This window comes from Chanos chanos, chromosome 8 (genome assembly GCF_902362185.1).
Source record: "Chanos chanos chromosome 8, fChaCha1.1, whole genome shotgun sequence".
NCBI lineage: Eukaryota > Metazoa > Chordata > Actinopteri > Gonorynchiformes > Chanidae > Chanos > Chanos chanos.
The window spans coordinates 31,992,522-32,063,086 of record NC_044502.1 but is presented as its reverse complement, the minus strand read 5'-3'; the positions used below and the strand labels follow the sequence as shown (position 1 = coordinate 32,063,086).

General features: G+C 38.1%; 4 protein-coding genes across 4 annotated transcripts in view; 2 read left to right on the top strand and 2 right to left on the bottom strand.

Annotated features, from left to right (window-relative positions):
- The first annotated feature begins 29,461 nt into the window (after positions 1-29,461).
- Positions 29,462-39,556, top strand: slc47a2.1 (solute carrier family 47 member 2, tandem duplicate 1). The gene is made up of 17 exons (XM_030782136.1): positions 29,462-29,644; positions 31,499-31,600; positions 31,797-31,865; positions 32,253-32,401; positions 33,544-33,586; positions 33,795-33,839; positions 33,946-34,043; positions 34,309-34,406; positions 35,509-35,622; positions 35,726-35,793; positions 36,534-36,642; positions 37,043-37,118; positions 37,554-37,623; positions 37,728-37,860; positions 38,096-38,190; positions 39,008-39,083; positions 39,233-39,556. The coding sequence occupies exons 1-17, from the start codon at positions 29,462-29,464 to the stop codon at positions 39,466-39,468; spliced, it is 1,764 nt and encodes a 587-aa protein (XP_030637996.1). The 3' UTR covers positions 39,469-39,556.
- Positions 39,557-42,811: 3,255 nt separating this feature from the next.
- slc47a1 (solute carrier family 47 member 1) lies at positions 42,812-55,064 on the bottom strand. The gene is made up of 17 exons (XM_030780997.1): positions 54,583-55,064; positions 53,894-53,995; positions 52,699-52,767; positions 52,280-52,428; positions 51,829-51,871; positions 50,809-50,853; positions 50,532-50,629; positions 49,996-50,093; positions 48,344-48,457; positions 47,842-47,909; positions 47,553-47,661; positions 47,208-47,283; positions 46,992-47,061; positions 46,348-46,480; positions 45,164-45,258; positions 44,397-44,531; positions 42,812-43,863 (listed from the first exon to the last, which is right to left on the bottom strand). The coding sequence occupies exons 1-17, from the start codon at positions 54,751-54,753 to the stop codon at positions 43,552-43,554; spliced, it is 1,887 nt and encodes a 628-aa protein (XP_030636857.1). The 5' UTR covers positions 54,754-55,064; the 3' UTR covers positions 42,812-43,551.
- A 7,508-nt stretch (positions 55,065-62,572) lies between these two features.
- tmigd1 (transmembrane and immunoglobulin domain containing 1) lies at positions 62,573-64,831 on the top strand. The gene is made up of 5 exons (XM_030783101.1): positions 62,573-62,630; positions 63,377-63,655; positions 64,077-64,358; positions 64,612-64,715; positions 64,817-64,831. The coding sequence occupies exons 1-5, from the start codon at positions 62,573-62,575 to the stop codon at positions 64,829-64,831; spliced, it is 738 nt and encodes a 245-aa protein (XP_030638961.1).
- Positions 64,832-69,438: 4,607 nt separating this feature from the next.
- Positions 69,439-70,565, bottom strand: part of cnksr2b (connector enhancer of kinase suppressor of Ras 2b) — a 26,260-nt gene continuing 25,133 nt past the window's right edge. The window contains exon 22 of the mRNA XM_030781895.1: positions 69,439-69,489. Coding sequence (XP_030637755.1) covers positions 69,439-69,489 — 51 coding nt within the window. The remainder of the gene's footprint in view (positions 69,490-70,565) is intronic.

The following is a 70,565-nucleotide window of genomic DNA, read 5'->3' as shown; positions in this document are numbered from 1 at the left end:
TTTCTTACCAAGCAATCATCAGTAAACATAAACAGAAGCATGAGATTGTTGGTAGAAATCTGTGTGTGTATGTATGTATGTATGTGTGTGTGTGTGTGTGTGTGTGTGTGTGTTTCAGGGTGGAAGGAGAATTGAATCCCTGACCTCTGAGTGTGTTTTTAACCCCATTCTGGACCTATTCCACCCACAAAACCTATTAAGGTATCAGTTCAAACACAATGCATAAACATCTCTGTTTTTGTCCAGACTTCTTTGTGTATAGCCTCCGCCCTGTAACTGTGTGTGGACATTTTCAGGTTTGGTAAATCTTTTATAGCCTTATATCATCTGTAATATCTCTCACTTACTTCACGGCAGCTGTAAAAAAGACGCTTTGCATTTTAGAATACTGGGAATTCTGTTAAGTTTGAAGATCCTTAGTCTGGTGAGATGTATAGATGCCAGTGTCTCCATGGCCAAATTCTACAGAGTGTAATCATGTTACCAAGTGATGTAGAGGTATGGCAAAGTCCTATATATATATACTCATGAAAGGACAGAGGAAAGAAAAAAAAAGAAATTGTTTTACTGTCTCAAAGCACCTGGTGTTAGCTGGAAAAAAAGGGTTTGATAGTACAATCAGGGTAATGTTTATAGTTACCATGCAGAATTGCTCTACTGTATACTTGTTCTAATGCTATGATGAATACATTGACTGATGTATTAAAAGTCTAAAAGAGTAATCAGGGTTTGGATTTCTGTATTGTTTCTCTGTATATGGGGAAAGAAATCCGGGGTTTGAGTGGGTATCGGGGTTCTGTGGAATGATGATGGCAGAAATTTCTGTGTAAGTCAGAAATTACTAATAATTATTGCCTGTGAAATAGACATATGTCATTTTGTTTCATGGAAAAAGGTGAAAAAGAATGAGAGAACCAAACTGCTGTGTGTCTTTTTTGTCTCTGAATGAATCAATTTGATTTATTCAGATAATGTACTGTCAGAGTGAGTAGCTTTGTGTGTGTGTGTGTGTGTGTGTGTGTGTGTGCATGCGTGCATTTGTGTGTGTTTAAATCCAGTCTAGATGCAGACTCTCCTCTGAACAGGCCTGCAGGATTGAGCCAAGCCACCTGTAAAACTAACACCAGGAAGGGGATTTCAGGGCAGTGCGCATGCATTCAACATTTTAGTTTTCCCAACATCAGATAATCAGTCCTTTTCATTTTCTAAATTTCATTAAAAATCAATACACACAGAGACGAGCAAGCACACTTCAGCACAACCCTATACAAACACACACAGACGCACACACATCCACACAGCATTTTAGCACACTCTTGAAAATTCATATTCAGAAACATGTGCATTTCTCATTGGGCTCTTCCTATTTCAGGTTCTAATTACAACTCAAAAGCACTTACTTCTTTCATGTAGTTATATGAGAAAGCATCATAAAACCTTATGAAGCACATTGTATTGTAGAGGTATCTGAGAAATATTCATGAATAAATTGTGGACAAAGGCAAAGAAAAATGGCAAAGGCTACAGTTTGCAATATACCAAACTTGGAATATACCAAAGTTGCATCGTAGGGACACAAAGTTTATACATTTTCCATCACATACAATCTCTGTTCTGACACCTACACAAAGGCAACAAAAGCAACCAAAGTAAATATCGGGGGGTATTCCAGACAGCAGGTTTAGGGAAAACTCAGTTAGTTAACTGAGTTAATAAATAGTAAACCTCCTAACAGAAGAGCCCTCTGGCTTCACTCTCCTAGCAAAACAAAGTCAAAGGGCTCTTCTTTTAGGAGGTTTACTACTTGCTCTGAGTTAACTTATTCAGAGTTTTCACTAAACCCGCTTTCTGGAATACCCCCCTGGAGTTTGCTAAATGCAAGGCTTTGGTGTCAGAAGAATGACAACTATGTTCCAAAGACCCTTTATTTCCCTTGATTTATGACAGTGGATTAACACGCCTACATTTAGTCACATTTGCTGTCAGCGTGTGAGAATCCCAGGGACCAGGACATGACCACGATCACTTGGGTGAGTGTGAAGGCAAGTCTCTTATTTTTGTCCATCAGGTGCTAACATTGCTGCTGGTGGAATTACCTGAGTAACAGTCTATATGGTGGCTGTTTTCAACCTATTCCCGTTCATCCGCGTTGATTAGCAATACAACTAACGATTCGCAGGATAATTAACACCAATCGCCTAAATGATTATCAGTGTCATTTTGTGACAGAGTTACTGTTTTTTTTTTTTTTTTTTTGCAAACTAGTTGAGGTCTGAGTGCTAAACTTTATTGAGCATTGCATTCAACGCTGATGCATTATTCAGGAAAAAGATCCTGTTTTTCTAACCTCAAAGTTTATTCTCAGAAATTGAGATCGATTTAAATAACTTCACTTTCGTTTTTTAACACTTAAATTTCGTAACACAACAAAGCTACAATGTAAAACACACTGAGGGATTAGTTTTCCAGTACGTATTCAGATAATTGCCATCCTTGTTGAACAATTTAACGCCGTAGCTTTCGCTATAGCACACAAGGTTCACGGTGTTTCGCGAGCATTTAAACTGCAGAATCTTGCAAATCAGACGAGCGTATTTCACATTAATATTCCCTGACGTCGGGCAGAGAGCGAAAAGTGCAAGTATCCACAAATTAGAAGAACGTGTGGGTATAACAAATGCAACACAGTTCAGTAAGGAGAAATAATACTGTCACGAAATGGCATTGGTAATCATGTACTCTATTTACGCGACTGGTGTCAATTAGTCTGCGAATCGTTAGTTTAATTGTGAATCAAGGAGGATTGACGGGAGCAGGTTGAAACTAATGACAGATTTAAAGGGGAGGTTTGTTCCTCCTTTGTTCTCACCAGCCGCCACAGCAACACGCACATCAACATCTTGACCAAAATCATGACTCCTTCAGCCAGGAGGCTGAGACTTGGCTGCTACTGGATCTTACAGCAAGAAAATGATTCTAAGCATGTTTCCAAAACAAGCAGTAACTGATCACCTGACCACACAGTAGCTTGCAAAATGTTTTGTTTCTCTCTCTAGATTTGAAAATTAGCAGAAGTGTACGGTCTGAAGCGAGGACTGATCCACAAGCTGTGACTTTGTGTGAACGAATGATCATGTTTACATTTTTTCACCATAATGTCTCAAATTATTATAGGAAAGGGTTTATTTTTGTTGTCCTTTTCATGGCAGGGTTCAGAATTACAGTAATTGCTGCAGTGAATGTTTTTTGAAAATTAATTTATATTTTGAGAAGTTGAATCACGGCTGCAAATTAATGTACAATGCAAGACTTGTTTAATCTTTGATTCTTTTTGTTCATTTTATTTTAGTGTGAATCATTCATGAAAGGTCTGTTTGTATACATGGGGTAAAATCTGTGTATTTTATACTGATATATCGATCATTAGAGGGGACGGGACCAGTTCATCTGTCTGTTCGATTGTTTCACTCCATCATGTATCTTATCTACTGAGACCTCTGACTTTGAGCTACTGAACTGAGAATTTGTGCTTTGTGCTTTGTTCGGTTTTTGCACTTTGTATTTAACGTCTTAAGAGTGTTGATGTTTTATGTCATGATCCAGGTTTGAGTCCACCTCGCAGGTAAGTTTGCCGGACCAGTTATGAATCAGTTATCATTGTATTCATGAAACAACTTTTGAATGATATGACAATTCAAATAAAAAAAAAATGAAAATATTCTTAAATATGAAAATATGATGCAGTCACAGTTGAGATGTATAAGTGATGATACAGTAATTGTAAAATCCAAACGCTACATTTGTCTGTCATGTTTGCATCTTTCAAATATCCATCACAATTCCCAGTCCAACACTAAATGTTTCAGTTTTCGTTTTATTTCAAACTATATTTGTTTATCTGTTTGTGTTGTGTTTTCTTAATGTCCTCCAATATTCACTCTTAACATTATTGGATATGTTGCATATTAATTTGGATAACTTTGCATGAATGCTTGTACCCAACATCAGTGTCAAACTGTCTCACAGACTACTACTGAACAGTTTTACTTACAAAGCATCTTAACCTAGACAATCTTTAGTCTTCAAAGCTACTCTCCTGTCCCCTACTGATAATACAGAATATTGCACTCTTGTACACTGTCCTACTGCACACTATACATTTTAAATTTTAACTATACATTATTGATTGATTAAAACTGAAACTTAGTTGTTGGATGTGCTCATTATATGTCTGTATATGTCAGTATTAAACACTGTTGAATGTATGTGTTAATATAGATTAGATTAGATTAGATAGAACTTTATTAGTCCAAAGGCAAGGGGGGGGGAGGGGTCAAACTGTTGCTATGAGAGCAAAGTGAAAAATTAATAAACCTGTGCAGAAAAGAGAAACTACATAAGTAAACATGCAATTAAGTTCAGTAATAATAATAATGATGATAATAATTTTTTATTGAATAAAGCAAATTACAATAAATAGAATAACTCACATGTAATAAAATGCCCATGTATTCAGGTATCAGGTATCAACATTGATGCTATATTATATTGTATTATATTATATTATGTTATGTTATGTTATATTATATTATATTACATTACAACTGGTTGAGGCTGGGGTATAGCAACAGGCTGTGTTGAACAGTCTGATGGCTGTTGGCACAAGGGAACAGCTGAAGCACTCCTTCATGTACCTTTGAGGGATGAGCTAAAGGCTAAAACTGCTCCTGTGCTGCCTCAGCTCTTCATAAAGAGAATGGGAGGGGTTATCCAGGATGGAGCTGATCTTTGTCCTCATCCTCCTCTTAGCAACCTCTTTCAGACTACCCAGTTGTAGTCCAACAGAGCTGCCTTTCCTCACCAGTTCCTTCAGTCTGCCAGCTTCAACAGTCTTAACTAATGGTGTCATCCACTCCAGCAGGCCATGGCAATGAAGAGTGCACTGGATACTACCAACTGCTAAAGCATCAGCAGTAGCTTGTTGCACACATCTAAAATAGTTGAGCCTGCTCACGAAGAACAGCCCTATAGGTGATGCTGGAAAGGTGTCAATAGTTCAAGCAATACTGGTTATGATTATGGGACACCAATCCTTACGGAAAACTGAATCAGACATTTGCAGAAGGAGGTCAATTCTTAGAGTTTGTAGAGCTGATATGGCATAAGAGAAACAATATCACCCAGGTGTAGTTTTAAATGAATTTTAATGATATAATTTGAATACAGCAGTCAAAGAATGGAAGGAACAGATAAAGAAAAGCAAATGAAAATGGACTATAACAGTTCACGAAAAGTTTGGTTTGGCACAGTCCAAGTTTTAGTGTATTTGACCCAAACAGAGCTGAGTAAATGCAGTCATCAGGAGAGCTAACCGTGCCAATGCGATAAAGAAAGGGCAGGTTATCTTGCACTCTGGCTGATGGCATTCCAGTCTTGAGCTTCACTGTTAGAAGATAATCGTCTCCAACCCTTGAATCAAGATGTTGGAAGTTGATGAGACGCGTTGACGTTCGCTCCCAAGATTCACAAAAACAGAAGCTGCAAGAAGTCCTCTTTCTGGAGTTTTAGCCGACTTGTTTGGATGGTGTCTGAGATCGGTGCAGAATCAGGCGCCTTGGTGCAGTTTTGAAGCAGACAAACGTTCTGCAGTATGCAAAAATGGATTGTTGTTCTTCATCTTTTATCTAGGTTAACTGTGAGAGTGTATAGTTAGCTGTTGGCACATTTGGTGACAAACTGTTCACCACCCCCATCCCCCCCCCCCCTCTAATCCCTAGGTTTATAACTGAATAAACAATTAATCTTTTAAACTCTTTATAACGTGGGAAACCTCTAATTAACTTTACCAGACACATAATAGTAGGCCTGTCGTGTATGTTACTTTCAGATGACACCTGTAGTTTGTGCCAGTACTCCTTTTGTAAGGGTAATTTGATTTGATCAACTGTAAATGCTAATAGTATGTCTGTTGTGTATGTTACTTGCAGATGACACTTAACAAGTGAGGGCGCATAATTTTTTGTTGAATGATTCCTGTGTTTGGAAAGGTGACACAGCACAGAACAACAAGAGTACATTTATCGCACAATGGAATTGAAGTTCACTATCTGATACACAACACACTGTTTTGACACAAGACTTAATATGTTATTTTTGCACTTTGAACAGAGTGAAAGATTGATCGCTGTGTTCGTGCTTCCTGGGCTTGATTAGGTCTTGGTGTAATTTTGTGTATGATACCATCACATGTAGATGCCAGTTCAGTGTTCAGTCAGTTGAATATTGTGTGATGGCTCATCATATGTCATGCTGTGACAATGGAGATTCCTCTTTAAAAGATGGTCAGCCCCACCTTTGCCTTAGGCTGACGTATGATGATACAGTTGAGTGTAGGTGTTGACCTTCTGTTCGCTGATTGCTGTTGAGCAATCGCGAATTTTCTCACAAATGGCAAGTGTTGGCATTCTAGGTGAAGCAATGCCTTTTGTATCCTACAGCCTGTTCTGTCCTTTCCCATGTACTGCTTCAGCATTGTGTGACCAGTCCAGCATGATGCTTGAGTGCACACCCAGAAACTTGTATGTGTCCACCCCCTCACCTGGTTTCTTGCACTGTCAGGAGTCCATCATCAGCTCCTTAAGGTGGTGTTTCTGACATTGAGCTGCAGGTTGTTGTTATTGTTGTTGTAATGTTCGATGAAGTTCTTCACCAGACTTTGTACTTCTCCTTATTGTCCTCACTGATGAAACCCACAATGGAACGCTTATCAGAGGACTTCTGGAGATGGCAAGACTCAGAGTTGTAGCTAAAGTCTGATGTGTAGAGCACGGATAGAAAAGCAGACCGTACTGTTCTAGTGTTACTCTCTATCACTTTTCCTTACAAGCAGACATACTGGTGCCTGCCTGTGAGTTCATGATTCTCAGAGTTTGCTGGACTCTCGGAGTGGGAATACACCCTTTGGAGCGGGTAGATAATGGTGTCATCCACTCCTACGCGTGTGTGGAAGGCAAACTGCTGAGGATGTAGGTTGTCCTTCACCAGGGGCCCCAAAGTGCTGCAGAATCAGCCTCTTCAGTGTCTTCACGATGCCACATCAGTACCACTTACCTGTGGAGTTCAGAGGCTAGGGCAGCTCTCCTTGCAATCTGAAACAATGAAGGACATTTTCCACAGGGTAGGGACCCTCTTGACTCCTATAAACATTTAAGAGGTGCTGGAGAACTTCTGGTATGTGTTCAGCACATTATTTTGGGACCCATAGGCTGACCCTGGCAGAGCAGGTTATTTAAAAGCCCTACAGCACGTTTTCCGGCTATATGATCAATTACTGTTAGGTACTGCAGCAGAGTGTTTGTGTGTCAGTCCTGAGTTTTGGGCCATAGAAGATGGAAATTAGGATCAAAGGGACAAGATGAGGGGGGGGGGGTGCATGGGGAGAGTCTGTGCAATATTTAATCTCTGAATTAGTGACAAACTACTAGTCCATGCATTGCAAAGTAAAAAGTCTGTCCTCCGAATGCCGCTCCACAAAAATAACCTACATTTTTGCTGATATAGCAAGAGCAGGTTAGAGAGAGTTGAGGATGTAGAGTTTTTTAGGGGTACATCTTGATACTATGTTTTGCATTACAGTCAGAGGCAGATAAAGACAGATTAGCATATCATAGTTATCCAGACATTTGCTTTGGAGTAAAGGAGAGGGGTTTATTATAATTTTCAGGTATCTTCCCATAAAGTATGCTTTTCTGTTTTTGAACATAAAGCAGTAGACAGAGAGAGAGAACTAAGAGACACACACACATACACACACCTATTTTGAAAATGGAGCAGTTGCAGAAGAAAATGCAAAGAATATATTTACCTATGAAAACAACATGATTGTAAGAGCTGACAGCTGAACAGAAAATTTCTCACTCACTATCTAAGCTACTTACCCTAATTAGGGTCGTGGGAGGTGCTGGAGCCTATCCCAGCGCTCATAGGGCGAAAGGCGGGGAAACACCATGGACAGGTCGCCAGTCCATTGCAGGGCAGACACACACACTCATATCTAGGGACAATTTAGTGTCTCCAATTTGCCTAACCTGCATGTCTTTGGACTGTGGGGAGGAAACCGGAGCTCCTGGGAAAAGCCCACGCAGACACGGGGAGAACATGCAAACTTGGACCTTGGCCACCGGGCTGGGAATCAAACCCGAGACCTTCTCGCTGTGAGGCATCAGCACTACACACTGTGCCACTGTGCCACCCCACAGAAAACTTTCTACCTTTTTCAATTAATTAATTAATTATTCCTTTGTTTGCCACCAAACAGGATCCTTTTCTGTAACACCAAGCGGAACCAGAGCATATAGAAACCAGCGCAATGAAAACTGACTTACACTGATTTCCTAAACAAGTATTACGAGTAATCTTAGACCAAACCACATTATGAATCTTAACATTCAAGTCAGGGAGAAAAAAAGGTTAGTGTAGCCTACTCAGAAGTAAACAGTTTTGCTATTACTTCACTCACTCAGAGAGCTGAGAGCACCTATACCTATATTTAACCAAGTAGGTTTGGCTTCAAACTTCTGTGCACTCCCTTGCATGAACTCCATTTCAATATCTCACACACACACGTATGTATAAATGGGAATATATATATATATACACACACACACACACACACACACATATACACACACACACACACACACTATACTGTACTATATCATACTATAAACAGCCCAGATTACATCTGAAAAAATGTGCAATTAGATTATGGTTACATCATCAAGAATTAATTGCTTACATTTTTGATTATGTCTTTGAAATACGACCATTTTAAAATTTTGAAACGAACAAAAACTTAAACAAAAGAAACAATACTGTGCATGTTTTTGTAAGGGTAATTTGATTTGACCAATTCTAAATGCAGAATATGTTCTACTGTAGGCCTATATAAAAAGTTACTACTCTCAGGTTGTCAGTTTTGTTAATGGTGACTTGTGGATAATGGAGTTTGTATTCCTTTTTATTTACATTGAAAATGGAAGATGAACATTTTGAGTAAGTGGTCCTTTTGTGTTACAAGAGCAAAGTCCTTCATGTAGCCTTTGATTAAAAAACAGCAGCAACAAAAACTTACACAAAAGAAACAGCATCCTACATGTTGTAGAATACATACAGTGCACCTGTAGTTTGTGCCAGTACTATTTTTGTAAGGGTAGTTTGATTTGGCCAACTGTAAATGCTAAATATGCAACATGCATTTCATTTGCATTAAAAATCTTTTGAAATGTTTAAAAAGAATATGTGTGGAGCTCAGGTTTTTGTGGTTGGTGTCATCCATATTTTTAGTATAAAGGTGCAATATTTTCAATGTTTGATTTTGAAGTAATTAAAAAGTATTCAGATTAGATTGCATTTTTTTTTTCATAATCCAGTGGATCACGTTAGTAATGACAAAAATTGCCATGTAATTTGCATTCAATAACTGACTTCATTTCAAAGTAACTTGACCCATCCCTGTATATATAAATGTGTGTGTATACATATACATACACACACATATATATAGTTGGGCAAGTCAGTCTGTTTACATGACTGAAACCAGAAATGTTAGTCTTGAAACTCTTTAAATGATGTTACCCCTATCTTCTGACCTCGGGTGTCAGGCGTGGAGTGGAGGTGGACCCAAGTGCAAGACACGGTGACGGTGGTAACAAAAAAGGAGGACTTTACTTACAAAAGTTGATAAATAAACAGGTGCAAACAGGAACAAAAACTCGATATAAACGGTGCAGCCAAACAGTGTGTAACCAAACACAAACAACGATAGACAAGGGACAGGTCAAACACAAGGGCTTAAATACAAGAGAACTAAACAGGGCAAACATGATTGGAGCAAATTAACAAGGGTACGACGAGGTTAATAAATGGAACAAACAGGATCAGGTGAGGGGCGGAGACAGACACAGAACAGGAGCACAAGACATATCAAAACAAAAGTCCAAAACGAGGTGCAGGCTGTGACATCGGGTTATTGATCATCTCTCTATCTCTGGAGTTAATGTCTCCAGATTATGTAAAAGCCATGAATTCAGAATATGTGGTTTTATGGGAATCGTTTACATCACACTGTTGTCTGTTGCAGACATTTCAGTGTTAATGTTGTGTAACTGCAGATATATATGGTCCAATTCTAAGGGTAGTTGGTTCTCCACCACTTTCTGTTGCCCCCCTAATTGTCCCATCTGAAGGACTTCTTTTGCATCACATGTGATTAAGTGGTCCTCATGTATATGAGTCAAACATGTGTGAGTATATGTTAAAATGCTCTTTTGCCCTCCAGACATTTGGGAGCAATAACCTGAAGAGGGTTGGTGTCATTCTTCAGAGAGGAATTCTCATCCTTCTGTTAGCCTGTTTTCCCTGCTGGGCCATACTCATTAACACAGAGCCCATCCTCCTCGCTGTCAAACAGAGCCCAAATATAGCTAGGTAAAAAGCTACTCAAATGCTGCCATTTTTTAAAATTATTATAACATTGTAGTAAAGGGACTTAACGAACTAGTGACTTCTATAATGAAATTCCGTACATATTGTAGAGTAATCCAGGAAATGGGTGATTCAACAATATGTATGGGTATATGGTTAATCAGAGGATACCATTAACCATTTACTACAGGGGCCTTAAGATCAGTACATTAACTTGTAATTAAAATTAAATGTATAGCGTTGCTAAATGTTTAAACTCCATTAGCTAGTCATGTTGGGAAACATTGCTTGAGTCACTGTGCATGTCAGTATAATACAAATGAAGGCACAACACTAGACTACTCCAGTGAACAGCAACAGAGTATTCTTTGCAGTATATAATTCATACCTACAACAATGGAGAAACACACAGCTAAATGGGAGCTTTCACTAAAAAGAAAAAAAGAGAGATGTATGTATATGAAATAAACATGATTGGTTTTATTCCCCCCTCTAAATAAAGTACATTACATCTGCAGCGCCATACACAGATTTTTTACAGCATTTTATAATTAGATTCATTAATGATTAATCAGAACAAATCATTTGATTATTGTTTAAATCATTTGGCATATCTAATTTACATTCACTCATTTGGCAGATGCTCTTATTCAGCAATTGTCCACTAGGGTTACTCATCACTCACTACCTTAAGAAGACAGAAACTAGTAACAGCATCATTTAAATTAATTATAAAACCTTTAAAATAGTCAGTTCAGTTATAGGATAAATAAATATTGATTACATAGTTTTTAAAGCATGATATGGACTGTATCCCGTTCTGTTTTCATTGGAGGATGAGCTGGGATTAATATAATAAACGCCCATCAGGATTACCTTACATGTTGGTGTTAGTGAATTCTTACAAAAATGGCAGGATGGGAAAAAAATGCAAATTTAAGGTAATATGCAAGTAATTGATAAGCTCTTTGCATGCATATCTTAATAGCCTTCAACACCCACATCACTCATCTTGTGAATTAAGCAAGTGGAAGTTGAGTGAGTGTCTGAAAATGTTGCAGAAACTCTTTTTCTTCCTAGTGCAATAGGCCTTCTACTCAGTATTTTATACTAAGTAAGGACAGAAACAATGATTGTGTTTAATTTTTTTGCTATGTCACCTCATTTTTGTGCTTTGCTGTAAAATAAACAATTGTACCCACAGTGTTGTATCCGATTCCTCCTAGGAGATGTTTATTTTTCTGATGCACAAAATGGTGAAGTGATCTAGCACTGACTGTATCATCTTACTACTCAATTTCTCTCCTCGCAGATTGTCTCAACTTTATGTGAAGGTATTCATGCCTGCTCTTCCCGTGAGTTTAACGTTCATATGACTCGGTTTAAACTGTAAAATCACCATGCCTATCCCTATGGGTTGCTTGCTTTCGTGTCTTTCCATGTTGCATCTACCTTTCTTTAACTTTGCTGGGTAGAGGATGAACACTCAGTAAATGCTCCACCCAGGATTGGGGTGAATGCAGTTGCAGAGTAAGACACAGGGGATAAAGCTGAATCTCAAAAAGGTTTTAATGAACAAGTCCAAAAAGTGAAAACAAGCTCAATCCAAGAAGACAAACAGAAGTATCTCATCAAAAATATCTCATCTTCCACTGCCACCTCCTGTTTCCTGTAAGGGTGTACGCCAGTGTGTTTGTCTGCCACTGCTCACGGGAACTATCTATGCCATTCTCTCCCAGATATCCTGTCTGTCTTGTGGATTATTTGTTTTTCGTGGACTGTAACAAAAACCAAGGATTGCAACCACAGGATTGTTTATTTCAAATAAAACATTGGATTAGCCAACCTGGTCCGTTTGGATTTGTTTTCTCTTCTGCGAGCGACATTAGCATCTTCACTGGCCTAACTTGAGCCCCCTCTCCCACTGACACCATGGACAGCCCAGCATATGTGTGTGTAAGTCTCCTTCCTCACGTTTGCATGCTTTCTCCTGTTCTCTCTGGCTAATTTGCTGGTCTTTACGTATCTGCTGGCAGATGGCCTTTGACTGTCTTCACAATTTTGGCTGTATTTAAGCTAGCTAGCCCAGTAACCTACGGGAATTTCATAACCTGTCCTGACTGCTTAGTTTTGGATAGTCTCTCACTTTTCATCGCGCTGTGGATGCTATGGATTATTTACATTCTTAGCTTCTCTATAGCACCATATGTGCCTATGTGTTATTCGTACAACTCAGCAGACCTTCTAAAGATGAACTCGTCATCCTTCTGTCTGCCTGCTGGAGTTTATCATCACTGTGTCAATTTATGCATTGCTCGCCATCCTTATTATACACACTGAGGTTCACGATGTAGAATTAGCCAACAGGCTGATCTATCCGTGGGTGTTATCACCACTATTTGGTTTGCGTGGCCCATGCGTTCCCAAACTAGGCAACGCAGTGGTGGTGGTGGTGTTGACTTTAGAAATATCCGTTCATTAAAACTGTGTGGAAATACGTTGTCGGAGCGGCCTGCACAGCATAAACTAGATTCCTCACCAGTTAAATCTGCCCTAATAAACACTCGGCCCATATCAAACAAGACCTTTGTTTTAAATGATTACTTTATGTCTTGTCATTTGGACTTTTTATTTGTAACTGAGACCTGGCTTAACGTAGGTGATCTCACCCCACTTGGTGATTTCTATCCTCCTCACTGCACCTTCCTAAATTCCCCAAGGACTACTGGTCGCGGAGGTGGCTTAGTGACCGTTCTTAAAAACTGTTTTAAATGTAGATTCATGCTTGTCGATATGTATTCTACTTTTGAGGTACAACTCCTAAAGATTAATGTTACTACCTCTGTTCTATATCCATTGGTATACAGACCACCTAATACTAGCCATAATTTTATTAAAGAGTTTTCTGATCTTTTATCATTCATGGCCTCTTGCTCTGAAACTGTTGATTGTAGGGGATTTTAATATTCATAATTGCTGTCCATCAAAACCCATGGTCAATGAGTTTTTATGCCCTTTAGATTCTTTTAATCTCACTCAGTCAGTGTCGGGTCCAACACACCAGAAGGGTCACACACAAGACTTCTTGTTGTCATCTGGTTTCTCTATCTCTAACCTTGAAATAGTTGACACTGGTGGGTGTCTCTGCCCATAGACCCTGCCCATATTAACTTGATATTAAATTCTGCTGCTGTTGTTACGACTGCTTCCACTACCGAAACCTGTGAGAAATTCTTGCACTTCTTCATCAATAAAACTGATAACTTAAGATCTCTCATCTCAACCCTAGACATTGATCTCTCAGGGACAAATCATCCAATCAGCTTCCTGCAGTTTCAACCAGTGTCATCCACCCAGCTGTCTGTGGTGGTGTCACACTTGAATCCCAACTACTGCCCTGTAGACATTATTCCATCACGCCTTTTTAAGGACTTTTTTGCCACAATCTGCCCCTTTATCTTAGCTTTAATCAACAGTTGCCTATTAAATGGAATCATTCCATCCAGTTTTAAACATACAATTGTGCAACCCTTACTCAAGAAACCTAACTTAGACCCAAATATAATAACTACAGGCCCATCTCGAAGCTACCTTTCATTTCTAAGATTCTGGAAAAGGTTGTCTTTTCTCAGGTCTCCTCCTACCTGAACATTTTTGACAAATACCAGTTTGGTTTTAGAACTCTGCATAGTGCAGAATCCACTCTGTTGAAGGTACATAATGACATCCTTCTTGCTGTCACTTCTGGTTCTTGTGCCATTTTTAGTCCTGCTCAATCTCAACACAGCTTTCAATACGATCAACTATGACATTCTTCTAAAATGCCTGGAGGGCGATGTTGGTCTACAGGGCTCAGTGTTAAAATGGTTTACCTCATACCTAAGAGAAAGAACTTTTTCTGTCAGAATAGGAAACTGCTCTTCATCCCCTGCTCCCATTAAATGTGGCATCCCCCAAGGTTCAATTTTAGGGCTTCTTTTATTATCACTATACATGCTTCCCCTTGGCTCTATCTTTGAAAAATATAACATTCAGTATCACTATTAAGCGGACTATTAATACACAGTTTTATCTACCAGTTACACCCGGGAGTGTTTGCTCACTGAAAAACCTTTTTAACTGTTTAGACAATGTCAAAAGCTGGATGGAAAGGAACTTCCTTCAACTAAATGAAAACAAAACTGAAGTAATTATATTCAGCTCTCCTAGCTCCATCCCTAGTTAAGCAATGCACTTCGTCCCCTATCTGCAAATTTACAAAATGCAGTTAAAAACCATGGCATCTTTTTTGACACTTCTTTGAATTTTAACAAGCAAGTCAGTAGTGTTGTGAAGGGCAGCTTTTATCAGCTTAGATCCATAGCCAATTGAAGTCGGTCTTATCTCATAAGAACCTGGAAACAGTCATCAATGCTTTTATCGCCTCACAGCTAGACTACTGGAATTCTTTGTATATGGGTCTGACCCATTCCACCCTGTCTCGATTACAAATGGTTCAAAATGCAGCTGCTTGACTTTTAACTGGAACCAAGAAAAGACAACACATCACTCCTGTACTGGCTCACTTGCATTGGCTACCAGTGAAATACAGAAATGATTTTAAAATTTTACCGTTTGTTTTTAAAGCTCTTAATGGATTAGCTCTACAATACATCACCGATCTGCTGATTCCATATTCTGCCCCTAGATCTCTTAGGTCATCCTCACAACAACTCCTCTCAGTTCCCCACTCACACCTTAAAGCCAAAGGTGACCAGGCTTTTTCTGTTGCTGCCCCTAGGCTCTGGAATAGTCTCCCATCTTGGAATAGTCTCCCAACTCCTGTCTTGCACTACCATTGACAATTTTAAATCAAGAATAAAGGCTCACCTTTTTTCTCTAGCTTTTAGTTCAGTCTGAGGTTGCCCCAAGGGTTTTGTCCACTCCTCATTTATTTCTAACATATATTTCATTTAATTTTATTTTTTATTGTCCTCTACTGTGTTCTGATCTGTCCTTGGTTTTACTTCAGTTTATTTTAATTTCGTATTTTACTACTTTGATTTTGATATCTTTTACTCGTGATCTTTCACTCATCTGTTTTATCCTAGTTTTTACCTTTGTTATTTGTTTTTTGTTTCCTATCTGGTATTTCTTTCTGGTCCTTTGCTTTTATTTTATTTTATTTGTTCTCTCTTAGTCCTACCTCTGTACATGCTATTTATTGCTTTTGTCCACTTGTATTGAGAATTATTCCGCCTCAACTGGAAAGCCCTTTGGGACAGCTCCTGTTGTTTTTAAATGTGTTATATAAATAAAAGTGACTTGACTGGACTTGAATCAAAAAGGTAAAAACTTAGGCAGTGTTGGCTTTTCCAAAAAACAAGCAATAGAAGTCCAAAAAGTGGAAACAACAGGCTCAGTCCAAAAAGGCAAACAGAAATATTTCATCAAAATGCAGAGACTGACACAGGCCAATTAAAAACAAGAAATCAGTTACCTTACATAAACCAGGACTAGGACTCAAGGGCACACGATCACTGGAAACCGCTCAAAGACTAAGCAAAGGATGAGCAGAAGAGCATGGCTTAAACAGACAGCCAAGACAAGACACAAGTGATAACAATACATCAATAACGAGGAACAGGGAAACTGAACATGTGACAGGGACAAAACAAAAAGACTGAGGACCCCATATGGCCAGAAAAGGAATGACACTTCCCACAGTCATGACAGGACCCCCCTCTCTAGGAATGTCTCCTGACATTCCCAGGGTGGTCTGGGTAATGGTGAAAGTCCTGAATGAGCTCCCGATCCAGAATGTCCCCAGCAGGAACCCAGGAGCACTCCTCTGGGCCAAATACCCCCCAGTCCACCAAGTACTGGATACCACCCCAGACCCGGTGAGAGTCTAGCAATTGATGAACCGTAAAAGCAGGCAGCCCATCAATGAGTCGATAACTCACTGGGTTAACCTACCGCACCACTTTGAATGGACCAACAAAACGAGGAGCCAGCTTACATGATTCAACCTGTAGGGGAAGCTCCTTAGCAGATAGCCAAACCTTTTGCCTTGGCCAGAAGAGAGGAACTGGTCTGCATCGACACATCGACAGTTGGCTTGGGTCTGTCTTGAGGTTGACGAGCCCATTTCTACATCCTCTTGCAGCATTGTACGAAGTGCAGAGCAGAGGGCACACCCACCTCACTCTCTTGCTCAGGGAACAGGGGCAGCTGGTACCCAAACTGGATCAAGTGCAGGCAGAGCTCCTCCTGATGGTTGCCTATCCGGAGACGCAGGGGAGCAATGGTTTGGCTTACCTTGCCATTGCCTAGTGGATAACCATCAAGGGCAGTAAATGTGAGAGGATCAGAAAGGTGCATTAGAGGAACTTGAAAACACTGAGCTGGAAATAAGTCCATAAGTTACCTGAGTCAACCATAGCCTGGAGAGAAAACTGATGATCTTCACAAGAGACAGTAATGGGAAGGAAGACCCCTGGAACAAGAGACTCAGGAGAGGATGTTACACCCGTCACAGCCCTCCCCCAGCTGGACAGGCCCCACGTTTTCCCAAAAATGCAGGACAGGAGTCTTGGAAATGGCCTGGTTTGCCACAGCACCTCTCTCTCATATGGAGGTCCCGCTCAAACTGGGATAGACGGATACTTCCAAGCTGCATCAACTCTCGACTCTCTAAACAGGACTGAGTCAGCTCCTGATAGAGAACTGGGGGGCTTTGGAGTCCGCGGCAGTCTGTGCCCCGTTGCCGGAGGTGATTATCAAGACGAATGGTATGGGCAATCATTGCCTCCAAGTCTCCTGCCAGTTTGCTGGAAGCCAGTTCATTTTTGATATTTTCCCCCAGGCCATGGCATGGTGGAAGGTGGTAATGAGGGCTTCCTTATTCCAGCTGCTCTCTGCTGGGAGAGTATGCAAATCTATTATGTAGGCGGCAACACTACGGTTCCCCTGACGTAGCAGGAGAAGCTGTTTGGCTGCCTCCCGACTGCTGGCTGACTGGTCAAAGACACATCCCATCTTGCTGGCAAAAGAATCAAAACCAAACATACTGGGCCTTGCTGCTCCCATATGGCAGTTGCCCAGGCTAGAGCTTTGTCAGTTAGCAGTGTAATCACATAGGCTATGTGAGACCTTTCAGTGGAAAATGAGGAAGGCTGAAGCTCAAGTCAATTTGCATTTGGTAAGAAAGCCTCAGCACCCACCTGGATTGCCATCATACTTCTGGGGTGCTGGGAGGCGTAGCTCTGTTGGTAGAGCGGTGCCTGGAGGTGCTGGAATGGTGGCAGGTCCACTGGCATTGAGGGTTGCTGGTTAACTAGCACTGACAGACTCTGCAAGGACTGAAGTATCTGATCAAGCATCTGCTCCTGCCAGGCTAACGCCTGTTTGAGTCTCCCGACAGTGGCCCCCCAATTTGCTACCGCTGTAAAAAGCCATTCTAACTCAGACAGGTTAGACTCTGCTGGGTATATGGCTGGCTTAGTCTTTATATCACAAGGCTAGACCTGGTGGGCCTTGAACCTGGGTTGCCTGGGTGGAAGATGAACACTCAGTAAATGCTCCACCCAGGATTGGTGTGAACACAGTTGCAGAGTAAGACACAGGAGATAAAGTTGAATCTCAAAAAGGTTTTAATGAAGCAAAAAATCACACAAGTCCAAAAAGTGAAAGCGAGCTCAATCCAAGAAGACTGATGGAAATATCTCATCAAAAAGATAAAAACTTAGGCAAAGTTGGCTTTTCCAAAAAACAAGCAATAGAAGTCCAAAAAGTGGAAACACAGGCCAGTTAAAAACAAGAACTCAGATACTTTACATAAACCAGGACTAGGGGTGCATCTGAATAGTCAAAAAAATTATGCCATATGTCCTTTCCTAACCACTTTTCCTTGACCTTGATGGAAAACGTCATGAGGTCAAGGAGTGATGGGAAGGAGAATTCATAAGGACTCAGGAAAAGACAACTGCGATGCTAAGAGAATCCGACTGCGCTTACACTAGGCTACATAATTATGTGACAGCGGATGTTATTGATGTGGGTCTGCCATGGTTAAACTATGTTCCGAAGATGGACTACTGAAAGCGCATCTTAGATACTTCGCTTCATGCGCTCTTACCGTGTTGTTTCATAGGCTATAGCCTATAAACGTGGACAACCCAGTAAAAAATGTTACTTCATTACCAAGGTTGGAATTGAAATAAAAAAAGGAATATAGGTTACCAGTCACAAAAGTGAAACGAATGGTTGCTCATCGGTACGTGTGGAGCACTGTGCGTTTTATTTGTGTGTGTCTTGTTTCGCCCGTGTCTTGTTTTTTTTTTCCCTCTCCCTTCTCCGCTCTCCTAGGTGTCCAGCTGCGGCGCAAACCAGCTGCCAATCCTCATCTGGACTGGTGTTGCGCCCCGCCTCTTCGTCCCGACCGACCAACCAGGGACGAAGTGCCCCTGCCAACCGGAGAGGGGGCGCCTAAATTTAAAGTGGCTGGATGTGTTCTGTTTCAGATTTCGATCTCGTTGTTTGACTTGGTGTGCTTTTGTGTATTTACTATTCATCAAACTTGCCGTTCTGTGTATGACTGTACTTTCGTTACTGAGATCGTTTGTGGATTGCGCATTGGCTTTGGTTGTTTCCGACTATTGAGGGAGCTAGGGTAGCTAGGGGATACCCACGATAGTCTTTCACTGTGTATAGGGATAGGATAGAGGCGGGTGCCACTAGTGTATGTTTTGTTATTAGACAGTCAGTGTAGTTAGGTTTTCCTAGCCTCTGTCACCATTTTGTTTTGTGGATAAGTGTATTATAGGTGTAGGTATTTAGGGTGGTTTTGTTTTGCTTGTTTCTTTCCGTTGGCACCGTCTGGCGTCCTCTGAATAAAATAATAGTAATAACAGAGAAACCATCACTCTGAAGAACCTAAATGCACCCAGACAGACTCACCTGACTGAAACAACTTTCTGCTACCAGCTGTGCAGTTTTACCTTACTTAATTGCATTTGGCTCTCTGTTTAAGTGCACTGTAGAAGTGACATCTGTAAGTGTGAAGTTTATGGTGAATCATTGTAGAAATAAGCTTTCCACTGTATACCAGATCACCTGGTGGCTGACTAAGGGTGCCACAAAGTTATTCATTGTCAGACCTTCTACCTTACTTTATGGAACAAGCTTTGAGTTTCCCTGTTTATCTTAGAGGAATCGCTTTTCTATGTGTTACTTACACATCGACACCAACACTTTCTTTCTATTCTAATTTCAAGCCTGAAATGTGTGTTGTCATGAAGCTTTAACTTGGTCCTGGCCTCGAGTTGTGTGAAATATGGCTGTGTGAGGGTGCAATGTCACTTGATCTCGGGTGTTTCTTTAATGTCTCACTTTGAACGGTTTACTGTGTGACTTTTTAACGTTACACCGGTGGAGGAAAGTTCACTCCTTTAAACTGCTGAGAGTGATTAGACAAGTTTAGACTCTTACATAACTCTGGTGACAAACTGCAGATTGTAACAGAGTTTTCAAATTTTTATTTTCTGGAAACTTTCATGCGCTCAGTAGTAAAGAGTTGTTAGTTCTTAGTCTGTGACACACATACATTTTGTGAAGATAATGATCATGTCTAATGAAACTATAGAATAGAATCTCAGCAAACATTCCTTTTAAATCTCCTGTCTTTTTCTTTTCTCTCTCTAACTCACTCACTCGCTCTCTCTCTCTCACACACACACAAAACACTCAAAAACTCTGATCACACAACACCAATAGGATGGTCCCGTGAAAGCCTTCAGGAGTGGGGAGAGTTCATCCGCCTAGCTTTTCCCAGCATGCTCATGCTTTGTGTGGAGTGGTGGACCTATGAAATTGGAGGATTCCTGACAGGTTCCTGGCAGCTTTTTTGTCCCTGTTTTTACCTTCTGTAAATGATAACTGTCTTCACTGTGATTTACATTAACTATTTTTCACTTCTCCTGTTCCATCCCAGGGTTGATCAGTGAAACTGAGTTGGGTGCACAGACTGCAATTTATGAACTGGCCACAATTGCATACATGGTAAATATAATCTCTGTAGATACCAATATATTGCTAGAGCTGTGCCTCCCTCAAAACTTTTGAGTTCTCATTTATATAACAGAGTGTCTCAAAAACAGTCACACTGTACTGAGTTTTTACTGCACAGTTTTTCAGAAAAATGAATTAGTAAATAAACAAATCAATATATGAAAGTACATTATATTTAAGGTTTCTGTACAGATTTGAGCGAATGAAAAGACGTGAGACACTTTAGTCATTGTGTATGAGAGTTAAATTTTAATCTTAATAGCTGAATGCAAGAGGTGAGAACTTGTACCTTCTTCCTCTTAATACTTTCTTCTTAGTGCAGTGTGTTATTGTAATCCATCAAGGCAGGGACAGCCTGTGCAGATATAGACTCTGTATACTGTTGTCATATTGTCACACTCCAAGGCCGTGCATGGTGCACACCTACCATGGGGAAAAACAGATAAAGTTAGACCCAGAGTTTTCCTGTTTCAGTCAAAATTTCAGTATTTTTAACAATTACAATACATTAATAGGGAATTCTAATGAAACCACTGGGATTTGCAAATTCCCTCGACTGACTGTTATCGATGTAAATGAATGTTGTATGTGGGCCCTTGAAGAAATTCAGGAACAAAACCTATGATAAGCATAGAGACCTTTATTCTACACATTCTCAAACCCATTTAGTGTCTTTTCTTTAAAAAATAAAACTTTAATATATTTGAACCAACCCTGCATCAAAGTTGATGGTCACAGTTTGAAAGTGTCTTTGTTGGTTAATCTTTTGTTGAATGGTTGAATGTAAGTTATGATGATAAAAGTCTACCCAAGATTTATGTTCACTAATGAAATGAGTCTTAAAAGTTGCTCTGCTGAGATTTACAACCAAGTATATCATAAGTGTGACATATAATCATGGTCTCCACAACCTAAATACATGTAAATTATTACACTGGTGAAATTTACTCAGTGCAAGTGAATATTGAGTGAAAACTTTTGGCATTTTCACATTTCACATGAGCAAAAAATTAACAGTTTGTTTTCCTGTTATTTAAGCATCACTGTTGACATTCTGATGTAACTGTTAAGAAGTTAAATATCATATTCAATGTCAAAACAAGTAACTTCCTTTAGGGGTAACCTGAGAACATGTGTTAAACAATGTCTTCAATTTGTTGATGTTTAAAAGTGACCTTTGAAAAAGAGATGTGATCAGTATCATTAAGGGAATATGATACAATAATTGTTCACTTTCTTTGTGTCACAGGTTGGACTATTTCCAAACCCTGAGTCTGACACTTTGTCCTTCATTTTTTTGTTTTTCCTTGTCATATAACCAGGCAGCACGGTGGCACATTAGGTAGCACTGTCGCCTCACAGCCAGAAGGTCTCGGGTTCAATGGCCGGGTGGCCAGGGTCCTATCTGTGTGGAGTTTGCATGTTCTCTCTTGTTTGCATGTGTCTGGATGGGTTTCCTCCCGGAGCTCCGGTTTGCTCCCACAGTCCAAAGACATGTGGGTGTTAAGTATTAATGTGTGTTTGTCTGGGTGTCTGCCCTGCGATGTACTGGCCACCTGTCCAGGGTGTTTCCCCACCTTACACCCAATGAACGCTGGGTTAGGCTCCAGCGCCCCCACGACCCTAATTAGGATAAGCGGCTTTGAAAGTGAGTGTGAGTTATATGTCCCTTTCCATTATTCCGGTGTAGGTTCTGCTTAAGGCTCCAACACACCAAGCTGTGGTTAGTCATTGTCATGCTTTTGTTTGTATGAAAAGTTTCGTGGTCTGTTGCACAAGTGGGATTTTGGGACTATAAGAGCTGGATGGTGGTATATCATTAATTTCAGCTTCTGAGCAGTGGCACAACGTCCTCAGCTCCCTTCAAGTCGCAAGCCAAAAACTCGATTAGTTCGTCGGTGGGCATGGTTTGTGACTGACATTTTTGGCGGAAGTAACAAATTACTTGCTGTAAACCGAAGTAACAAAAATTACTTGCTGTACATGATAAATGTCAGTCGGATTTATCAAATCAATTGACAATTTATCTCTCTATTTTTCAGCTCACATGCATTTTCATCACCTCCATTTTTATGAATTAATTTTTATTACTTCCACCCTTGAGGCTACTTTCCTTAAATGACAAATGGCAATTTTGTGTTGTGAATGACGAGCGATTAGTGAAAATGATGAAACATGGTTCTGTTTTCATCATATCACGACTGTTTTAATCAAATCTGCTTTAAATCAAATCACTATTCATCACTGTCATTTCACATCCATTTTTACCGCTCTATTTTTCAGTTCACATCACCCCCATTTTAATCTGCTAATTTTTGTTACTTCCACCCCTCACGCGAGCATTTAAACGGCAGAATCTTGCAAATCGGACGAGCGCAATTCAAATTAATATTTGAATTACGTCGGGCAGAGAGCGAAAAGTACAAGTATCCACAAATGACAAGAACGTGTGGTTTTAACAAATGCAACACAGTTCAGTTGGAGAAATAATACTATCACGAAATGACATTGGGAATCATTTACTCTATTTAGGCTACGCGATTGATGTCAGTTATTCGGTGAATCGTTCAATTGTTAATCAAGGTGGGTTGACGGGAACAGGTTGAAACTAGCGACGCACAAACAGGAAGAGAAACAACAATATCTAACAAAGACAGGGAGAAACAGGCAGGCCATAAATAGAGACAAAACAAGTGAAACTAATATGCGGGTTATTTATATTTCCTTCCAGGAGTGGAGTGGATATCGGAACTGGAGTCCATGACATCCCTTCAGCCAGGAGGCTGAGACTTGGCTGCTACTGGATCTTACAGCAAGAAAATGATTCTAAGCATGTTTCCAAAACAAGCAATAACTGATCACCTGACCACACAGTAGCTTGCAAATGTTTCGTTTCTCTATCTGGATTTGAATATTAGCGTAAGTGTATTGTTTGAAGCGAAGATTGATCCACAAGTTGTGACTTTGTGTGAACGAATGATCATGTTTACATTTTTCACCATAATGTCTCAAATTTTCATAGAAAAGGGTTTATTTTTGTTGTCCTTTTGATGGCAGGGTACAGAATTACAGTAATTGCTGCAGTGAATGTTTTTTGTAAATTAATTTATATTTTGAGAAGTTGAATTACGGTTAATTGACTAGAAGCATAATTGGATTTTCCCATGATTTTGCAAATTAATGTACAATGCAAGACTTGTTTAATCTTTGATTCTTTTTGTTCATTTTATTTTAGTGTGAATCATTCATGAAAGGTCTGTTTGTATACATGGGGTAAAATCTGTGTATTTTATACTGATATATCGATCATCAGAGGGGACAGGACAAGTTCATCTGTCTGTTCGATTGTTTCACTCCATCATGTATCTTATCTACTGAGACCTCTGACTCTGAGCTACTGGACTGAGAATTTGTGCTTTGTTCGATTTTTGCACTTTGTATTTAACGTCTTAAGAGTGTTAATGTTTTATGTCCTGATCCAGGTTTGAGTCCACCTTGCAGGTAAGTTTGCCGGACCAGTTATGAGTCAATTATCATTGAATTCATGAAACAACTTTTGAATATGACAATTTAAATAGTAAAAAAAAAGCCCCCCTCCCTCCACACACACACACACAAAATCAAAACTCTAGTCTTAAATATGATGCAGTCACAGTTGAGATGTATAAATGGAAAAAAAAACCAAAATCTGCCAAATGACTTGTGATGGTGAAGTGATGATACAGTAATTGTAAAATCCAAACGCTACATTTGTCTGTCATGTTTGCATCTTTCAAATATCCATCACAATTCCCAGTCCAACACTAAATGTTTCAGTTTTCGTTTTATTTCAAACTATATTTGTTTATCTGTTTGTGTTGTGTTGTGTCACTCTTAACATTACTGGGTATGTTGCAAATTAATTTGGATAACTTTACATGAATGCTTGTACTCAATATCAGTGTTGAACAGTCTCACAGACTAGTACTCAGCAGTTTTACTTACAAAGCATCTTAACCTAGACAGTTTTTAGAGTCTTTAAAGCTACTCTCCTGTCCCCTACTGATAATACAGAATATTGCACTCTTGTACACTTTCCTCTTGCACATTATACACTTTAACCTCCAAGTATTATTGATAGTTTCAGTTTTAATCATAGTTGTTGGATGTGCTCATTATATGTCAATGTCTTAAACACTGTTGAATGTATGTTCTAATATATATTAGATTAGATTAGACTAGTCTTTATTAGTCCACTGTCAAACTGTTGCTGTGAGACTAAAGTGAAAAACAAATAAACCTGTGTAGAAAAGAGAAAGCACACAAGTAAACATGTAATAAAGTTATCAGTAGTAGTAACAACAACAACAACACCAACAACAATAATAGTAATAATAATAATTTCAAATTTAAGAAAATTACAATAAATAGAATACCTCACATGTAATAAAATGCCCATGTATTCAGGTATCAGGTATCAACATTGATACTATATTATATTACATTATATTATATTATATTATATTACAACTGATTGAGGCTGGGGTATAGTAACAGGCTGTGTTGAACAGTCTGATGGCTGTTGGCACAAGGGAACAGCTGAAGCACTCCTTCATGTACCTTTGAGGGATGAGCTAAAGGCTAAAACTGCTCCTGTGCTGCCTCAGCTCTTCATAAAGAGAATGGGAGGGGTTATCCAGGATGGAGCTGATCTTTGTCCTCATCCTCCTCTTGGCAACCTCTTTCAGACTACCCAGTTGTAGTCCAACAGAGCTGCCTTTCCTCACCAGTTCCTTCAGTCTGCCAGCCTCAACAGTCTTAACTTTGCCATGGCCTGCTGGGGAGGCAAACAAAAGTGCACTGGGTACTACCAACTGCTAAAACATCAGCAGCAGCCTGTTGCACACATCAAAAATCCTTTAGCCTCCTCATGAAGAACAGCCCTGTGAAGCTAGAGAGGTGCTGGTAGTTGAAGGTTTTTATAATTACGGGACACCAATCCTTACGGAAAACTGAATCAGATATTTACAGAAGGAGGTCAATTCTTAGAGTTTGTAGAGCTGATATGACATAAGAGAAACAATGTCACCCAGGTGAAGTTTTAAATGAATTTTAATGATATAACATGAAAGGGCAGGTTATCTTGCACTCTGGCTGATGGCATTACGGTCTTGAGCTTCTCTGTTAGAAAATAATTGTCTCCATCTCTGGAATCGAGATGTTGGAGGTTGATGAGACGCATTGACTTCCGGTCCCAAGATTCACGAAAACTGAAGCCTGCAAGAAGTCCTCTTTCTGGAGTTTTAGCCGACTTGTTTGGATGGTGTCTGAGATCGGTGCAGAATCAGGCGCCTTGGTGCAGTTTTGAAGCAGACAAACGTTCTGCAGTATGCAAAAATGGATTGTTGTTCTTCATCTTTTATCTAGGTTAACTGTGAGAGTGTATAGTTAGCTGTTGCCACTGTTCATCACCATTCCCCTTAGAATCCTTACATTTATAACAGAATAAACAATGAATCTTTTAAACTGTTTACAACGTGGAAAACCTCTGATTAACTTTACCAGACACATAATAGTATGTCTGTCGTGTATTTTACTTGCAGATCTTGGTTTTGATTTGTATCAAACCTTCAGTATGTGTTGTTCAAAACTTTTTGGTAGGATTGGGATATCTTGGATCCAGAAAATCAGGATTATCCTGATCCCAGAAGAGGGGTGGATTCAGGATGGATTTCAGGAAAGTGTAATAAAACTTTAAAATTGTTCAAATAATACATTTGTATCATGTAGTATATATAAATTTATTTATATTAAGCACTTGATTTGTTTAGCCATTGCATTGATAAAGCAGATACTAGGCTACCAACCTATGCCTTTCAGTACAATAAAGTTAAAAAGAAAAAAGGGAGGAGGGGATTTTGTTCCCATAAAATAATCCCCCAAACAACTGTCAATATCAAGCAAAAATAATATATTTAATTTTAACTGTCATTTATCACTGTATATTAATTACAATGACACAGTCATCAGAGATAAACCAGTCAAAAGTCATTTCTAACAATTGCATCCCTCATTACATGTCCGGTCTGTCCCTCATTCTTTATTTTGTTAACTATTGGATATTTAGCCTTTTAAAACACATGTTCAAAATATCCACAATGTATTCGTAAAATAATGTACATTTGTTTGTTTTTATTTATTCGTGGGTCAGGTGAGGGGTCGAACTGTTTAAAAGGATGTTGAAAATGGAGGGGGATGTTTGTATTGCTTTATTGTGCTGTTTTCTGTCTCTTCAGATGAAGTGATAACCACACTGGCTATTCTACCCGTTGTTCTTTACATAGTTAGGAGCCTACATTATTATATGTTGTCTCATTTAGAGCACTGGTAATTCGGATTTTGTAATCTTGAAAAGTTTGTATCTGGATTGGGGTGATCCATCGAATGCTGCTTTGAAAAACTGGCACAAAAGTAAAATGTATTACCTGATCCTGAACAGCAAAACATGGGATTTCCAAATCCAGATCATTCCGATCCAGATTAAATTTGAACAACTTGGCCATGTAGATGCCAGTTAAGCATTTGGTCAGTTGAATATTATCTGATGGCCCATGATATTGTCATGCTGTGACAATGGAGATTCCTTTTTGAAAGCTATTGAGGACGGTAAGCCCCACCTTTGCCTTGGGCCGACCTATGAAGATTCAATTGAGTGTGGGCACTGACCTGTTCACTACTGATTGCTGTCGCAGTCGCAAATTTTCTCACAAATGGTGAGTGTTGGCATTCTAGGTGAAGCAATGCCTTTGTATCCTACAGTCTGTTCTGTCCTTTCCCATGTACTGCCTAAGTATTGTGTGATGAGTCCAGCACGATGTTCGAATGCACATCCAGAAACTGGTCTGTGTATATCTGCTCACACTTAATGGTGACAGGTGCACCTGGTTTCTTGCTCTGTCGAAAGTCCATCATCAGCTCCTTAAGGTGGTGTTTGACATTGAGCTGCAGGTTGTTGTAATGTTCGATGAAGTTCTTCACCAGACTTTGTACTCCTCCTCATTGTACTCACTGATACAACCCCAATGGAACAGTTATCAGAGGACTTCTGGAGATGGCAAGACTCAGAGTTGTAGCTAAAGTCTGATGTGTAGAGCACAGATAGAAAAGCAGACCGTACTGTTCTAGTGTTACTCTCTATCACTTTTCCTTACAAGCAGACATACTGGTGCCTGCCTGTGAGTTCATGATTCTCAGAGTTTGCTGGACTCTCGGAGTGGGAATACACCCTTTGGAGCGGGTAGATAATGGTGTCATCCACTCCCACGTGTGTGTGGAAGGCAAACTGCTGAGGATGTAGGCTGACCTTCACCAGAGACCCAAAGTGCTGCAGAATCAGCCTCTTCAGTGTCTTCACGATGCCACATCAGTGCCACTTACACGTGGAGCTGAGAAGCCAGGGCAGCTCTCCTTGCAATCTGAAACAATGAAGGACATTTTCCACAGGGTAGGGACCCTCTTGACTCCTATAAACGTTTAAGAGGTGCTGGAAAACTTCTGGTATGTGTTCAGCACATTATTTTGGGACCCATAGGCTGACCCTGGCAGAGCAGGTTATTTAAAAGCCAGCACGTTTTCCGGCTATATGATTGATTACAGGCTAAAGACCAGATGGTACCCAATGAATGTCAAATAACAATCTCAAAGATAAAGTCCAGTCCAGGGTCAAAACCAAAAAATCTGTGCAATAGAGTCTGTGCAATATTTAACCTCTGAATTAGTGACAAACTACTAGTCCATGCATTGCAAAGTAAAAAGTCTGTCCTCCTATTGCCGCTCCACAAAAATAACCTACATTTTCGCTGATATAGCAAGAGCAGGTTAGAGAGAGTTGAGGATGCAGAGAGCGTTTTTTAGGGGTACATCTTGATACTATGTTTTGCATTACAGTCAGAGGCAGATAAAGATGGAAATAACTGAAAGTTCTGTTATTTATATCACAATAATGTTAGCATAACATAGTTATCCAGATATTTGCTTTGGAGTAATGGAGAGGGATTTAGAATAATTTTCAGGTATCTTCCCAAAAAGTATGCATTTCTCTTTTTGAACATAAAGCAGAAGACAGAGAGAGAGAACTAGGAGACACACACTCACTCACACACACACACACACACACACTTTGAAAAAGGAGCAGTTGCAGAAGAAAATACAAAGAATATTCACAAAATTTTCTCTTTTTACCCATTTTACCAGTGTTCCTATGAAAACAACATGATAGTAAGAGTTGACAGCTGAACAGAAAATTTCTGCCTTCATCAATTTTAATATTCCTTTGTTGGCCACCCTACACAGATCCTTTCCTGTGACACTAAGCGAAACCAGAGCATATAGAAACCAGTGCAATGAAAACTGACTTAGACTGATTTCCTAAACAAATATCACAAACCACATTATGAATCTTAACATTCAATTCAGGGAGCAAAAAAGGTTAGTGTAGCCTACTCAGAAGCAAATAGTTTTACTATTACTTCACTTACTCAGAGAGCTGAGGGCACCTACACATTTAACCTGTGACAGCCATATATCTGTGAAAACAAACTCATTCATTTTATGACCTAACAGTATATGAGCAAACCAAGTGGTGGGTTTGGCTTCGAACTTTTGCGCACTCACTTGCATGAATTCTATTCGAATGTCTCTTTAAGGAAAACGGAGCCGACTGTTTTGTGACTTCTGCTTACTCATGGACGTTTGGGGGCTGGACTGAGTAGTGAAAAAGGGTCGCACGTGTTGGAGCGTTGTTCACTCCTGTTCGGATTCTCTCTTGACAAAAGCAAGCATATGTCAACGGAGATTGTTTTCGGGATTTATTTTTTTCTCTCACAAGTTTTAGTTTACTGAACGTCTCTGTGCGATTACATATTGTGCCATCTCCCTATCCCAGAGTATGGATGGAAGTAAATGTAACGTTCACATGAACGGCGACTCCAAAACAGACAAAAATGTCGATGTTGTATCAGTATCCACTTCACAGACTACATGCGGTGACTGCCGGAGAAAGTTGCGAAGCTGCATCCCTGCTAGCTACAAAGAAGAAGCCGCTCAATTACTTAAATTAGCCGGACCAGTGGTAAGACAACTACCGCACTAGTGTAACTCAGTGGAATTTTATTTGTTACGTTCCAGTGTAGCGTACGACTGCACTGGACTGAATTAAACAAACAAATATGCGCGTGTGAGTGCGTGTGTTTGGAGGGGATATGTATACTATACTGTTCTATAATTAGCCCAGATTACATTTGAAAAAACGTGCAATTAGATTTTAGTTACATCGTCAAGGATTACTTGATTAAGTTTTTGATTACGTCTTTGAGATATGGCCATTTTTAAATTGTGAAAGTTTTTTCATGATAACCAAAAAAACAAACAAAAGAAACAATACAGTGCACCTATAGACATTTATGCCAGCATGTTTTTGTAAGGGTAATTTGATTTGACCAATTCTAAATGCCGAATATGTTCTACTGTGGGCCTGTATAAATTACTACTCTCAGGTTGTCAGTTTTGTTAATGGTGACTTGTGGATAATGGAGTTTGTATTCCTTTTTATTTACATTGAAAATGGAAGATGAACATTTTGAGTAAGTGGTCCTTTTGTGTTACAAGAGCAAAGTCTTTCATGTAGCCTTTGATTAAAAAACAGCAGCAACAAAAACTTACACAAAAGAAACAGCATCCTACGTGTTGTAGAATACATACAGTGCACCTGTAGTTTGTGCCAGGACTATTTTTCTCAGGGTAATTTGATGTGACCAACTGTAAATGCTAAATATGCAAAATGCATTTATGTGAAAATCTTTTGAGATGTTAAAAGAGAAAAAAAGAATATATGTGGATTTTTGTGGTTGGTGTCATCCATATTTTTAGTATAAGGTGCAATATTTTCAATATTTGATTTTGAGGTAATCGAAAATTATTCAGATTAGATTGCATTTTTTTTCATAATCCAGTGGATCACGTTAGTAATGACAAAAATTGCCATGTAATTTGCACTCAGTAACTGACTACATTTCAAAAAGTGTGTGTATGTGTGTGTGTATGTATGTATGTATGTATATATATATATATATATATATATATATATATATATATATATATATATATATATTTGGGCAAGTCAGTCTGTTTACATGACTGAAACCAGAAATGAAACCCTTTAAATGATGTTACCCCTATCTTCTGACCTCGGGTTATTGATCATCTCTTTATCTCTGGAGTTAATTTCCCCAGATTATGTAAAAGCAATGAATACAGAATATGTGGTTATATGGGAATCGTGTGCATCACACTGTTGTCTGTTAAAACAACTGGATCACCTGTTGTTTTCTCAAAACATTTCAGTTTTATCACTGGGAAACATGTTCTGTTATATCAATTCTTTGCTCTCATGCGCTGTTCTTGCGTATCCTTGATTATTTTCTTGTGCTGTACTCCTAGTTTAAACTTGTTGCTTTCCAAACTCAGTATAGTGCCATAATCTTGAATTGTAGGTCACCATTTTTACCTGACAGCCAAAACGACTGACAGTTTTCTGGGAAAACACCTACACTTGTCATTTACCAGATATGGTAGACTGATGCTCTGTTTGGCACCTCATGCATGTAGGCTGCTGCTTGCTGAGGGTTTTGGCTGTTGTTTTTTATTAAATTGGTAGTCATTTGGTTTGAGGCAAAATGACTTGAAAAGAGACCATAGTTGACAAATATTTGACATGCTATCCCAGAAATCTTGTGTTGTTCTTTGGGAATGAGTATAAAGAGAATGCAGGGCACAATTAAAATGCAATCTCCTCCTGGAAGAGTACATTGCACTTTTCACAAGAGACTGATGTTTACATTCAAAATATATAACATATTTGTTTCTAAATGTCATTAAACAATGAGATTGTTATTTAAAACGTTTGTATAATTTGTTCTGTATGCAGCTTATTTCACAGCTAATGGTCTTCTTGATAAGTTTCGTCAGCACTGTGTTTTGTGGACATTTGGGGAAAACAGAACTGGCAGGTGTTGCTCTGGCCATAGCTGTAAGTGAATTTGTCAACCAGTATTAAGACCAGTTTATTATAAATGATCTGTGATATTTGTGCATCGGATTAAGTTATAATTTATTGAAAGAAATACATATATATCTATAAAATATATATATGCAGATTTGAAAAGAAAAGATAAAAAGATCAAAGATTCAGATAATAATTCTGACTTGTTTGCTTTGTTTGTCAGGTGATCAATGTTACAGGCATTTCGATTGGATCAGGATTGGCATCAGCATGTGATACACTCATATCTCAGGTTGGCTCTGAACTCTGATCGTTTCTTTATTCCCATATTTAACAGTTACCCTTTGGTCATTGTAAAGTTTCTAAAATGTTCTGTTGAGATGATAGACATAGAAATCTACAATCCAGCACAAAGTTGATGAATTTGCATGGAAAGACTCAATTTTTGAACCAGCACTAAGGTCAGGATCTCCTATCAGATCATCTAAGTTACAAATATTTCAGTGTTAATGCTGTGTAACTGCAGATATATATGGTCCTTGGTTCTCCATTACTTTCTGTTGCCCCCCTAATTGTCCCATCTGAAGGACTTCTTTTGCATCACATGTGATTAAGTGGTCCTCATGTATATGAGTCAAACATGTGTGAGTATATGTTAAAATGCTCTTTTGCCCTCCAGACATTTGGGAGCAATAACCTGAAGAGGGTTGGTGTCATTCTTCAGAGAGGAATTCTCATCCTTCTGTTAGCCTGTTTTCCCTGCTGGGCCATACTCATTAACACAGAGCCCATCCTCCTCGCTGTCAAACAGAGCCCAAATGTAGCTAGGTAAAAAACTACTCAAATGCTGCCAGTCCATTTTGTTTTTTAATGATTACAACACTGTGGTAAAATAAAGGGACTTAACAAACTAGTGACTTCTATAATGAAATTCAACAATATGTATGGGTATATGGTTAATCAGGGGATACCATTAACCATTTACTACAGGGGCCTTGAGATCATTACATTAACTTGTACTTAAAATCAAATGTATAATGTTGCTAAATGTTTAAACTCCATTAGCGAGGCATGTTGGGAAACATTGCTTGAGTCACTGTGCATGTCAGTATAATGCAAATGAAGGCACAACACTAGACTACTCCAGTAAACAGCAACAGAGTATTCTTTGCAGTATATAATTCATACCTACAACAATGGAGAAACACACAGCTAAATGGGAGCTTTCACTAAAAAGAAAAAAAGAGAGATGTATGTATATGAAATAAACATGATTGGTTTTATTCCCCCTTCTAAATAAAGTACATTACATCTGCAATGTCATATACAGATTTTTTACAGCATTTTTAAATAGATTCATTAATGATTAATCAGAACAAATCATTTGATCATTGTTTAAATCATTTGGCATATCTAATTTACATTCACTCATTTGGCAGATGCTCTTATTCAGTGACTGTCAGAACCATGGGTTACTTATCACTCGCCACCTTAACAAGAGAGCAGCTAGAAACAACATCATTTAAATTAATTATAAAACTTATCAATATTAATAAAAATATTAAAAATTATGATTATAAATATTAAAAGTAATTGACAAGCTCTTTGCATGCGTCTCTTAATAGCCTTACTTCAACACCCATATCACTCATCTTGAGAATTAAGCAAGTGGAAGTCGAGTGTCTGAAATGTTGAAGAAACTCTTTTTCTTCCTAGTGCAATAGGCCTTTTATTCAGTATTTTGCACTAAGTAAGGATAGAAACAATGATTGTGGGGGGGGGGGGGGGGGGGTTTGTTTTGTTTTTTTGCTGTATGACCTGATTTTTGTGCTTTGCTGTAAAATAAAGAATTGCGCACACGGTGTTGTATCCGATTGCTCCTAGGAGATGTTTGTTTTTCTGATGCACAAAATTGTGAAGTGATCTAGCACTGACTGTATGATCTTAGTACTCAATTTCTCCCTTCGCAGATTGTCTCAACTTTACGTGAAGGTGTTCATGCCTGCTCTTCCCGTGAGTTTAATGTTCATATGACTCGGTTTAAACCATAAAATCACCGTGACTTTCCCTCTGGGCTGCTTGCTTTCATGTCTCTCCATGTTGCACCTACCCTTCTTTAACGTCGCCTCTATCTTTCCATGCCATAGTACAAAAGAGAGGTTCTCGAAATTTTGTTTTATATTTTTGTTGGTTATTCTAAGTCTCTTAACTGCGTTTACAGGCTGCGTTTATGTACCAGTTGCAGGGGAGATATCTGCAAAATCAGGTGAGAGATTTTAAAATTGGAGATGTAAGCAGACATATTTCCAAATATCAATAAAAGTTGTTTGAATGCTGCAGTTAATTAAAAGAGGAAAATCTTTTTCTTTCAGGGAATAATATGGCCTCAAGTTATTACTGGAGCAGCTGCAAATGTCCTCAATGCTGTAATTAACTATGTGTTCCTCCATGTGCTAGACCTTGGAGTAGCGTGAGTGTTTGATTTTTGTTTAGAATTTGACTAGTTTTTCGTTAATAAGCAGTGCTTTGAAACAGGTGTGGGCTGTTGACCTTATTGATGTTTAACAGAAATACATGTTTAACACACATATGATATATGCATTGTCTGATAATGGTCTATTCAGTTGGACTGCAGGATGTCTGATGTGATCAGTATATATATATATATAATTCCAGACCATTGGGTACAGGAATGTTGTGAAATGTTAAACCTGTGACCATTGTTGTCTTCTCAGTGGATCTGCTGCTGCCAACTCCATCTCTCAGTATTCTTTGGCTATTTTTCTCTTTGTCCACATTCGTCTGAAAGGCCTTCATAAAGCTACATGGGGCGGTGAGTCGTCTAAATCACATCAGAACGTATATGTTGTTGCATGCAACATTTGATCATTAAAACCACATTAAAACCTTGGCAAAGGCTATCAGTTAAAGAGCAACTGTAAATTTCACTTTATGGCATAGTTTGAAGGTTTTTCCATTAAAGTAATGTATGAATGAATAAAATAATAGTTCTGAAACAGAGAAACCATCACTCTGAAGAACCTAAATGCACCCAGACATCTTTCACCCAGACAGACTCACCTGACTGAAACAACTTTCTGCTACCAGCTGTGCAGTTTTACCTTACTTAATTGCATTTGGCTCTCTGTTTAAGTGCACTGAAGAAGTGACATCTGTAAGTGTGAAGTTTATGGTGAATCATTGTAGAAATAAGCTTTCCACTGTATGCCAGATCACCTGGTAGCTGACTAAGGATGCCACAAAGTTAATCATTGTCAGACCTTCTACCTTATTTTATGGAACAAGCTTTGAGTTTCCCTGTTTATCTTAGAGGAATCGCTTTTCTATGTGTTACTTACACATCGAAACCAACGCTTTCTTTCTATTCTAATTTCAAGCCTGAAATGTGTGTTGTCATGAAGCTTTGACTTGGTCCTGGCCCCAAGTTGTGTGAAATATGGCTGTGTGAGGGTGCAATGTCACTTGATCTTGGGTGTTTCCTTAATGTCTCACTTTGAACGGTTTACTGTGTGACTTTTTAACGTTACACCGGTGGAGGAAAGTTCACTCCTTTAAACTGCTGAGAGTGATTAGACGAGTTTAGACTCTTACATAACTCTGGTGACAAACTGCAGATTGTAATAGAGTTTTCAAATTTTTATTTTCTTTAAACTTTCATGCGCTCAGTAGTAAAGAGTTGTTAGTTCTTAGTCTGTGACACACATATATTTTGTGAAGATAATGATCATGTCTAATGAAACTATAGAATAGAATCTCAGCAAACATTCCTTTTAAATCTTCTTTCTTTTTCTTTTCTCTCTCACTCTCTCTCTCACTCGCTCACTCACTCACTCACTCACTCACACACACACACACACACACACACACACACACACACAAAACACTCAAAAACTCTGATCACTCAACACCAATAGGATGGTCCCGTGAAAGCCTTCAGGAGTGGGGAGAGTTCATCCGCCTAGCTTTTCCCAGCATGCTCATGCTTTGTGTGGAGTGGTGGACCTATGAAATTGGAGGATTCCTGGCAGGTTCCTGGCAACTTTTTTGTCCCTATTTGTACCTTCTGTAAATGATAACTGTCTTCACCGGGATTTACATTAACTATATTTCACTTCTCCTGTTCTATCCTAGGGTTGATCAGTGAAACTGAGTTGGGCGCACAGTCTGTAATTTATGAACTGGCCACAATTGCATACATGGTAAATATAATCTCTGTAGATACCAATATATTGCTAGAGCTGTGCCTCCCTCAAAACTTTTGAGTTCTCATTTATATATAAAGAAATAAATCAATATATGAAAGTACATTATATTTAAGGTTTCTGTACAGATATGAGCAAATGAAAAGACGTGAGACACTTTAGTCATTGTGTATGAGAGTTAAATTTTAATCTTAATAGCTGAATGCAAGAGGTGAGAACTACCTTTTTCCTCTTAATACTTTCTTCTTAGTGCAGTGTGTTATTGTAATCCATCAAGGCAGGGACAGCCTGTGCAGATATAGACTGTGTATACTGTTGTCATATTGTCACACTCCAAGGCCGTGCACAGTGCACACCTACCATGGCGAAGAAATATGTAAAAATAGATGGGTGAAATACAGTCAACACAAGGTCACTAGAGCATGTAATGTGACATTCATCAGGATTTACTTTGTAGATTTTAATTTTATTTCCACTTTAGTGCTGAATTTACAAGCTAGATGCCAGTCCTTCAAATCTGATGTAAAGTCTTGTTTTATTTGCTAATTATTACTGTATTCTAAACCCTGCTCCTGTCTTCCACACTGTCAAAACTAATTTGCTCCTGTAAATTTATACACCATCAGCCTCCCAGACTGTCTGTTACGGTTTATGAATGACTCTGTGAAGGAGATCATAAATTTTGATTTTTTCCTGACCACTGAAACATTGTTCGTGCTCTCGCTTTGCTCTTGCAGATTCCTCTTGGCTTTTCTGTGGCAGCGAGTGTCAGGGTAGGAAATGCCCTCGGAGGAGGACACACAGAACAGGCAAAACTGTCTGGCAAAGTTTCCGTGATTTGTGGACGTATGTAGAGATGTAATAAAGAGCTTAAATCACCCCCCCCCAAAAAAAATTGTCAAATCATGTGCAGTCTTAATCAATATGATGGCCATGTTTAGACCCATCAGAGCAAAACTGCACTAATGTTTTGAAACAAAACTCTTTTTGCTTAATTTACTGCACACAACAACAACTCTAAGACTGTGCTATTGAGCTAACCGTAGTTTCCTAAGTTCAGACAGACAGTGTGTTGTAAACCCTGATTGAATTTTGTTTATGGATTGATAATCAATTTTATCAGGATAAAGATATTTTTCTGTCTGTACTGCTGCTTTGTTGTAGACTGGAAACCAGTAACTGAATATTTTAGTTTTTCTATATTATGTTATCCCTTTTTTTTTTCTTTTTTCCTTTTTTTTTGCAGTCATGGCATCATGTCTTGTTGCAGCTCTCATTACAGCATCCAAAGATGTCATTGCCTATACCTTCACCACTGAGGAGTAAGCGTCACAAAGAAACAGTTTTTTTTGTTTTTGTTTTTGTTTTTTGTATAAAGGTGCTCATGATTCACCCCTGCACCACAGTGAAATATAGAACTAGATTTCGCTTTGGCCTGCTATTTCAACTATCTATCTGCTAGTGATGTGCAATACTCACTTTTTTGGTGATTGACCTGATGGTGCCTGCTAATACTGATTAATTGTTTATTTGAGGCATGTCAGACTGAAGGGAAAAACACCCAAACGTGTGGAATTTTTACAGATATTACTGCCCAAGGGTGATAAAGTAGATATAGAATGACTGTACTGAAAACATATGGAGCAGAGGACCCGAGACACAGTAGAAACAGTCCTGCTCCAAAACACGTAAAAAACCAAACATAACATAACACCAAACTTAATGAAACAATATGTATATCCCAACGTCTTTTTCAGGGACATTGTGCAAAGAGTTTCACAGATCATGGCCATATACGGTGTCTTCCATCTCTTTGATGCGACTGCGGTAATGCTGAACACTTTGTTCTCTGTACTGATTGATAGATTATTTAAAAAAAAAAAAAAAAAAGAACATTTAAACATTTGAACCGCCATGTGTATCCTCTCCAGGGTATCACAAGTGGAATTATCAGGGGCGCTGGGAAGCAGATGATTGGTGCCTTCTGTAACATGGTGGGATACTATGTTGTGGGTTTCCCAGTTGGAGTAACTTTGATGTTTGTTGTTGACATGGGGATAATTGGTAAGTGGAGAGACAAGTACACTTTTTTTTAACTAAAAATCTATGTTTGCAGGTTGAATTGAGAAGATGCCTGCGCATAATTATACATGTTATACAAGATTTAAGCATTAACATTTGTACCTCTGTGATCTTTTCGAATAGAATTAGATATAAAAAAAGAAATAGAAAAATAGATTATAGACATGCTCTGCCCTTCCTTCCACTGAAATTGGTCAAATTTCCTTTCTGTTCCCAGGCTTGTGGGCAGGTCTCTTCCTGTGTGTCTTCATGCAGTCAATGTTCTTTATTATTCTCTTGGTAAAACTCAACTGGAAAAAAGCAACTCAAGAGGTGACTTCATGCAGACATCATACTGATATTATGAAGCTCACGCCATATATGTTAAATACTTTTCATGTCTGAAATGTGTAGATCATATAAAATCAAATCATAGTATTTTGAGGGCATATACCTATTTTTTTAGTAAGTCCAAAAGTTAAGTAAAGTGAAGTCCACTGGCCACTTCTGGATCTTCCTTGACCAGTACAAGGAGGTTTTAAATATACTCACAATACATTCTCAGGTGCAAACTGAAATGGATTCAAATGTTAATTTGGATTTACAGGATTAATAAAAATGAGATAAAAATGAAATCGAACATAATTGTGGCTAACATTTGATAATCAAAGGTTTTTAAGAAATTGCAGCCTGCTTAATTCAGATGTGACGTGTGCTTTAAACAATGTTCAACCATTAGATGTCTCACATTGAATTGCAGCTATGCTGTAATAAGGCAGACAGTGTTAGATAAGATGTGTTGGTTATTGGCAAAAACAAAAATGTTCTGTTAAGGGGACATTGCTCAAGATGGACCTTATAAGCAAAGTGAACTGACCTCTGACTTTCCTAATGGTGCTAACCTTGCTCAAAAGTTCTCGCCTCTTCATGTGTTCAGCTGATGAATCCATTGGCTGTACGTGGCTTGCTTGATCTTTACTAAAAATGGTTAATCTTATACCTCATTGCTCGTAATTAACAACTAACTTAAAACACTTCCATCAGACTGTCATTGTTGGCAAATAATGTCAGCGCAATGAATGCTAAGGCCACAATAGTACTGTATAATGATCGTTTGTTTGTAATCATGTGATCTATACCTCTTTCTCAGGCACTGGTGAGAGCAGGAGTTCAAGTCATTGCTGAGGGTGAAGCTTATGTGTTGGAGAGCAAGAGCTCCGAAGAAGGTAATGCCTCTCCACACTCAGACATCAGACAGTCTTTGCCTCCTGAGTTTGTTTCCAGAAATGGTGTGTTGGAATACCATTTTTTGCTTTTTTAAATTTAGCATTCCACATTTATATCAACGTCCCCCAAATTGTCTTGTTTATACCAGGCTTACCCCCAGAGTCTGAGTCAGAGCAGAACCAACCGGTGGAAAACACAGATCCTGAGCGGTTGAGCGAAGGTGAAGACCAAGCCGTAGACAGTGGAGAAGCAAGCAAGACTGTTGGAATACCTCTTACCACCAAGCAGTTGATTTTCCGTCGTGGGCTAGCAGTTTTTGTCATGATCCTCATTCTTGCTTTAGGAATAATTATAAATGAACTGCTGACAAAGCTTCTCAGATGATCCGTGGTGCTTTTGTCAATTCCATATATTACTTTCCCAAATTATTTTGCCTGCCTATGTCAGGTCATCCAGAAAGGGCATGAATAGATTTGAGAAAGAAACAAAAGCCACATTCTCTGAAGAAAAACCAAAGCAATGAGCTTACTTTAGTAGACTTCATCCAGCTTGCATTTTAAGCAGTTCCCTTATGGCGACAGTTGTGATTAAGCTGTTTTTGACACTAGGCTGTGACAATAAGCGTCTACCAAACCCAAATACTTGTTACTGAGTTGTTACTGTGAGACCCTTTCATCGTTTAGCGTTTTGCTCTCTCTACAGTATTCTGTTTTCAGGGATTATACTGCACAAAAACCATCTGTGTAAGCTGTTGAAAGCTTTCATTTCAACATTAAATGAGAGAGTTCACAGAACATCAGAGTTACTGAAAACAACAGCAAGTCTCAATTAATGTGAGTGCCAAATTTTTTATTTTAAAAAGAGTCGGAGAGGCCAGGATTGATTATCGCGGGTTGCTTGTCACATCACCTATTAAAGCCCAGAAAAGTGCATGTTGTGCAATAATTTGCATGTCAGACCTTGAAGTTCTTGTCTTGAGCATATTTGGTCAGTTCATGCAAACGACGCATTACTTTGAGCTGAATTTTTTTGTGTTTCTTTTCTGGGTAAGTGCAACTTTTCAGGTTTGTAGTTGAAGTGTTTGACATGCTTATATGTTGAGTGTCTCCATAAGCATGTACATTTATTTAGAAGAGTGAAGAACTGTCTTAAACCTAGGACTGTTTTGGATTTCCTAGATTAAGCTTGTGGCTAGTGAAAAATATTTAAGTGGTCGGTTGGACTTGCTCACTGGTTGTCACATAAGAAGTTTAACAATGTCCTAATTAATCATCATTTTGCAATGGAAATGAGATTTCCTGGTTTAATCTGGGCTGATTTACTTGATTTGATGGTTCATAATGTATTCTGATAAAGTTAGACCCAAAGTTTGCCTGTTTCAGTCAAAATTTCAGTATTTTAAACAATTACAATACATTAATAGGGAATTCTGATGAAACCACTGGGATTTGCAAATTCCCTCGACTGACTGTTATTGATGTAAATGAATGTTGTATGTGGGCCCTTGAAGAAATTCAGGAACAAAGCCTATGATAAGCATAGAGACCTTTATTCTACACATTCTCAAACCCATTTAGTGTCTTTTCTTTAAAAAATAAAACTTTAATATATTTGAACCAACCCTGCATCAAAGTTGGTGGTCACAGTTTGAAAATGTCTTTGTTGGTTAATCTTTTGTTGAATGGTTGAATGTTATGAAGATAAAAGTCTACCCAAGATTTATGTTTTCTCTAATGAATTGAGTCTTAAAAGTTGCTCTGCTGAGATTTACAACCAAGTATATCATAAGCGTGACAAATAATCATGGTCTCCACAACCTAAATACATGTAAATTATTACACTGGTGAAATTTACTCAGTGTAAGTGAACATTAAGTGAAAACTTTTGGCATTTTCACATTTCATGTCAGCAAAAAATTAACAGTTTGTTTTCCTGTTATTTTAAGCATGACTGTTGACATTCTGATGTAACTGTTAAGAAGTTAAATATCATATTCAATGTCAAAACAAGTACCTCCCTTTAGGGGTAACCTGAGACCATTTGTTAAACAACATCTTGAATATGTTGACATTGAAAGCGACCTTTGAAAAAGACATGTGGCCAGTATCATTAAGGGAATACGATACAAGAATTGTTCACTTTCTTTGTTCTTCTTTTTTTTTGTTTTTATTTGTTATATAACCATTTTCATATTTCTGGCAGAAGTTCTGCTTAAGACTCCAAAACACCAAGATATGGTTTGTCATTGTCGAGTTTTTGTTTGTATGAAAAGGTTCTTGGTCTGTTGCACAGGTGGGATTTGGGGACTGTAAGAGATGGATGGAAGTATATCATTAAAAAGAATGAAAAAAAAAAGTTGTTTGAGAAGAATTTGGTATGACATGGAAATATCCAATCTCCTTTGAAAGATGAGCAGATGTTCTAGCCAAAATCCAGTATCGCATTCATAGATATTCGACTGAAATGCTTCCAAAGTACATCACACGGATAATTCCAAAAGCCTCACCTATGGGACAAGGCATATGAAATCACACTGAACAAGGAGTAGACAGTGAAAATGATTATTTTGCTTAGCAAGGTTATTAGTCAAATATGTCTTCATTTTAGGTATGTTAAACTGAATTTGGCTAGTGGTATGTTATGAGAAAATATAACAAAATTCTGAAGAAATAATCCTGTAATCCTTCTCAGATTATTTATGTGTCTGTGCCCACATAAATTATGTGGTATTAATCAATTTTACCACTTGGGGGAGTGATGGGTGTTTCAAAGCCCACATACATCTTGGATATGATACAGATACTTTGTCTGATTAACCCTTAAATTGTGTGTTTAGAAACATAAGGCACATTACTCTTTAAAGAGTTTAATCACATTGTAAAGTAAAAGGAATTCTACAAATATTTCAGTTAGACATGACACTCATAATGTCCCAGATTTCCTCCGTGGCATCACTTATATAATTGGAATATATAAATATATATATATATATACACTCACACACGCACACACACACACACACACATTATATATATATATATATATATATATATATATAATGTCAGATTGTGCCAAGCTTTGTTAAAAAGTGTGTGCCATACAGTATTTCACTGAAGTGGTAATTGTACTGTTGTTGTCATAGGTCCCAATCGTTATATGTTGGAGTGAATTATTGGTTTAAATTAAAGAGATGTGCCTATGATCTAATAACTGACCTTTAGCCTCTGGCTGTATCTGCCTCTGAATAGATAAGGGCATTTAATATGTCTAATGTCAACCACTGGCATAAACCATAACATTCAAAATTATTGTAGTATAGAAAAGAGGAGCTTGTTGCACAAGGGCACACCTTATGGAATAGTAATTGTACTAGGAGAACCATACACTGCCTATAATGGAATCCAAATGAATACTAAAAGCATTGAAAGACTGCTTATGTAGCAATATTGTTTCATCACTTTGGATATCCATAGTTCAAACAAACTGGCGCAAATGAACTGGGTCTGTATATTCCTTTGCCTTAAAATGATTATGCACTTTGTGCAGATATCGGTGGAGGAATGTATGGACAAAGATACTGACTGGGAGAGCATTTTTAAAATGGTCTTTTTAAAAAAAGAACTTGTCTTATTTGGATAAGCCTGATATAGCCACTGCAGGTACATTTTAAATATTGTCTTATAATAAATGTGTGAATGTTACCAGACTGGAAGGAAAAACACTTCTATTTCCCTCTGTTTCTTGCTGTATTTGCTGACACCCAACAAGAATAATCACAGCAAGTGTTCACTGAAAAGAGATACACTCTGGGCATAAGCGTATACATGCAGCACAGAGTGCTGTCTTGCTTTGCTTCAAATAATTACACATCTCATAATTGTATGAATACTCAACTTTCTTTTTTAACATGTAGTGTGTTTCTGATGGATTGAGTTTGTTTCACAATAAACATGAATAATAACAACATTGTAATAATCAACAGCCAAACAGTATAAAAAACATTTTTAGCAATGCCTGGCCAATAACATGTTTTCAACTCATCATAAGAAAACACAATCAGAAATTACTTTTTTTAATTTGATAGGTCAAAAAGAAGGACGATATATAAAATGTTGCAGGAAACAGAATGTAAGTTCAGGAGAACTAAAGTACATTAAGTCTCTTGCAGATACTAATGGCAACATTCAAAAGCCATGTTAAGCACCAATACTTACTAAATTGATACACTTTGAAGATGACAAATTAAAAAAAAAAAAGAAGGAAAAACACATGAAAAAAAGAAAAAAAATTAACAATCTATTGTGCGAAGAGCTTTGCCAATACTAATTGAGTCAGCGTCCATTTCACAGTGGATTTTATACACTTGCAGACACATTGTGTGGTTTTAATTTGGTTCTAAAATATTTACATGTTTCCCCGTGGGAGAAAAAGAGATCACAGAAATATGTTCACAGTTTTATAAATGAGTTAGCTTAATGTCGAGTTAAGAATCGTTGCTGGGGTAGTGGAGTTTCCAATGTCCAGTGCAGTACGCTGCTTGTAGACATCTGGCAGAGGGCAGAACAAGTGGACTGTGACCCCAGCAATCAGGATCAGCAATGCTGCCACCATGGTAAGTCCTCTCCTGCAAACCAGCTGGGTGATGGAGAGCTGGCTTTTACACTGCCCTTCCTCAGCCTCATCTTGCACACCAGCCTTGCCACTCTCTGCTCCACCCTCATCTTGAGCACATACCGGTGTGTATCCAGCAGATTTAGTGCCATTGCTTGCTTTTTGACCCTGAATAATGATATAAATATTAAAAATGAAAACATAAATAAAAGTGAAAACATAAAACAGAGTTTAGGCTGCATGTGAAAGAAGCAGTTCACCATATTGTGTTTTTACAAAGTGAAGGAATTTTTTTACAAAAAGTTTTACAAAATGAAGCGTGAATCATGAACTGTTACTATAAAACCGTTTACATAAGCACTCCCTAGCGAGTAATTACAACACTAAAATGTAAAACAAACTTGAAATTATCTTCAGGAAATTTTATGACAGAAATAAACATAAGCATTTTTGTGTAGCTCTTTGCCTGTTTCACTCTTAGCAAAGTAACTGCTGTGTTAACCGCTAGGTCAACAATGGAAGATTTTGTTTTGTGATCTAAAATATACCTTTCCATACAGCTTCCATTATAGAAAAGGTAGCAGCAAAAGCAGTACTGGCCTTTACTTTGTTTTTCTCTGGGTACAGTTAAGGCAAAAACAAACTGTTCAGACTTGTCCTACTGACAAATGTAAAAACCAAGGAGGACTGTACAGACTCACAGAGGCTCCAGTGTCTGATACATTCTCTGAGACATTCATGTTCTCAGGGACCACAGCATCTATCACCAACTGCCTGTTTGGCACGTTCTGTCCCACGAATGTGACCTTGTGATTCCGTCCTGCACGCCGCACGGCCTGGAGAGATGATATTAAGTTATAGAAATTGGTAAACATTCCTTAGTGTGGTTTCTCTGAGACAGAGGTCACTAAGTGGTCTTCTCTTTTATAATGTCTCTACCCCCACAAAATCACAGTGACCGCAGATTAGGAAAACTTCGTAAATCAAGCAATTATGATGGGAGAAAGAACTACAGGTCAGTATTTGTATACATGACAAACACACACTAGTTTCAGATCATTTCCTTTTTCCTTTTTTTTTTAATCAGCTGTATATGCTTACCTAATAAATTGTCTTGTTATAGTCTATCTAATCAGTTTCACAGGTCAGGGACATTGAGAAATAATAATGTCATTAAAACATGTTATTGGCTTCTCAGTGACACAAGACGCTTGGTTTGAATCTCAATGCTGTTAAATCAATAGAGATTTAAGTTACTACAATGTTGACAATGCTAATATTACATTTCTAATATTACATATCACAGATCCAAAAGATGGTAGGCTTTGACAAGTCAAGATTTTTTCCCAGCTGTCAGGTTGTATTTCAAAGTCTTGGGATTCCAATGTACAAAACAACTTGATTACAAGTGTAGTTTACATTACAAAATCTTAGACCAAATTTTCACTGCTCATTCAGAGTACCCTACCTCCTCTGTAACCTTCTCCCAATTGAGTTTGAAGATGAGGGTGATGAAGAAGCAGGCTTGGAGAGTGACACAGACCAATAGGCCCAGCCACAGACCTTGGAGGAAAAGAAACAGAGTGCTAACAATGTTAGCGACCACCATCTGACATGAGGAAAACAAAAAACTGTGCCAGTGGTCTTAAATTACCTTGTGCCTGAGTGCACAGTGAATCATACTTAATAAATCCTCCACACTTCAAAAAACTGAGTGTTACTTTTCCTCTTTTTCACCAGCAAATATCTTCAAAGAGAGTCAAGAGAGTTCAAGAGAGCTCCTTAAATTTGTTCACACTGTCCTACTAAACATGCAGAATGAGAAAATTTCAGGGGTTTTTTTTCTTTCCTTTCACATGCTGAGCTTGAAGATTTGCTATGTTTGATTGTCATCTAAATACTGTCTTTAAGTCATTGCATAAAAAATAGAAAAACTAATCAAGGCACAATGTGTCAAATGTGTTGCTGTGATTGCAGAAAAAAATGAAAAACATGAAAACATTTACTATATCCACATTCTAACTTCGTGTTTTTCCTTCAACACGCTTGTTTTCAAACACAAAGCGCTGCTTGTGTGGTGGCTCATACTTTCTCTGCTAAGAATTACACCGACGACAATTCACTTCCTTGAGCTGAAAAGTGGAATGACAAAGTAAACTGTTACCTATTTTCAGGTGAACCGCTTCACCAGGTCTACCATTGGAGACGTGTTAATCAAAAATAGCCATAAATATAATCTGTGTAAATACACACACACAAAAAAAAACTGAAGTCTGAATCATGGATGTTGCTAATTTAAGTGATGAAAACCTGAGTAATACTGATACTGAAAAAACAAAACAAAACAAACAAATCACTGATCAAAGTAGACACTCATCTTTATAGCTTTATATCTTTACAAGCCCGGGGGGGGGGGGGGTAATGGGTTTCTCATGGAAGCCTGCTACAAAACTGTATCATATTCAGGTGGACTGATGGAAAATAATCGCGAAACAACGTTTGACAAAACAATCAGATTGCAAGGAGTCAAACAGACTAAACAAACTTGCAAGGATGCAGACCCTTCATTTCCCATCATTCCTGACTCATGATTCCAGACTGTTTGATAGAATGGGAGAGATATAAATAAAGTATTAAAAAAACAAGAAGTACCGAATATTCTCAGGCCAGCGGGAAACATCAGTGATCCTCCTAATGGCAGCCCTATGCAGTAGTAACAGATCAGGTTGGTTACAGCTGCTATCTTCTGCTTGCCACAACCCAGAAGAATCCCTGAGCCCACACACTGTACACAAAACATGACACAGACAATAAAACGTTATGGTGCAACAGGACAGAAAGGAGCAAGCAGTTCAACAGGACAACAAAGGTCATGGTGTCATAAAGATGAATGAGACTTCCCAATGTTCATTAAACCACTGTCATCAAGGAGAAGTGTGTTGTGAGTCATAGGGCACTACTAAAAATGCGTAATGCTTTACTTGCACGAGGTTATCAGAATCAAAGCCATATCTTTTCCATTATATCATCATCGCAAAGATGAAATTCTGTAATGCATGACTGTCTTTTGATTTACCGAACTCTGCAAACTATGGAACCATCACATGAGCATGACGTCAATGTTTTTGTCTTTTTTAAAAAAAAAACAAATGTTGCTGCTTCATTGCAAACCAAGGTAATCCACTTGAGTAAAATATTATCTGAAAAGCTATTTGGTGAACAATTGATTTACGTCAAGTTAGAGGACTGAAATATCTCTGTCTGATAATTGCATGTGAGATGAGCTTTCAACTCACCACAAGAGCGTCAAAGAACTGTATGAAGATGTAGAGTGTCAAACTTGTAGAAACAATCTCCACTATGTGTCTTAAAGGGGAACACACAAAAATACACAGGAAAATTATGCATAATCTGCATATAACCAATTTTGATACGACCAAGCAAATGAATGCATAATTAAGGATGCCCCACTATATTTTGTGGATCAAAGAGGAATGTATGTACAGACTTACACATCATTTGTAAAAATATAGGCCACCACAGATTTTGTGGGAGCAAGAATAATCCCTTGAACCACTGCCATCAAACCTGCGGTGAAAGAAAAAGACAGATAAACTCAACATTACATGGCTTTTAACAGTATAAATATTTTTGGGAAAATTCAGCAGTGGATTAAATTAAAAAATAATGAAGCACTTTGAATGGTGTATCATCCATTGCTATTTTTTCATGCCAGGTTGTATTTGGTCAAACTTAAAAAGGATTCATAATATATATTCTAAGGATGAGTGTATGTGTGGCAGCTTATCAGTGCTTGTGAGAGAATATGTCTGGGAAGTGACAGCCTTTTGACTGACCTACTATGGCCAAAGTTACTTTGCTGGTGATTAGGGCCCTGGCAGTATCCCCTGCCCCCAGTGCATTTCCCACTCGGACACAAGCCGCGGCATGCACCCCCATCGGAAACTATGGACAGGGGTCACAAATGATTTTTATAACAGACGCATACATACACATACACACAAGTAGTGTTGAAGCTAACGGCATAATAATGAATGACTAACAGGCTATAGTCCATGTCTGGATTATATGAGTGTAAATGAATACAGAAAGAGGAGAATATTAACCTTATCTAACACCTCTCACCATGTAAGTGATGGCCCCAAGTTCCAGTAGGACATGTTGTGCTCCCAGATCCACCTCCCCCAGCATACCTACCAATTAGAAGAGAGGGAGAGAGGGGTGTGTACATGTACTAGCATGAGAGCATGTGTAAAGGGTAAGGCACATGGTTGGAATTTAGAAAAGGGTGAGAGGGCTGAGTCATATGAATGAACAAAAAAAAAGAAAAATAGGTTCAAGAAAAGTTTATAAAACTGATAGTGAGAGAAGCATTTAAATCTGAGAGTAAAACAATTCTCTCGCATGCAAACAGACACATATGCATACACACATGCACACACACACACACACACACACACACACACACGCATGCATGCATACCATACCCCCCCCCCCCCCCCACACACACACACAGACACATACACACACGCACACACAAACCCGCTCATAAATCAGTGTGCGCACACACAGAGACACATAGACACACACATTCACACACTCATACATGATATAAACATAAACACACCTGCAAGGAAGCCTCCAATCTCATAGATCCACCATTCAAAGCACAACATCAGTGTACTAGGGATGGCCAACCGCATAAAGGAGCCCCACTCTTGTAGTGCTGCACTGGACCAACCTGCAGGGGGCGAGAAAAGCCCATTTGGTTTCAGACTTGACCCAGACATGACTCTCCCTCATCCAAAGAGCTTTGAGTCCTAAGCACCGCTGCCTTAATCAGCAGTTAAAAGCATTAGGTCTCAGTGTATGCATTCCAATATTATTGAACCTCACAGCTTAGATTCAGAGTAAGGGTTATTTAGATTAATTCCACATCACAGCAACAAATTACATTGTAGCTGGGTCATTGTTTTCCAGTTGATTAGTTTACAGTTTGCCAATAACCTAATCCCAGTAGTCACAACAGTATTGAGTTCAAAGTTCAAATGGAACTTTTTTGTTTTGACACTCTTTGCCAGGACAATTTATTGTGGATCGTCTGAACTGATTCAGTTGATGAAGTAACTGACTTTTTTTTTATTTACATCAGAATCACTAGTTGTAAATTTCCTCCATGCTCATTCAAACATGAGTACAGTATGGCTATTTATTGTCAAAAGAAGCAGGTTAATAATTTAAGAAGTCAGTCATTTTGAGTAAGGATTAAGACAGATTAGTGGGTTACATTCATACTGTGTCAAGCTAGTTACAGAATACAGACACAAAGATACAAAAATATGCAAAGAGGCTTAGATAAAACAAGCAATACAAGTAATACACTACATTTTGTCCAAACAAATATGTATAAAATATGAACCTATATGTTGCAGCACATGTCTTAAATAAAAATAGCAAGAAACCTGAAAGTGTATCAGTATATGATTTCCAGCCTGATGTACACAGCCTTCTGGCTTCTTATTTCACTGGGGTATAAAAATGAGGGAATATGTCTCAAATCTGTTTTAAACTTATCAGTAATGGCTGGATTGACTTAAAAAGCACAGTGTACAAGGACTAACAAAACGATCTGATGGCTCTTGAAACATCAACTGGAGGAGGGGTTAGAGGTTCTTAGAAGGACAGCACTATAAACTTGATTGTGAACAGTGCTAAAGTCAATGAGTGAACATGGCATATTCACAGATGTACTGTGGTAAAAAAATATAGATATAGATATAGATATAGATATAGATATAGATATAGATATAGATATAGATATCTCTTTATATATAGAGAGAGAGAGATATATAGATACATATAGATAGATAGATATATAGATAGATAGATAGATAGATATAGATATATAGATATTTCTATATACATACACACACTCACACACACACACACACACACACACATATTTTCACAATATAAATATATATATATATCAAAATGAAAAAATATTGTGAAAATAATAATTTTATATGTCTGGAAATTATAATAAAATAATACATTTTATTTAATCTTTCTCCAGTTGTGGATTATTGTAAAAGGATACTTTGAACAGGTAAGGACGTTGGTCGTCAACAAGAATAGAAACATCCAAAAATGATGTTGTAATAGATTGATCTGGCTATGTAATGAAGCACTGAGCTACAGACTGGAAAAACAACCGGCTGTACCGCTGAAGCGTCTCATGAAACATTCTCCTCTCTCCTGCTCAGTGGGTAAACTTACCTTCCCACGTTTTCGCGTGTAGCTTCTTCCAGCGAATATACGCAAATAAAAGGATGCAGAGAGTTATCTGTGATATGCCATTAGCTGCAGCAGAGCCCCTACACAAACACATAAATGCTTAGTTTCAGACACACACACGTGAATTCTTGGTTGGCTAATTGGGATTGGGATTCTTGGTTGGTTAATATGATCCGGACAGTTTTTTGCCGACGCATCCTTACATCATATTGCTTGCTTTTGTAAGAACTAAGATTATATAAGGATTGTAGAAACAATTATTGTGCTTTGAACTATACACTCTTCTTTGACAAAAACAGTCACTAATAGTCACAAATACACTGGGGTGGCATTGTTTGCAGATGAATAAGGCTTAATAGTCTGTTTCTAATTTTGACACAAAAGGGGTTGAGAAATAGGTAAGCACGCCTGTTTCACACACTGCTCATCATAACTGTTCTTCATGGTCATTTTGAACATAATTATCATAATTGGCATAATTTTAACAAACAACAAAAAGCACAACCATGTATGCCTACTTCACTCCCAGATTCATCCTGAAGATGAGGGTGTAATTGGTGGCCACATTGATAATGTTTGCTACAGCTGCAGTGTACATCTGAGGAAGGATGATGCCCTTGAGTGACAGAAGAGACAAGAAAGTTTCAAGGTTTTTTTTTCTTTTTTATCAGTGTAACATTTAACTTATGCGCATAAAATTCTTTTAGAATGGACGGATTGCTTTTAACAAAAACAGAATTACAGGAATTTTCTATCCTCTTACGTGAAGGACATTTGGTGATTTTCCATTTGTACCTGATTCTGAAGATAAGCCACTTGCAATTGGTGCAGAAACATAGCCTGAGCAAATAAAACATAAAACACACACACACACAGTTAAAAACACAGTGAGCGAGAGAGATCGAGAGAGAGAGAGGGAGAGAGAGAGAGAGAGAGAAAGAGAGAGAGTTCTTTAGTAACAGTACTTAGTAACAGTGCTTAGAATTAGCAATAGTAACACTAATAATAATTAGTTACTAGTAACTAATTACCAATAAACAGATTTTAAGGGATGTATTTAGACTTCATCCACACTATATTCTAACAAAAAGTCTAAGATCCCATACTGTGTATTTCAAATTAAACAGAATTAAATGAGGAATGCCCCAAACATCTACCCTAAAAACTGGTCAGTCTGCTTGCTGCAGAAATAACATAAAATATAGTGAAGTGACTTTCCAGCTTTTGAACCCTTAGGGCACTTTGTTGTCGACCTACTTGTGTCCAAGCAAAAATATATCAGCTTGCTCAAGTCACTGCCAAGACTGCCAGCTACACTTAAAAAAGCATGTCGGTGTGGGCCAGACTACATAATGTGTGGGAGGCCATTGCCCACTCTATGCATTATACACCAGACTAATTTACTTTAGTAATCATTTGGCTGCACTGAAGTTAAGCTGGTTGGTTTTCTGCAGAGTGTGAGCAGATTGTCTTAAGGATAGACTAACTTCAGAGTGTTAAAACAAGGGTTCTGTTGCATACGTCCAACCATTCTGGGTTGATTGAAAATGCTGCAACAAATGTGACAATTCTTTAAGTGCACAAAAATTGGGACAAAATGAAGTAACGACCGTAGTGTGTAGATGTGAGACGGAGCACTCATAGAGTAAGCAGCTGCAAGCGTGTTCACGATAAAATAAACCAAAGACAAGACTGATGGAGAACACAGAGATATACACACACACGTATAACATGCTTACAGGTCATACATTTCTGTCCCAATGACAGGAGAAACATTAAGATACAGAGAGCTAATTCATATCAATTTTTACTCACAGGAACAGCAGGTAGGAACGCAAGAACATACAACTCTGCAGTCCTGCAAAATAAAAAAACACAGTTTTAGAAAGTGTAATCATACACAGTCAAACAAATAAAACTATGTGACAGCACTAAAGCTGCACACTCAGCGTCTATGCATGTCAAAAGACACGCATAACAATTTTACTTGATAATCCTGAAAGTAAAACTGCAATATGTGTATATATATATATATATAGATAGATAGATAGATATATAGATAGATAGATAGATAGATAGATAGATAGATAGATAGATAGATATAGATATAGATATTGTCATGTCTAGTTGAGGGACATTTTGTCATTTTCCCTCTTAAATTTTGGTCCTTCTTGTTGTTATTCAAGACACACTTCAGCTATCATCTGCAGCTGATCGATTTGCAGCAAACGCAGATCAACACACACTCTATGCAGAGGAATCTCACCTGGCCACCTCCGCATCCTGTTGCAGGAGCAGCAGAATAGACTGTGTGTTGATGAGTATGGCCCAGCATGGCAAACAGAAGAGCAGGAGGATGAGTATGCTCCTCTGCAGGATATCCCCAACCTGCTTAAGATTCTTACCCCCAAACGTCTGCAAACCATACAAATGTACATCACATTTCCTTCATACAGCTTTCTGTACCAAGCACAGAGGGGAGACCTAAGTGCACAAGTTTGCATGTCAAAAAACAGACAAAACATATGGAATAATTTAATGCACTGACATGTGGACCGTACGTGCAGTGTTTAGTTCGCGTGTAAGACTCATAAGCTTTTCCTAGATATTCCTATACACTCACTCCAGCATGATCCCACAGGATCCCCAGGTGAACGGATTAAAAAAAAAAACACAGATTATCACCTGGGAGATGAGGGTGTCACATGCCAGAGCCAGGCCATATCCTGTTGCTGTTGTGGTAACATTGATGATCTAGGTAGAAGAAAGGGATTAAACAAAGGCACCAGTTTCTGACAGTTCCTAAATTGCAGTTTGTGTGCACAGTGACTACTCAATTTCTTCACAATTTTGTTGCTTATTGATTTCACATTGCATCATACTGCATTTTTTTTTTTACTTATCGCGATGCCTAAATCATTCACAGACTTCCTTGAGACGGTATTTATACATAATAGGCATGTTATATTCTAAAAAAAACATTATGTGGGCTTATATCAAGCGCACCCGTTTGTCTTCAGTGGACAGGAAAATGTTTAATGTGACAATGATTCATCAGCTTGAATCACAACTTCTCTCTTTTGGTATTACCAATAGTGAGCAGCAAACAGAGCAGAAAACTGCTATTCCTGGCTCTCTGCTTAAATACAGTACATCAAATGAAACCCTCTTTTCAGATTAATCATCTTAGAATATCACTCGTGGTTTGCCTATCGGGAGAGCACACTATTTTACAAGTCAGGATTTTTTAGTCTGCCAGATCATTTTAGCCAAAAGTCAAAATTCTGCAACATGCAAACAGCCAACATTTCACTGGACAGTCTTGAGTTTTGGCTCAAATTATCCAACCAACCTAGAAGTCCTCCCATATGGAATATCCCTCTGTTTTGATACATTTACTCAAAGCATGAAAACTGTGGCTGTAAAGCAACACATTGTGGTGATCGTGGATTACAGTAATTAGTCTGTTAATGCTGCTTATTTCATTGTATAGTTTTTTTTTTCATCATCTGTGTGGAATAAAACTCAATCTCCAATGAATTCTATTTTTTCCATTTATCAGTCAATTCAAGGGGCAAATTTGTTCCTGAAGCAAACTTAATCTAGTCCAGTGCTGGCAAAACAATCAAAATATTAAAAAGGAACCAACACAAAAAGCAGTCTACATTTTAGGTCACCCGAAAACTATGGTATGTCACACAACTCTATAATTTAATATCAACCATGTGCAGCTATGAAACATATAAACAAAGCATAAAACAGAAAAGCCTGTGATAAAATATAGATATGGATAGATATGGTATATCAAAGGAATCAGCTGTACGATAAAGATCAAATTTAATCAGAGAGTGTAGTCTTTTGTGAGAAGAACGGGCTTTACCGCAGAGGCCAGTGCATATCCAGCTAGCTCAGCATTCCCCAGGTGACCACAGAATATGGTATTTACAAACGGCAGAAGGAAGTTCAGCATACGAGAGACAAGCTGAGAAGAACAAAAAACTTTAACATTAGTGGGTGTCATATCAGTCATCCATCAGCATAGCAAACTTGGGGTGAACTTACAATACTGAACCAGAGTCTGTCAGTTTAAGACAAAAGTGTTGTCGTTGCTCATAATGCAACCATGACACTAAGGATGTCATAAAATTTTTAACACCCTGCATTTTAAAAGTACTGTCAAAACACATTTTTCACCACACAATATTATCTTATAGGTGAAACACGTTTTTTTGCTTTAATTTAATAGCAGGTTGTATGAATCTGGGCCCAAGCCTACTTTTGAATTCAATTTGTGAGTTTATTATGTGTTTAGTTTGTGGTTTCTCAGTAGCATGGTTCGACGTTATATACATTTTATTTATATCTCTCTTGGACAATGTGACATAAACAAACACAATCAAATACATTATTCTAATTTTCTTATTTACAATGAGTCATAGAGCTGCTTTAGTGCTGTGTTTTAAATCAACCTGTTAAACTTTGCACCTCTGTGTGAGTGTGTGTGTGTGTAACACAAAAGTTCCGCTGGTGAAGCATGTTATTGGGATTGGGTGCCTCTATATTACTCACCAGAGGCCCAGTGAGTCGCAGGACCTGATAGAGTTCCTCTCGGTAGGCCAGTGGGATCCAACGCCGTACACAAGCACAACAGAACAGTCTGGAACTGGACGCCATTTCCTCCACGGCCAGTCCGCTGCCCGTCAGGGGGCCCGGAACATCTGAAAGCCCAGCTTTGTCCATTCAGCCGTAAGAAACAAAAAAAAAAAAAAAAAAGGGGGAGAGACAGAGGGGGGAATTGGAGAAAAAAGGAGAGAATGAGAGGTCCTGTCCTGCAGTGACTGCAGAAACTTTGCCCTTAGTCCACGGAGGCCCAGTTACATAAAAAACAAGTGCAGGAAACCAGGGAAGAAAGCCTGTTGAGGGTCTTCTGCTGTGTTACTGGTTAGGTAACTTGCAAGTCTCAGCCACCAAGTGAGCATGGAAAAGCAAGACTACAATCAAACCCTTTATAATTCCCTGTATGGAGCTGAGCAGCTTCCAGGGGTGTGTGAGGAGTGGCCAGGGTTTAGAAACTCTGGTAATCTTATCAGGAATCTAAATAACTGTTGTGTCTTTGAAGGACCATGCCAGAGTTTTAGCACATAACGATCCACTGAAAAATCAGCTGCACTTCACAGCTGCTTTGGCTCTTGCAGCTTCTGAAATCTAAGACAATTTTCGACATTTGAACTTTTCAAGCTTTCCTGCTTTATCTGTAATTTAAACAAGTCAATTATTGTGCAATTAAAATAAAGGAAAAAAAAGAAAAAGGTTTCTCCATTTTTTCTCCTCTTTTAGGAACAAATTCACATAAATTGTGTTCTAAGAGGTGCACTGCCTGCAAAATTATTTCCTGCAATTCTCTTTCCTAGAATGATTTGTATGGATGATGTGCAAACATCGCTCGGTTATAACTCACACATGACCGTTGCCCGTTCAATATTCCCATTTGATGAGTTCTAGCGAACTCCAGTCAACCCAACTTGTCCTCGAAAGCTTTTGCTGATCTAATTCTAAGGATTGCTTCACCTTGCCTATTTATGACATATATAACTAACCTATTCAGTTTTGCAAATATATTCATCTGTGTTCTTGAGTACATTCTATATATGAAACGTCATAAATTGGAACTTCTATCAATGAGTATGTGCCATTTTGAATCAGCAGAAAGCAAGATTAACCTTTGGTCTTGGTGTTTGAGTGTGGAAATGAATCTTATCATTCTGATAAGAACAGAGAGGGAGAGAGAGAGAGAGAGAGTAATGGGGGCGAAGTGGAAGAGACACGAGACTAAAGATGTTCGGTTTCGAACTCTGACTTTGTGTTGTTTCTTCTTGACTTCCTGACTGTTTCTTTTTCTGATACATGGGACAACTGAAGTTGCTGTTACTATAGGTGGATTTCCTTGGCCTATGGATTGGTGCTGTTGAATTTCAGTAAATGGGCCGACACAGAGACTCCTCATGCTCCTATCCTTAATTCACTCTTTTTCTCCATCCATTCCTCCACTGGTTCTCATCTGGAAGAAAAAAGCAGCACAAAGTGAAGACCATATCTGAATTATTCGCTACTGTAGACTTTAAACCAGTCTCTGACACTGGGACTGACAGTGTGGCACAAAAAGAATTCTCAGCTACCAAATATCCTGATACCAGCAGAGTTAGTGGTGGATCAGCACTTACTTAATTGGTGTAGTCTAATGCACATCAGCACCACACAATCAGGCATCAACAAGCACATTATCATGTCACCATGATGATTATTTTTACTGCACTCTGACATAATTATCTGTTACAATATCGCTTTACTGTGTAATTTTTAGCTACTTTTTACAAATATGGTGGGAACAGCAAAGGATTGAGAGAAGAAATGCATGAGTGAACCAATGTACTCTAACTTGCATTTTAACCTACCTTCAAGCACTGTTTGAAAACATAAGCTATGCTTTGAAAAGTTAGTGACTTTTAAGCAATGTTTTCAATTTTTATTGAGTGACGGGGAGCTGTAATATTTCTACTTATAAACTTAGGCTCTGGTTAGTTAATGGCATCAGCTATTTTGAAGTAACATATTTTAATCCTTCTCATGAAAGCAAACTGTAATAGCAGTATTCCTGTGCAGTGGTCAATGCTAGAAAGCAACAAGACCAAAACCAAAGCTATGCAATGATGGCATCTAGTGGCCAAACAAGGGACATTTAGGTGAATGTACAAATGATCTCAAGTAGTGAGAAAATGTACAGGGAAGGACATATGTAGATATTTATGTATATATGACAGAAATGTATGTATGACAGAAACAGTGTAAAAAAACACTGACTTTAACAACACTCTATAATACATAACACTCTGAGGATCAACTGCAATGCATCATTTGATGTCCTGCAGTTTTGTAAAACACTAAATTCAGAAATGACAGAAGTGACATGAAGTCAGGATCTTTCTTCCTTCAGAGATCTGGGAGTTTTTGAGATGCTATGGTGATGTTAAAGACTTCTACTATTGTAAGTTAATACATATCGACTCTTTATCCGTTCAGTTGTCTTTGCTGTGTAAAGAATAAAGGTTAAACTTATATTTTAAATGGGGATGTCCCGATCAAGTTTTTTTGCCCCCGATCCCGGTCCGAGTCATTTAATACTGAGTATCTGCCGAAATCGAGTCCCGATCCGATACTTGTATTTTCCTAGGTAATACAGTTGCACAGTGCACATTTCAAGTACATAAAAGTTATTACAACGAGGTATGTATGTACAATGTATATGCTTGACAACTGAATATGCATTAAGAGAAAATCTGCCTGCGGCCAAGCAGCTCCTTTTTTATTACTTTTTTTATTTTACAAAATAAAAAAAGTAAACCCTCTCGTAAAGCTCCGGTAGAGCAGTGTCTGAAATCTCGAGAGAGTAAGGCGTACTGTGGGGGTTATACCAGGAAATATATGCAGTAATATAGGCTAACTCGCATACATTAGGCTACATACAGCTAAAGCGTTAGGTGTTTCAGTTTTTGAAATGATACCTTAGTTGTTATTAGTAACCTTGAGGATTAATGTTGCCGGAGTATGCTGACTTAAAAACGTTCAAATTTAAAAGTTAAAAGAAAACCTGTTCGCCTCAATTTGCCGAATTTGAGCGCACCTCGGAATTCGCTACCACATGGGCTGGTCATTCAAAGCGGTTAAATCAATTACCGTCTCGGTAATCTTTCTGGCCTTGTTGCTGTCCCGAGGAAATTTCTCTCTCCTTTTAAAAGTATATCCTCCAATGTGTGTTGCTTCGGAGCAGAATTTATCTGTGTTACCTGAATGAACTCACTGTATTCCGGTGAGTGTTTATTTTTTAGGTGCCAATAGGCTACTACCAATAGGCTACTACCTATTATATACCTAGTATACTACTACCTAGTATATACTGAAGTGGTAGTAGCCTATTGAACGCAGCTCTGTGTCACTACCGCCTCGCGAAATGCTCGCATTGCAAACATTACAAGTGGTTGTTGGGCTACTGTCGCCTCCCAATTTAAAACATGTCCACACTGCAGACATTTTAGCCGCGTCCGGACACAAATCCTGCTCCCCGTTTTGACACCTGTATAACAGATGAAGTAAAACAAAGGATCAGGCTCAGGCTCAGGCTCAGGCTCGTGCTCAGTAAAGCCGATACCGATCAGTTAAAAAATGCCTTGATCGCCCCGATACCGGTCTTTGAGATCGGGACATCCCTAATTTTAAGTATATTTGCGTTCGTTAAGTACAGCTTGTTTGCCACTAGTGGGCAATGGGTAGTTCACATTAGATCAAATCCATAGTGGAATTTCTAAAATGAATGTCAATTAAATTATAGTTACATTCCCCTAAACCAGAAGGGCTTATCTATTTCCTTATTTATTTTCCGTTTTACATTTTTTGACGCTGTAGCCCAAATACATTTCCTATGATGTGATATATTTTCTTAAGATAATATTTGATTCAGAAATTGTTAGAGAAACAAGAACAATGCGCTCAATCATTATCAATTTATCATGATAATATATGTTATAAATAATGGCACCCAGTTTCAAATTTAAAACATGTCATTCTCTGACTAAATTACATTTTAATTTTCATCAAATTTTGGTGGAATTTATTTGTTTGTGTTTAATGATTATATTACTCTGCTTCAACACTTTTCTCAGTAATTTGTGCATCAAAATGTCTTCTCTGTTTGTCATGCCAGAGGACATTATGTCACACCAATGTACACCATAGAGAAAGCAACCTCTGTAATTAGTTCTGTAGTCTTTGAAATTCCCTGAGGTCTGAAATAAACACATTCTGAACATCAGAACCAACAATGCTGTTTCTGTCTCGCTGGTCCTCCACTGGACATCCACTTCATACAAGCTGTCCTTGAGCATTTTCCTTTTGATACCTTCAGAAACATATACAATCATTAACCATTGTGAGTTAAACAAACGTTTATGAACTTTTAATGAAAAGTTTGAAATCCTAAAGCTTGCACCATTTTCTGTTGCCTGGTCATTGACTTTACTTCCTGTGTCTTTCATTCAAGATTACGTCTCTCCTCCTGAGATCTGCATTCAACCTCTCCCTGTACTTTCTGGTCCTTGCTTCATTGGTCAATATTCACCTGGTTCTCAAACTGCCCACTGGGAACTCCCACTGGCCAAATCAAACATAGCAGGAATGTTATACGCTACTTGCTGTATCCTTCAATACAGAGCTAAAGAAAAAAATGCAAACCTGACAAAAATGCTATAGTGAACAATTTAACCACATATAAGAGGTTTAATTTAATGAAAAACCAGCATGAAATGTCTTCTTTACAGCTATTTGTCTGAATCTATGTCGGCTGGTTTGAAAGCCATTTCCACTGGTGCCATAGTTGTATGCCAGAGAGCCTTGAATCTCATATCACAGTGTAATGTTTTCACTACTTTTTTAAAGTTAAATAATACAAATATATAAAAACTTTCACATAATAATTTTAATTGTGTCACACGAATTGCATCACAAGGACTACATAACTGGTCCCAGTGCCTCAAAAGCAGTATTTTGATAATATTCACAGAATATTAACACTTTGGTGCACATTCAAATATTTTAAAGTTTTCTAAAAATGGGTTTTTACTTGTCATTAGAGGGATGTATGTTGATTGATGGCAAAAAAAAAATCAGTTTGATCAATTTTTAATTGAGTCTATTATATAAAAGTGTGGCAAAAGTGAAGGGTTCTTAATGCTTTTTAAAGACACTATATATACCGGTAGTAATTTGGATTAGTACTATATTACCCAGCCCTCTGGTAATAGTTATGATTTATTTTTCACTGTTTAATCAGAATGACAGATGGTTGCTCTGGACCAGTAGACTAATTGGGAAAACATTGTGCCATCTGGCTTGAGAAATACACATTCATCCATCCAGACATACATACATACATTCTTACAGTCATTCATTCGTTCGTTTGTTTGTTTGTCTCTAAAAGAGTTAGGGCTCTCTGACAGGCATACACTCTGTCTTATCACTTTCCCTCTTGGCTGGCAATGGGGGAGCGGGTCTTTGTTTCAAAGTCACCGCAAAACTGTGAGATAGAGTGAATGAGAGTAATCCTCAGTATTTGAACATAGCTGCCTCTGAGATCGACTCAATTCAACATCATGGTTCTTTTCTGTTGGTATGCCCTTAATATTCGGGGATCCATTAAAACAAAAACCAAACAGAAAAAGAACAAAAGGCTTGGGCTAGTCATCAGAGCAAGACTGCTGGAGCTGGATGCTTGTCACGATAGTAAAATTACTATCAAATCTGTAATTTTAGGTATTCTTCCAAAAGTTATAACTTAAAATAAACCATTGATAAGTTCTGTTAAATAAGGTTAGGATGCAGAATTTTGCTAGCTATAGTTACAGATATTTAAAATACTACTGTATCAACATAAGAGACCACATTCTTATGTTTTTATGTCTCAAAAAAAACCCCAATGAAATCAGACCGGCGTTGCTTGTGTGGCCCACAGACAGTTTGACTGGCTTGTTATGTGACTTTGGGTTTGTTAAAGTGAAGAATTGTTTTCATGTCGAACTTGTACAAGTCTTACCTTGAGCTTCTCATTAACAGACCTTAGTTCTAAATCATTTTTCCAAGGCATTCAGTTTGTCTGATGTCACAGTGCACCTGAGAACTTGTTATATTTACTCATGAGGGTAAATACAAGGTAGAAGTGTAATAAGTGTATGGACAGTTGGATGTTGAACAGACACATAAACAACTACTTTTTTCAACTCTCTACCAAATTCCAAAAAGGGTGGAGATTGCTGTAAATGCTGCTGTAAAAGTAACAATGATATACCCTACGGGTGGATATGGTAAGGTTAGGACAAAACTTGAGCAAGGAGACTAAGGAAAACCAGTGATATTTATGAAAAGAGCAAACCAGTCAGGATGAACCATAACAGGTGAAGACCACAGCTGAATAATTAACTGCCTGAACCAAGGAACTGGCTAAATCAGTGAAAACAGAACGCAAACTGACCATCAGAGTGAGGGAGTGAGAATCTAAGCATTACAGTGGGTCACTTATGGAACCTTTAACCAAACTTGTTGACCAATTGTTTCCATCCAATTCCATTAAAACACTGATTTCTTGTTAATCCGTTTTTAGAAGAAATTGATCATTTGAGAGCGATTTTAAGAAATATTGCAAGAAATCAAAACAAAGGCTTATAAAGGGTTACCCAAAAATGTCTGTAGAGCCCAATCAATCTGAAATTTCCACTCAATCTGAATTTAATCCCCTCTTGCTCTCCTTCTCTAACTTTCCCTACTTTCCCTGAGTTTTCTAGTCATTGAGACTCACAATAGAGAATACTTTTTCCAACCAACAACAGCTAGCCAGACATATTACAAAATTTTGTAATTAATGCTGTTTGTTCTTTTAAAATGTAAAATTTTCTAACTTGAAAAAAAATTCCTGTCAGTTCTCCTGTCATAAAACCATGTCAGTTTAGTTCTGGATTTCCAGTGGAGATCTAAAAAATTATAGAATTTTTTTCAGCTTTTAATCTACCACACGTTCCCACTCATGGAATCAAGCTTTACATGGTGTACACTACTCTGCTGAACTGGTCTCGTAGAAAACATCTTTTGGATGTCTTCTTCTTCTTCTTCTTCTTTTTGTCATTCTTCTTCTTCCAGTGCATCTTGTTATTTTGGGAGTAACATGAGGTAAAATTTAACAACACAAAACACATCTTAAGTTTAAGGTTGTATGTTGATGAAATAGTAACACAGACAAAGTTTTATAGAGGAAGAGCTTTTTTCTTATCTTGATCACTGGCTTTTATGACCGTGAATCATATCTTTATGATTTTTATCTTTCCCCCTAAAAATTCTCCACCTCCTTATTCCAACGCAATAACCTGTAATGACAATGAAACTCTGGCCTTTCTGCTATTCACACAACAACATAAAAGGTCTCTGACCTCAGGGTCAGGACGTGCATTTTCCATTCTGACGATGCTACAAAGTAAATGAACAGCAGAATATAAAGCCTTGTTCTGAACAAGACGTTCCCTTCAGATCCAACACAGTCAGCCTCTGGATTCCTTACAAGCAGAAGTCATCTCATCTTATAAAACGTAAGTGTTAAAACCTAACCTTTCATGTTTCTGACAAATATGCCATATTTATCCTCTTTTTGAATAAACAACAAATTTTCTTTTTAGACCATATTGTCATACATGTCATACGTTTGGTGAAAGTATTTCATACTTTTGTTTCGCTGTGTAACACAGGAAAACCAAGACTGACATAATTAAAACAAGAATCGTTATCAGATTGTTATGTTTTTGTGAATAAATGTGCTTTGCATTTTTTTTTCTGTTTGTAAGCTGTAAGCCTCGTAAGCAAGTAAGCTGTAAACAAAATGCTTTCTGATGCAAGTATCACATGGCACTGAAGAATAAAAGTTCCCTCTCCACCTCTCTTTATTATTTAGAGCATTTGTATATTTGTAACAATGAGGATCTTCAGCGTATGCCTGTTGCTGCTGTTTTTGTGCTCTGCACGCTCAGGAGGTGAGCTATTGCAAATCATACAATTATTTATCCATAAAAGTAATATTATGTTAATATCATATTCATGGTGAAAGCCTCAAAACCTGAATGCGTCATTGAACCAATAATTGCTAATTCCCACACTAGACTGCTTAATAACTATATCAACACCACACTCAGATGATTGTTTTAAGAAAAAGTGATATATGAATCAATTGATATGAATCAGTCAATACACTCAGTGATATCCCGTGTTAAAAGTATATCATTTTAGGAAGTAGTCAGACTATATATTTCTTAGATGATGTCAAAAATGAAAAATCGGAAGAGACAGATAAATATGCAGTGCTCCTTAGTGTCCTGACTCAGGATATGGGAACCTGTGACTACTGTATAACTATAATTGCCTTATGTTTTAAGCAATCGGTCAGATTTTTACATGTGATTTTAAAGTACATCTGTATTTGTTACATTTAAATACATAGTCTTGTTCACAGCTAAATGTCCATCTTACCCTAACCTGACGTTTATTCAAACAACCTGTAATTCAAGTGAACTTGTAGATTTATTTTGCATGGATTTCCACCATAGTGGAAACAGTTCATTCAGAGTTGACTAATTAGTGTAATAAAATCATACCCAAAACAGATTTTGAAACCCAAGTAATAATTGTGATATTTTCCTTGACCTTGTCCAACAAATTTCTGCTGTGATCCAGCAGGCAAACATATTTCTTGTCTAAACCTGTTGTGTCATGTCTAACCCAGCAATCAGTGTGGAGTCAAACCACATTGTGAATGACTACTTAATTGTAACTGAACTGGAGGAAACTGTGAGTCTAAAATGCAGAACGGATGAGGGCACAGGAGAACAGGAGTTGCAATGGCTTCGTAATGGACTCAAGGTGCAGCTTACAGAGGAAAATAAGATGAGTGAGAGCAGCCTGTGTATACATCCTGTCTCCAGAGAGGACGATGGCGTCATCTTTACCTGCCAGCTGAGAAAGGATGCCAGCATGAATGTTACTATTGAACTGGAGGTCAAGTGTAAGTTAAAAGACCCTGTAGGCCAGGGGTAGTGTTGCCGTGTTTGTGTGTGTGTGTGTGTGTGTGTGCGTGTGTGGAATAAGAAGTCTAGAAGGAGGCTTTCAAAACTGAGGAACAGACTGATCTTTTAGAATGCAATTGGGTTTGTCTCCTACAGCAATTTTCTTAGCCAGAGTTACTCTCCTCCACAATGCTCAACAATAGTCTCTAGATGACCTATGTAGCTGCAGGTAGAGATAAGGAACACCGGTTTGCTTTTAAATTGTAGCTTGAAATGCCTATAGTTAAAAAATTGCTCTGCCTTCATAAAGGTTTATAAGTTATTTACTCATCAGAAAATATGTTCAAGTTTGACTCAACTGATAACAAAAACAGAACCTGGATCCTCTCATTGCTAGTGCTAAACTATGACCTCTCACAGATGCTCCAGACCTCAGTGGCACTGAGGAAATCGAAGTGGAGGAACAGTCTGATGTTACTTTGTCCTGCAATGTCAAAGCCAATCCAGCTGTGACTGTGAGATGGGAGAGGGATGGTGAGATTCTTGACATGTCCACTGGCGGCTACACTGCCAGCAACAATGGCGTGACAGCTGAGCTCTCCATTAAAAATGTAAAACAACCCATCCATCCAGGAAATTACATGTGTGTGGCCACATATATGGCTAAGGAATTGAGCAAGACTTTCAAACTCGCTGTGACAGGTGTGTATGTAGCTTCTTCACTAATAATGTTTTTAAGACTTTTGAAGACACTTCTTATTTTAAAAATCCTTGATTTGAACCTTGATTCTAGGTAATTTTCATCATTTGAGAGGTTTGAATTTTTTTATAGCTTTTCGAAGAACTGTTTTCATACACTTTTCATTTAATTTTCATACACGCCAGTTTTTGCTCTGTTTATTTTCATCTGTCATATAAGCCAAGCTCTGAGTTTTGCTTTTGATTCCCAACACAGAGAAAACAATGAAATTCCCTTTGGGACCCACCATTGCTGGCGTGGTGGTGGTTTTCTTCACCATTTTGCTTGCCATACTTTCTCGGTGGCAGAAAATTGCAAAGGTATGTTCACCTCATGCTAAACATCACAAAATGAACTTCAAAGCTAGATTTAAGTGCTGTGAAAAGATCACTAACACTTTCTGTCCTTTTAACTCTCTTAGTGCTGCAAAAAGTGATTTCCTAAGTACTGGCCTGAATCTGCGGAACTCAAACCACACGTGTTTAGTCCTGAGGAAGCAAACAATAACCAGCTAAGTTTTTAAAAACTGGAGGGAAATTTAAAGGAAAATGAGACTTAAAGGAAATTTTGTGAAAGATGGACCAATATGAAGCTTAAAGACCTAAAACTAATTGAAACCAATTAAAATGGTTAAACATTAAGATATGTGCGCCTATTTATGACTAATTTATTTTATACTTGTAATATGTTGAAAGAAATAGACTTTGTTCAGTCCACTGCTTTACAAGTATTGGATTTTACTTGCCCATGACTGAGTTTCTACAAGCTGGTATACTGTTCCCTGAAGATTGTTAAAAAGCCATTACACAATGACTAGCACCAACAGAGAACATGACCACACCTGGGAAGAATAACATCATTTCAGAGCCTTGGTGAATAAACTCATTAAAACGGTTAATTATTGTACATTTTTCAAGGTTAAGGGCAAAGATCTCTCATTCTTTTATGTGAAATGTATGTAGTGACTTTAAGCATGTATTCACTGTGGTATGTCAAAGTTTTATCAGGCATGCAAATAAAAGAAGTTTATGAATTTATTGCAAGCATGCTTTTCATTTACAGCAAGTTATGTTTTTCAAGCATATCAGCTGAGTCAGTGTAATTCAAAGTAGCCTATATTTCATACCATTTTTTGTGTAATAAAACACACTTAAATCAAAACCTCAGTCCGTGGTGTAAATGCACTAAAGTATACACTACAAGGAATACAAGTTAAATTTCTATCATTTTGAATTTATTGGAAGAAATTGGAAAATATGAAAATAGATGGTAAAATTATTAAAGCTTACTTTAAATCATTACTTAAGTAGCACATTTTCCACATTTGAATCATAAAAGTATAGCTCAGAATGTATATAATTTATTTTTATTTTTGCAGGTATTTATCTACTTCATTTTCTTTTATGAAAATACACATGGAGCACAACCAGCCTCTTAAAGAGAACTGTGCATTATAACCCGCACATCTGCTTTAGATGAGAAATATGACAGATATCTTTTAAAATGGAATTTTGCAACTTTAGTTCAGTGACAATGAACTGAAAAGTTATTTCTGTAGCCTGTTTCTTTAGCTGCAGGGAATACATTTCTGATTCCATTCATCAGAACAACAACTAAAAGTAAACATATAAATATAGATTTAAGCTGTAATTAGTGGGGTCCTAGCAGAGTAAAGCCAATTAAGAAATATTCCATCTTCGTTCTACTTTTGGTAAGTGGTACACAAATTTGCAACCTCTGTTGAAGATGAAGTGTGTGACATTTCCAGGTCATTTTTTGGATGTAAACAAGGAGGCTGAGCAATGCCTAGGGATCAGAGCTAACAAGAAAGTAAGACATATGTTTTCCATTTACTCAAACCTGAGCATCTGAGGCACTGACTCCACTGCCCCAGTGGCATATGTTGGCACAAAGCCCAAAGCCCACTCCGTTTCCCACTGCATTCCCTTAAAGTTCTCTAAAAATGTCATAAAAAGCATTTTTCGTTGATCAAATTCAACATTTCCAATGACTTACAGTAATGAAACTCTCCAACAGTTCCAAGGGTTCATTTAAACAGATATCTGTACGTACAGCATATTGGTTGAAAGGCCAGATTTAGAAAATGTAAAATCTAAAAAAATATGGCATGGTGTATGTTACAGTGTCTGAGAGAAAATTACTGAAAGACACTATTGAACAAAAATACTAAAATTGCCTATATTTATTATTCAAATGTATCAAAGTTGAACAAAGATATTTACTGCACTGTAAAGGTGCTTACATTCTGTCTGGGGCTCTGAAAAAGCAGGGGAAAAAAATTTCTGTTTGGTTTCAGCTGTTATTTCAGGATGGAAGATCAGCTCAACTGCAGTTAGGCCAAAAGTCTGGTTCACTTAGATATTATACAGAGCCCCTGCAGTGAAACCTAAAAGGCATCACTTCAGTCTCCAATGTAGCGTCTAGCTGAACTGTCTGACATTTAAAAGAAAAAAGACAACAGGAATATTAAAATGCTTCAATAAGACGTGTTAAAATGTAAAAATTGTTTTGTGAAAACACTTTAACTGAACAACCTGTATTATAAAGCAACCTTTGATTATTCTCTCACGTACAGAATTTCATTAATGAGATCTGAGATAATGAACATAGTCTAGACTCAAGAAGAGAACGCACATGAAAGAATCTAACATCTCCCTCAAACGTCCTAATAAGACTTAGGATTCTAGAGAAACCTTATTAAGCCACAAGACCCCGCACAAGATTTTTAGTCAGTAATTAGGATTGCACAGGCTAAAAAAATAACCCTGGAGGTGATCTTGAACAGATCCTTTTTAAAACGTAAACTTTTTCAGCTTTTCGTGCACCATTTTTGTGCTTCTCTGTACTCAATTCCACTCACTACAAAAGCCAAAGCCTTAATGAAGCAGTTGCGCCCATCCACAATAACTTTTGTTTCAAAAGGTTGATTCATTAGAGCATCTGCACTTCTATAAGCATGTTTGCTGTCATTGTGTACATTGCTATTGAATATTAAGCATATTTTTCTTAATGTTCAGTGGTTCCAAACATGCACATTGTGATTGTCATTTATTGTTGTGCAGCTCAGTTTTATCAGTTATCTCTGAACAAACTTATCGTGTTGACACTTTGTTTGCTGTGACCTTGCTGAAGGTCTAAACAGTAGGTGCAATGAGATGGTGATATCTCAAAAATCATAGCTGTCATAAGCCAATAAACTTTCAGCAGAAATTCAACAAGCTTTTTTATATCATTCTTCATCTTCAGTTGGTGAGTATCAGAATCGGGTTGGTCTATTCACAGCCTGGTTTGTGGAAGAAGAAGTCATTTATTCAAATATGAAAAGATGTATCATGCACTGCTTTAATAAGTAACACAGACTAAAGCATGTCTTTACATTTATAGTCTCAAAGGCTGACTTAAAAATCCACATAGCTGTGTACCTCCGCTGGCAAAAGATGTGTAAAGTCAGACACCTCCATGGTTAACATGGGAATATAACTAACTAGTGTGTGAGCGTGTGTGTGTGTGTGAGAGAGAGAGAGAGAGAGAGAAATGGAGAGAGTGATGTATGATTATTCTAATAAAGCGCTCTTAGCTCCTACTAAGGAAACCTGCTAAACAAAGCCTTTTCTATTTATCAAACCACATTTGGACATGACTCTAGTCACCTTACCTTAAGTGTGCATGTGTGTGTGTGTGTGTGTGTGTGTGTGCGCGCGCGCATGTTTGTATAGCCATAACTCCCAGACAAGAGTTGGATTCTCATTTAAAACTGGACGGATTTAAATGGACTAAGATGCACAGTTCCACATCAATCTTTCATTTCATGCTGAAACAGTTACATGACATGAAACTGCTGGTGAAAGTTTCCCTTTTTTTAATGGATACATCAACATGGTTGCTTTTACACAAAGGTTTCCATCATGTCAAAACTTCTTATAGAAACACATAATAAAGGGTGGGGTGTTTTACACCCCTGATTAGTTACAAACATTTGAATAAATAGCATGCTTACAAAAATAGACAATAAAAGTTTCATTTGATGGGTTGTGTGAGTTTGGGTAAAACATTATTGCAAGAACCTTGTCTGCCTCAGTTTGCATCATGGGCTAGTGCAGCCACCACTGACTTGGAGGTAGACAGTGAATTAGGAGACATCAAGCATGAGGCAGGACAAAGGTGATACCACACACACACGCACGCATGAATGCATGCATGCACACACACACACACACACACACACACCTCATACAGAGAGCACACTCTTGTAAAATAATCTTGTTTGAACCAATGCACTCATAAACATGTGTGCATTGGTTCAACACACCCATTGCGTGTCCCTCACAGGTCATAAAAAAGGTAATATGGAATAAAGTCCCCATACATGATGTCCCAATGTACAGCACAGACAAAAATCCATCAACTGGACAATTTTCATGCAATAGAAAAACAAGAGTAATCAGTTCCATACAGTAATGTTGCTCATTCTACTGAATCGTCTATACATGAGTTGTCATGTGGTGGAAGGGCACAAAACAGTACCCAAGAGCACAAAGCAGTACCCAGAAATCTATTTTAATGGAAGTGTTGTGAATGTGTTAGCTTCTGTGAAGAAACCTCTCAAAACAAGGTCGTGTATAAACACAGATGGTCTGGCATTTTCCAGTAGATTCAGTTTTCCATCCTTATGTCTTTTACATGTATAATTTGTAGCAGTGAATTAGAGACAGGTATAAAAGAAAAGAACTGAAAAGAATCTGGGCATTTAAAAAAATCAATACTGCAGAGAGACAGCCGGGGGGGTTCAGAAGAAAGTGCTATAGATGATATTTCTGGAAAAAGCTTTAATTAAGAGGCAGGTGATAAGAACTGAAGTAGATTTTAAAGTAGTTCCACTGACCAGAAATGAATGAATTACAGCAGTGTGTTAAGAGCCCAAGAGGACCCTTCAGACCTCTTTCCTGGGGCAGACATATGCGTCAAGGTAGGGTTCTTGTTGCCATGGCAATCTTATTTTTGTGCTGGTGTGTTCTGGCTCTCCTAAACATCACGGTGGATGATCTTTGACTCTGCCTCCTTCAGTGGAACATCCTTTAAAACAGAGCATTAAGAGAGATATGTACTCACGATATGTTTCACACACATACACTCTCGGTCACACAGCGATTCATACGCGGCCTGTGAAGCCATGACGGTCATAACTGTCAGAATTGTACAACTGCAACAATAAGCTGCAAATATATTCCTCAATCTGCAAATATTTGAATGACAAGTTGTAAACATGCGGCTTGATTTCGTCATGCTCTCGTCTCCAACTCTCTGATTCGACCTGTTAGCTCATCCTGCTTACTGATGGGTTATCGTTCACACCCGTTCCTAAATATACCTTTGATCTCTAACTTTTTTTTGTGAAGTCTCTCGTTTCCACCAAGCGGTTTGAGTCGTGTTAACCCCAGTCCGTTTTACTGCTGTTACTGTTTTCTGACCTTTGCCTGTCCCAGTGTTTCTGATCTTCATTCGTCTGGCCTACAGTAGTCTGTTCACTGTGTACCAAACTTTGCCTGTTTCTCTGACTTGTTTCAATATCATTATCCTCAGAGTCATTCAGTACCATTAGAGTACTTCTTACAGATTTACAAATGGGGGACATAATCTGCAAACTGAAATACTCAAAAGTACATGCTCTTCATTTTGCAAGAGTTTAAGGGATTTAAAAATCATCTTGGGAACGAACACAGGGTAAGTGTGAAAGTTTCAGCCCCTACATTTGTAAATACAATCTGTTCATTTCAGTGCGCTCTACTGGAGTCTTTTCATTTTCTGTTAATGTCCTCTGAGGTTTGAGCAAATGCTCCAAAATCCTTACAGATATACTCTAAGTTGCCAGCAGTCCTTTAACACCATGTATAAATGTAGACTTTTTGGAACCAGCCAATCGCAGTCTTTTCCTCAAAGTCCATAATGGTGGGCACCTTTCCAAATGCATCAATATATCTAACATATATGGATTTTCATAATCCATACCTTGTCCAAGATCATACTGCATGTAAGCAACTGATCACTAATAGGCCATTCATGGGGATTTTTCCTCATTGAAACTGAGGAGTTGTGTGCATGACGACAATATTCCTGTATTTCATACAGAGAGACATGTACATAATGAACAT

What these genes read in the sequence shown, in the direction of transcription:
- tmigd1 (XM_030783101.1), top strand. Translation starts at nt 62,573, where the DNA reads ATGAGGATCTTCAGCGTATGCCTGTTGCTGCTGTTTTTGTGCTCTGCA. An exon ending in TATTGAACTGGAGGTCAAGT is followed by an intron (nt 63,656 to 64,076) that starts GTAAGTTAAAAG and finishes GACCTCTCACAG; the next exon opens with ATGCTCCAGACCTCAGTGGC. An exon ending in TTTCAAACTCGCTGTGACAG is followed by an intron (nt 64,359 to 64,611) that starts GTGTGTATGTAG and finishes TTCCCAACACAG; the next exon opens with AGAAAACAATGAAATTCCCT.
- slc47a1 (XM_030780997.1), bottom strand. Translation starts at nt 54,753, where the DNA reads ATGGACAAAGCTGGGCTTTCAGATGTTCCGGGCCCCCTGACGGGCAGC. An exon ending in TTGGGGCCATCACTTACATG is followed by an intron (nt 47,662 to 47,841) that starts GTGAGAGGTGTT and finishes CCCTGTCCATAG; the next exon opens with TTTCCGATGGGGGTGCATGC. An exon ending in AGTTCTTTGACGCTCTTGTG is followed by an intron (nt 46,481 to 46,991) that starts GTGAGTTGAAAG and finishes TTTTGTGTACAG; the next exon opens with TGTGTGGGCTCAGGGATTCT.
- slc47a2.1 (XM_030782136.1), top strand. Translation starts at nt 29,462, where the DNA reads ATGGATGGAAGTAAATGTAACGTTCACATGAACGGCGACTCCAAAACA. An exon ending in ATCTCTTTGATGCGACTGCG is followed by an intron (nt 37,624 to 37,727) that starts GTAATGCTGAAC and finishes TATCCTCTCCAG; the next exon opens with GGTATCACAAGTGGAATTAT. An exon ending in TGTTGACATGGGGATAATTG is followed by an intron (nt 37,861 to 38,095) that starts GTAAGTGGAGAG and finishes TTCTGTTCCCAG; the next exon opens with GCTTGTGGGCAGGTCTCTTC.